Source organism: Oncorhynchus masou, chromosome 27 (genome assembly GCF_036934945.1).
Source record: "Oncorhynchus masou masou isolate Uvic2021 chromosome 27, UVic_Omas_1.1, whole genome shotgun sequence".
NCBI classification, from domain to species: Eukaryota; Metazoa; Chordata; class Actinopteri; order Salmoniformes; family Salmonidae; genus Oncorhynchus; species Oncorhynchus masou.
Window position 1 is genome coordinate 19,942,198 of NC_088238.1, and position 72,089 is coordinate 20,014,286.

Genomic DNA, 72,089 nt, shown 5'->3' on the forward strand with positions numbered 1-72,089 from the left:
CCTATCATTGTTAGTAACCAATGTATTGTTTGTTTGTTATGCATTTCTGTGATTATTTAGTTAGTAAATAAATGATTAGGCCAATTGGTGTATGGATGATTCATAGTTTAGGCTGGGGTCGTACAGATAACCAACAATTTACGACCTTTGGAAAGAATAATTCATTAATAGAAGACTAATTTAGTTATATATGGAAAATTATAACTGTCATCTGAAGATTCTGTGATTCCCCAACTTCCCAGTGAATTACATTGACATGATTAGTTTAATCACGTAATAATAAGATAATTGATTTGACATAATAAGTATTCACATTTAATGATAGCCAGAGACCCGACACAAGTAGGTCTAATAAATGTACCGCTAATCCCGTGTCATTTACATTCATTTCTGTTAATGTATGTATTAACTATAGTCATTTACCTTTCTCATTATGTTTGCAGTGTTGAGTTCACAACCTCCTACACTATTGAGAAACAAGTTTTGGTTAAATTCATACCAATTACAAGTTGTCAAATCTTTGTTAATTGCCTTTTGTTTAGAGTGCTCCGTGAGCAATGAGCCACGTCCTGATACAGTCGAGGGAGCGTGCACCTGAGCACGCACAGAAGTCGACGTACCTGGCTGCTCCATGCAAAAGTAGGAAAGTGTCTATTTTGCAATGTCAGATTTCGTGATTGTTATAACTCACTACGTCCACCACTAATAATCTGAGCTTCGCAGTCATTTTTTCTTGACCTCACACAGTAAGTCAACTAAGTCTGTTTCTTTAACATCCATTTCGAATGACAGTTCCTCAGTATTTGAAATAGCTTTCCAACACTCCCGGCCTCGATAATCACCAAGCCTCGGTGTGAAATATCATGATTTGATCATTCCATATATCCCGATAAAACGCTCTACAAAAACTGCTGTTCTGGCTGGAAATTGTTCCACGAAAATGCCCATATAAAAAATGATCATAACTGGCAAGCAGATCGGTAGAATTGGTAGGATAAATTGTAGCTTCCCCAAACTTGAAACTAAAGAGCTGCCTATGGTCTTTACTATAACACCCATAACAAAATTATGCGTGCACACAAAGGAGGACCCATGAAAAAAACGTGCCCTCTTATGGAAATCAACGGCCATTCAACTGATTTGTCTGTAGAGGAGTTTTTCCTCAATAGTCGGAAGACGTTTACTCCTATAAGGAATGTCTCTCCTTATCAACATTCCTTCATCTGACTGCAATGATTTCTAAAGAACTAAACAGGTGTAAGCAAACCCTGGACCCCGGTCATGGCTAGGAGGGATCCTGCTTTTGACAAATTAACGTCAGATTTACTTTTTATGCAGCAGTTTAGGAGAATTAACGTATTAAGTTAATAATGTTTCATGTAAAAAATATATATATATTCACTAGGTGTATACATTCAATTTGTCCAATAAAAAATGCTTGTTTTTCTTTTCGGTTGCAAAACGTTTTGATTCAGTGTGCACTAATGAATATGGCCCACTAAGAATTTGCTTTCACCTGGTAACTACATTTTCCACTAGAGGGTGATATACAGCTAACTGCCAAAATAAAGGAAACACCCAGATAAAGTGTTTTAAGTAGGGTGTTGGGCCACCACATGCTGCCAGGACACCTTCAATGTGCCTTGGCATAGATTCTACAAGTGTATGGAACTATTGGAAGAATGTGACACCATTCTTCTACGAGATATTCTATAATTTGGTGTTTTGTTGATGGTGGTGGAAAAAACTGTTTCAGGTGGCGCTCCAGAATCTCCCATAAATGTTCAATTGGGTTGACATCTGGTGACTGACACACACTCACAGAACTTTGGAACTGAGTTATATACAGTGCCTTCGGAAAGTATTCAGACCCCTTGAATTTTTTCAAATTTTGTTATGTTACAGCCGTATTCTATCATGGATTAAGTAAATCAAAATTCTCAGCAATCTGCACTCAATACCCAATAATGTGAAAACAAAGTGAAAACAGGTTTTTAGAAATGTTAGCAAATTTATTCAAATATAAAAACAGAAATACCATATTTACAGAAGTATTAAGACCCTTTGCTATGAGACTCAAAATTGAGCTGAGGTTGTTGGGGAATAATCAGAATTAGGTTGGTAACATAGGTAAGATGTTTTATATTCATCATATGTTTGTAAGTTACTTCTCATCAGAATGTTATTTTTGTATAATACTGTGGCGGGGTTGCAGTATCTGTTCTATGTCAAGACTAAGTTGCTTGGGCCGGAGAGAGGGGAGAGGTCAAGCGTGTATCTCTTGGCTCCACAATGTCTGTGTGCCAGTCAGTGTGTCTCTGTGATCTTGTCAAGATAGGATGGGATTTGATATATGCCTGTTGATATGGAGGATTGGTTTATGGTTCTGAGTTTGAGAAGAGAGCATAGCTGAACGATAAATTATGTCTATGCTTACTAGCTATGTGTGTTTTTTGCTATTAAAGGCTCTCAGTTGCAATGTGGAAGGGACTCTCAGAGAATTCATTGATAGACACTGAATTGATCTGAGAGTCACAGGGTTGTGATAGAGCTGCTCTCATGATTTGGTAAATAGAGGAAATATTCACGACAAGGTGCATCCTGTTTCCATTATTCATCCTTGAGATGTTTCTACAAATTGATTGGAGTCCACCTGTGGTAAATTAAATTAAGACTTGGAAAGGCACACACCTGACTATGACCAAGTGACCAAGAACCCGATGGTCACTCTGACAGAGCTCTAGAGTTCCTCTGTGGAGATGGGAGAACCTTCCAGAAGGGCAACCATCTCTGAAGCACTCCACTAATCAGGCCTTTATGGTCGAGTGCCCAGACGGATGCCACTCCTCAGTAAAAGGCACATGACAGCCTACTTGGAGTTTGTCAAAAGGCACTTAAAGACTCTCAGACCACGAAAACAAGATTCTGTGTTCTGATGAAATCAAGATTCAACTCTTTGGCCTGAATGCGAAGTGTCATGTCTGGAGGAAACCTGGCACTATCCCTACAGTGGTGGCAGCATCATGCTGTGGTGTTTTTCAGAGGCAGGGACTGGGAGACCAGTCAGGATTGAGGCAAAGATGAATGGAGCAAAGTACAGAGATCCTTCATGAAAAAATTCTCCAGAGTGCTCAGTATCTCAGACTGGGGTGAAGGTTCACCTTCCAACAGGACAACGACCCTAAGCACACAGCCAAGACAATGCAAGAGTGGCTTTGGGACAAGTCTTTGAATGTTCTTGAGTGAGCCAGCCAGAGCCTGGACTTGAACCCAATTGTACATCTCTGGAGAGACCTAAAAATAGCTCCCCATCCAACCTGACAGAGCTTGAGAGGAACTGCAGAGAAGAATGGGAGAAATTCCCCAAATACAGGTGTGCCATGCGTATAACATCATATCCAAGAAGACTCAAGGCTGTAATTGCTGCCAAAGGTGCTTCAACAAAGTACTGAGTAAAGGGTCTGAATACTTATGTAAATGTGATATTGAATTTTTTATTTTTAATAAATTAGCAAAAAATTATAAACCTGTTTTCGCTTTGTCGTTATGGGGTATTGTGTGTAGATTGATGAGGAAAAAAACGATTTAATAAGTTTTTAGAAAAAAGCTATAACCTAACAAAATGTGGAAAAAGTCAAAGGGTCTGAATACTTTCCAAAGGCTCTGCATAGTATAAAGAGGTATAGAGTACAAAGGCAAGAGTAAAAGTATGCCAGCCTTACTGGTGAACTCCCGCTAGTGCCATCCTCCTCGAGTTACTGTCTTAAAGATCAACTAAACACTCAACCTCCATGGACGTACTGCGCCAGTCGGTGCCGACGGGGAATAATACACTTATACACACATCTTTATCAATGTCTCTGTGTGAAGTGCATATTTCAATATGTTCATTAATAATTCAACTGCATTCTTTGTCCATCTTCCTATAAGTGGGTGTAAAAACAAACAAGGATGTGGTCGAGCAACATATCTAAGTATGGGCTTTGCGGGTGGTGGGTGTGTTTTGTGCTGATCAGCAGCATATAAGAAAGGGACGATTGAGCACTAATAAACACACCCTCTCACTGTAGACAGCCACCTGTTCATACCGGTCTGCCTCTATAGGGGGGCCAAATGGAGCGTTGGAGGTTGAGCTTACAGGGTAAGTGTGGTATTATATATTTTAAATACTCTTATTATTTTAGACCGGACTTTAGAATGCAGCTTGAAGTATTTTTCCATTTTATATTAATTTCGCAATGTACTGTATATGCATATTTGTAAATAAAGTTCATGGAATGCACCTTGAAATGTTGTTTCATTGTTAATGTTTTTTGGCTAATTTTCAAGGGGAAGTTCAGGATTTTATATATACTACAAAGTAGTCTATGGGCCAAGAGAAACTATAATCCTTTGTTCGGTTTTTGTGAAACAGCAACTACAAGCAGCCAACTTTAGCCACCGCTAGCTAAAAATCAGTGGGAGTGATAGGGATAAAAGTGCAATAAAAAAAATGTAATTGCCAAATTAACTGAAATAAACTCATTATTTGGTTTAAGTTTACTTGGAGTGATTTAGCCATGTAGCCCTTTCCTGCAGTCAATGACCAAAAGCGCCCTCTTTGGCCTCATGGGTGGAATGTTATTAATATGTTTCATAATTTTATAAAGATTATTTCAAAATACCCAACGAAAAACTGGTGTTTCTAACAATTTTGCTGTATTTCAGTCTTCTGTGATGTATATGAAGTGTAATATTGAGATGCAAACTCAAAATTGAATACATTTCACCTCTATATCTGACATGGTACAGGTGTCTCCTTTTTAAGCCCATAACCATGTGTGCGGTGTATACTATTGTTTCAAAGTACATTTGTTAGACTACCAATAATCACTTTGTGTGACCCTGATTTAGCCCACTGCAGTAAAAGGTTAAAAGAAATGAATCCGGTTTCTCCTTTCACTACCATTGATTGTTAGCTAGCGATAGCTAAAGTTAGCAAAAGTTTGTATAGCCTATTTTTGTTTCGAGTTGAGTTACTTCCATTACAGATAAACCATGAAACCCCATTGTTGGTTTGTGGAAAAAATAAGGTGCATTGACACATGTTTGCTTATTCAACCATCTAATAAGAAGCTTGTAATGCAGTTATGGTGCAGCTATGCAAATCCTGATTTTTGCATTTAATGTCATCAATAGGACAAGATAACCAAATTGAGCTTTAATAGTTGTCTTATCTTTCACTGTGAGTAACATTTACTGCACTTTCCAATGTGTTATAAGGAAATGAATGTCCAGTTATAAGCTGTACAGTTACGTATGCCATGCCTGTTTTATAGTTTATCTGTCACATGACTGACTCATTGTTTCTACCAAATTCCCCTGGTTTCTTGTTCATGATGCTAAACGGACTTGGCCTACTTCCTGACTCACAGCCAGCATGTTTCAGTTCATGCTGTTCACAACTCTTCTGCTGGGTAAGTTAAGTCTAAGAATCTTGCTGCATCGTAGGAAATACAGAGATTCACTGAAAACCCGCACTAACACACGATTATATTAACAGTATTGCACTTTTCATGTAGCTTATTTTGGCCAGCTAATAGCATCACCACCGATCAAGCAACATTATGGGACTAAATGTTCAAATCCTGTTGCTGCAGGATTATTTTTGCTGTGACAATATGGGTGAAATTAAGATCCTTCATCTGTATAGTGATTTGTGAATGTTTGGTGGTCTTATGGTTTGAATTGCTCTGTGGATGCTCTTCCCACAGATTTATCCGCAGTGTCCAACACAGCTGTTCTAGTACGGAATGGATCCTCTGTGACTCTGCTCTGCAAAAACTCTGACATGAGTAATGCTTGCTGGAGCAGAACATGTAATGGGTTTTGGTGCGTTGAACCAATAATGGAGGTATCCGGACCTGACATTTATGGCCCGACACACCCTGACAAATACAGCCTCAGAGGAGACCTGAGCATTGGAGAGCTAGACCTCACCCTTTCAAATGTGAAGCCAGCAGACGATGGGACCTACTGCTGCATGACCAGTGCATCACCAAACCCAATGACCTACCATCTGAAAATAGTTAATGGCAAGTGGTTTTAAGTCAATGTCCTTAAATCCTGGCACAGGGAAAATACTCCCTTTCTAAGTATGTGTTTGCCTTTATTGTTGCTTGTGTCACTGATCGTTGTAACAAACAGTATATTTACTAACAACTCACTGCGATACTTGACTTTTGTCCAACAGCAGCAAATGTCAGATTTTGTAATGTCGAATCATCACTAGAATAGACTTGCCTGGTCAAAATAATGACAATAACTCATCACATTAATGACTTCAATGAAGCAATAACCCAGATTTGGTTAAGTTTAGGCAAGGACTCAACTTGGTCAGGGTTGGGGCTATTGTTAATTAAGGGAGAAGTTACACGACCATTAGACCTGATCACGTGCAAACACCTGCTCAGCAGCCCTCTGGTGGACGAACTGTCATACTGCCTCCCGACGTATAACCACTTTGGTCAGACGTCCAATAGCGCAGTCTGAGGCATGCGACCTGAATGACTTGCCTGAACTGTTTTATTTTGTCTTTGTCACACAGGTTGTGTGAGGGAGCTCCTGAAAGATGTTTCTTTCATTTATAATGACATTAAGCAATTTGCAAGCCCAAATGCAAACCAATGTCAACAGAGCTGCACCCAACTTGATGCCTGTCAGTATTTCACATATATTCACAGGTAGACATGTTCAATTGAAATATACAACATTCCAATGGTACAGCTGTTAGTGTAGTTTTTGTAACGGTTACTGGTACCCACAGATATCTTATCAAATTACAATATATTTACAAATTCATTGTTTTATACAATATTTTACCATATTTGATCTGTTTCTGTAATTAAAGCTTTTCTTTACCTATATGGATGATTCTGTTGTTAGAATCTCATTGTGCATTCTAATAACTCTGTATGTCATTTTATGCTGCTACCAGTAACACTGATCATAGAAGTTCGTAAACATTGAAAAGAAATCTCCAGCTGCACATAGCTTCATAACCTCAACAGCGAATTTACCACGTGACTGAGTTAGCAATTACACAAACTTTCATATGCAACAGATATTAACATAATCAAAAGATAATGTCTAACTAAATGTTGATCTTCTCACCAAGTCGACAGGAGTGCTATCTGAAGGGCTCAGCTGGTGGCAGGGCAATGAATGTGATGCACTTAGAAGACAGAGTTTCAGGCTACACCCTTCAAGACTGCAAGGAAAAAGGTAAGCACCTCCACCTGTTTTTATCTGAAGATCGTTATAAAGACACATTCCGCAGCTTTTCCTTCTCTTTTGGACCACTATCATGGGTAGTATTCACTAGAATCAGAAAAGGAAGCAAACGGGCCAAACCAGAGCTGTTTGAATTTGCATTGTGATGCATTGTCTCCGAGGAAGTAGCCTTGTCGTTCAGGGCTAAAACTTTACAAAATCCATCTGGCCATTCACCAACACAAATATAATTATATATACAGCACCACTCAAACATTTGGACACACCTACTCATTCAGGGGTTTTTCTTTATTTGCACTATTTTCTACATTGTATAATAATAGTGAAGACATGAAAACTATAAAATAACACATATGGACTCATGTAGTAACCAAAAATGTGTTTGGTTAAACAAATCTAAATATATTTTATATGTTAGATTCTTCAAAGTAGCCACCCTTTGCCTTGATGACAGCTTTGCACAATCTTGGCAATATCTCAACTAGCTTGACCTGGAATGGTTTTCAAACAGTCTTGAAGGAGTTCCCACATAGGCTGAGCACATGTTGGCTGCTTTTCCTTCACTCTGCAGTCCAACTAATCCAAAACCATCTCAATTGAGTTGAGGTCGGGTGATTGTGGAGGCCAGGTCATCTGATGCATCACTCTCCTTCTTGGTCAAATAACCCTTACACAGCCTGGAGGTGTGTTGGGTCATTGTCCTGTTGAAAAACAAATGATAGTCCCACTAAGCGCAAACCAGATGGGATGGCGTATTGCTGCATAATGCAGTTATAGCCATGCTGGTTAAATGTGCATTGAATTCTAAATAAATCACAGACAGTGTCACCAGTAAAGCACCCCCACACCTTCACACCACCTCCTCCATGCTTCACGTTGGGAACCACACATGCAGAGATCATCCGTTCACCTATTCTGTGTCTCACAAAGATATGGCGGTTGGAACCAAAAACCTCAAATTTGGACTCATCAGACCAAAGGACAGATTTCTACCAGTCTTGTATTTCTTGGCCCAAGCAAGTCTCTTCTTCTTATTGGTGTCCTTTACAAGTGGTTTCTTTGAAGCAATTCAACCATGAAGGACAGATTCACGCAGTCTCCTCTGAACAGTTGATGCTGAGATGTGTCTGTTGCTTGAACTCTATTCTAATGAATTTATCCTCTGCAACAGAGGGAACTCTGGGTCTTCCTTTCCTGTGGCGGTCCTCATGAGAGCCAGTTTCATCATAGCACTTGATGTTTTTTTTACATTTTATTTTATTTAACCTTTATTTAACTAGGCAAGTCAGTTAAGAACACATTCTTATTTACAATGACGGCCTACAAGAAGGCAAAAGGCCTCCTGCGGGGATGGGGGCTGGGATTAAAAATATATTTTTTTATAAAATATAAATATAGGACAAAACACACATCACAACAAGAGAGACAACACTACATAAATAGAGATCTAAGACAACAACATAGCAAAGCAGCAACACAGCATGGTAGCAACACAACATGACAACATGGTAGCAACACAACATGGTAGCAGCACAAAACATGATACAAACATTATTGGGCACAGACAACAGCACAAACGGCAAGAAGATAGAGACAACTTTTGCGAATGCACTTGAAGAAACTTTAAAAGTTCTTGACATTTTCCGGATTAACTGATCTTCATGTCTTAAAGTAATGATGGACTGTCGTTTCTGTTTGCTTGTTCTTGCCATAAAATGGACTTGGTCTTTTACCAAATAGGGCTATCTTCTGTATACCACCCCTACCTTGTCACAACACAACTGATAGGCTCAAATGCATTAAGAAGGTTAAGATATTCCACAAATGTACTTTTAATAAGGCACACCTGTTAAGTAAAATGCATTCCAGGTGACTACCTCATGAAACTAGTTGAGAGAATGCCAAGCGTGTGCAAAGCTGTCATCAAGGCAAAGGATGGCTACTTTGAAGAATCTCAAATATAAAATATATTTTGATTTGTTTAACACTTTTTTGGTTACTACATGATTCCATATGTGTTATTTCATAGTTTTGATGTCTTCAGTATAATTCTACAATTAAAAAAAATATAAAGAAATGAGTAGGCTTTTGACTGGTACGTATATATCTTAAATTACTGCGTTTTTACAAATGTTATGATATAATCGGCAATCCCATTGAAAAGATTAGGGGACATGATACGAAATGAGAGGCAGTTAAGAGGCAGTTACTTTCAAAGGTTATACGAAACGTTTGTTCTCGTTTTCTGTTGCAAAACCTTTTGCAACAGATGATGAATAAGAGCCTGATGAGTGCACTAATGTGCACTAATGAATAAGAGCCTGATGTCAAGATGTTTCTCTTCACAGGAAAGAAAACTGTAAGCATGGTGAAGATGTTTTTGAAAGTACCTCCAGGAGTTGACCTTAATGACCCTCTGGTGAAAGAGCAAATTCTCACGCAGGTGGGAGGAGAGGTTTCCGGGAGTAACTTTGGATCTTTGCTATAGATTTGCTATGGCTCTTTGACAGTGATGTCCTGTAGCCTAATCAATGAAGTGAAAGAATACCTCTCAGACATGTGACAACACTTATTCAAATGAGTAAATGGCCATCAGATCATTTCCTTTATACAGCATTTGTCATCCATATTGTTTTTAGATACAGGCAGAGATCGCCCAGACAGATGGAGGTGCATCTGTGCGATGGAAGGAGCAGTCGGATGGAAAAGTCTTCCAGAAGAAAGAGAAAGAGGAGAGAAAGAAAGAATGTAAGTCAAAAGACACAAGACATGACCACTTGAATGTTCCAAGTCTGTTAGTCCATTTGGTTGTTATTCTGGGTTAATACCTCAATATAATGCATCATAATAAAAATAGCAATACATGTTACAATACCTCTTTGTGTGTGTGTGTGTGTGTGTGTGTGTGTGCATAATTATCTCTTCAGAACAGTGTGTAAAGAAGTCACAGGAATGCTGAGTGAGACTCCTACAGGGGACAAAGTGGGCTTCATTTATTTGAAAGAGAAATTAAATTGTTGGCGAAGACTTTCTTCTAATTGTTCTGCTTTATCTGAAATGTCACGTCATGTTCAAAGAGTTGTAGTAGGCACAACAGGGTATGCTGATTTGTTAATCATAATCTGTTCATCTAAGTTGAAGTCTTCATTCTTTTTATGCTTTATTTAACCATGATCGGTCACATTGAGATCTCTTTTTTACGTGAGCCCCGGGATTAATGTAGCAATGTGTAACAAAGCTAAATATCCCGATTCAATCAAAGCTACAAACCAGGCTTCTAGGGTAGGAGAACAACAACCTATTTACTCTATGATGAGAAACAATGATTGATTTAATATGCAATAAGTACAACTTTTTATTTCACTTTAAACACAGAGCTTTGAATGTGTGAATTCAAGCATGTTTACAGGGCAAAACAAGGGTGTCTGAACTTTATTGAGTATGGGCTAAGTGTGTGCTAAACAAATGTTCTAAAGATAATTATATTTGAAAACGCATACAATATCAACATTCCAGACTAAGTTATGTCAAACTATTTAAACTGTTCACATTAGATATGCATAATTGTCGGTGCAACAAATAAAACTTCCACATGGTATTCACTGAAAACATGGTATTCACTGAAAACATGGTATTCACTGAAAACATGGTGACTCTGACCATGTTGACCTTGTAGACCATAACTGGTCAAGTGTTTTTATTTTAGTAAGTTAAAGATAAGTTTCAGTATAGTTTTGTTTGTCAAACCTTGCCTTGTTAATTGTTTTATTTCAGTTTATGAAATAGTTTTTTCATGATTCGTTTTCGTGTTAGTTTGCTGTAATAATCTTCTTCCACACAGCTTTGATCATCATGCATCATCCAAGTTAAATAAAGGTTACACACACACACACCACACTGACCAAAAAGTTATTTTGTTGGCATTAACGTATGTCCCCATTACCAGTAAAACATTATCAAACCTATTTTTCTTACTTCCTTGCTGTGCTATTTCATGGTTAATATGTTCAGTTGTTTCATTCTCAACCAGGATTTCATCATACATGTCAAGCAGTGAAGTTTCAGCTCTGTCTGTCCATGGCCTCTCCTCCTCGGTGCGCACTGTCACTGTGTCCGTTTCCATCTTGTCCTGTTGTGTATATAACATTTCACATAAACCCTGTTTCTGGTCTGGATCGAAGTAGCGGTCCTTGTACCTAGCACTGAGCTTGGTGGTGACACAGTAAAGAGGCTCAGAGAGAATGCCACCAAATCGCTTGTTCACAGCCTTGAGTACTTTTGTAAGTTTTAACCCCACGGTCTGTGTCGGCAGTTTTGTTGAGCAGGCGTTTCAATACAGAGGGTATCACGTCTGCTGCAGACGCAGTTGATTAGCTTATTTATCGAGTCAGTTGTTCGAATGGCGCTAGGAGTGTGTTCATGTTTCAAACGTTCTCAAATGCCATTGAGCAACACATTCTTGAGCGTGCAATACGGTTTTCCTTAGTACGAAATCCTCATCGACCCACTGTGCTGTCAGACTCAGCATGCTCATGGGGCTGACATGGCTGGTCCAAATGTCATTTGTGACGCCCGTAGCAAGTAGCTCACAGATGCACATTTCAACAAAATTGTTTAACTCCGGTAGGGCAACATCTGAAAAATAGTGTGTACCAGGGCTTGACCAGTCGGTGAAAGCCAACATCATCCACGACAGAGGACGGTTGATTGTCAAGGGCAATGAAACCATTATCTTAGCGAGTTATCTCGCTGAAAATTTCTTACTCTTTCAAATGACTGCTCGACTTGAACTTGTTTAGTTGTTGGAAGAGTGTGCTTAGTATTTTCCTGCTTTTGTTCTGTGTAGTGCTGTATTTTTCGTGGCGTCATTACGTCATCTACCTACATTTATATAGGTATGCACGTCATCTACCTACATTATATAGGTATGCACGTCATCTACCTACATTATATAGGTATGCACGTCATCTACCTACATTATATAGGTATGCACGTCATCTACCTACATTATATAGGTATGCACGTCATCTACCTACATTATATAGGTATGCACGTCATCTACCTACATTATATAGGTATGTACTTCATTTCCCTACATTATATAGGTATGCACGTCATCTACCTACGTTATATAGGTATGCACGTCATCTACCTACGTTATATAGGTATGTACGTCATCTACCTACATTATATAGGTATGCACGTCATCTACCTACGTTATATAGGTATGCACGTCATCTACCTACGTTATATAGGTATGTACGTCATCTACCTACATTATATAGGTATGCACGTCATCTACCTACATTATATAGGTATGCACGTCATCTACCTACATTATATAGGTATGTACGTCATCTACCTACATTATATAGGTATGCACGTCATCTACCTACATTATATAGGTATGTACTTCATCTACCTACATTATATAGGTATGCACGTCATCTACCTACATTATATAGGTATGCACGTCATCTACCTACATTATATAGGTATGTACGTCATCTACCTACATTATATAGGTGTGCACGTCAGCTTTGACACCGGTTTTGCACGTCGGCGTTAAACAAGACATTGGGCCGAAGCCGATGGTGCCATTTTTAACTAATATCGTCCGATTCCGATATGCTCACCGATATATTGTGCATCCCTAGTAGAAAAAGTACCTGGCCTAAATATTTAGATGTTTCCATACCTTAAAGGGGGATGTGACTCCTGCAGGCTGAATGACATACACTCCATTGGTGTTTTGATCTGTGTGCAATCTGTCCCTGAAACAAGCAAACGCACCTTCACATACACAATAACATATTGAAAAGGGCAGGGGTCAGGTTAAGAATGGTTGTCTCTTGTGTTTTTCATGTAAGTAAAACAGAAGTGTTATATTTACCTTGAACAACTAAAGGTTTTTTCTGGCACTGTACAAACCAGCAGATAAGTAATGGTTACTCCCAGGTTTAAAGTAAATAACATGTTTCTCTGTTCATCAGTGTTGACTGATTTACCTGTGTCTGGTCCGTGAGGCAGATGAGACAGATCACCAGTCCACAAAAAATGATCCGTTTCCACATTTTGTCAAATTTTCTGACAGAGAGGGAGAAAGAGAGAGAGTGGGGAGAGTGATGAGAGGGGGGGAGAGAGAGTGATGAGAGGGGGGGGGGGTGACGAGAGGGACAGAGAGTGAGAGGGACAGAGAGACAGAGAGAGAGAGGAAGCGATGAGAATGTCATTTTATTTTCAGCTTTTTCCTTTTAATAGATATCATTGACATCACACTCATTTTTTTTATTGTAATCCCACCGAAATTATCATCTTTTTGAAATGGCTAAAAAGACGGTCATTAATATCAAACTTATCTAAAATCTTAGCAAACTAGTGTCAAATATCACAACATTATCACAGAGAACCTGAAACGTCACCCTTTCCACTCCACTCACAACATAGTGGTCACCATACATGTACCCTTGAAATTCAGTTTGACCCAATTAGGCAGAAATTAAACAGTTAAATACTAGTTAGACATTTCACACAGGATACCTATTATGTAAATTATTATAATCACAAATTAGAAACATGCCTGCATGTGACCTACCTTCTCCTGTATTTATTTAGGTTGAGGGTTTGGAGCCGTAGGTAATCCCCCGTTCCGTCCCTGTCCCACCCCTGTGGATCCCCTGGAAAGATCCTTGTCATGATCTGTGCATGTATTTCTTTACCGCAACCATTTGTCACGGTCAGAAAACATGACAATAAAAGTAATTAGTAACATAATCCATTGGATTACACAAAATGAGTAACGTACTTTTGGTAATCTGATTACTTTTGGACACTCCTCAGTTTATGCTGTAGACCAATCAGTTCCCTCTAACACTGCTCTGTGGATGCTCTTCCCTCAGATTTATCCTCAGTGTCTGACACCGATGTTCTAGAATGGGATGGCTCCTCTGTGACTGCTCTGCAAAAACTTTGACATGAGTAATGCTTGCTGGAGCAGAAAGATGTAATTGGTTGCGATGCATTGAACCCATAGTGGAGGTATCAGGACCCCAAAAATGTTTTGTCTTGACACACCCTGCCAAACACAGCCTCAGAGGTGACCAGATGGGTAACCCTACGAAGCAGGTTTGAGGTGTTAGCGAGTTAACTCTGCAACTCTGAAAAACTGGTCTTGCAAAAGTGGCTCACCTTTTAGCCAGGTCAATTTCTATTGCAACAAATCCTTCAGAACTAGCCTGCTCTGGGGCAGGCTAACTCACGACTAACTCCTCTTAAATATATCACATTACACATTTAGTAATGACATAATGCAATTTAAACTAGCTAGGAGAAAGGTGCTTGTGGTTGTGCATTGATAAACTCACAAGTCGACCATTAAAGATAAGTAATACAATAAAGACAGCACTTCTAAAATACTATTTCATACCATAGCTTGTGGAATTTGCAAGATAACTTTTTCTTTCACTTTGATTTCAGTACAAATTAAAATGTGGTACTGACTTGCCCATGGATTTATGTTTTAACATTGTCTCAATGAAGAGTTTGGTGTGTGACTAGTCGTGTGCGACATGCAAGCGGAGTTACAAGTCTGCTAGAGGTTGTAGTACGGATTAAGTCTGAGCTGGAATGTGAAGCTAACTGAAGCTGGTTAGCTTTAGAAAACACTGAGTAGATGTAGCTTGCTTCGTAGGATACCCTTCTGAGCACTGGAGAGGTAGACCTCACCTACAGCTGCATGACCAGAGCTTCTCCAGACCAGCTGACCTACCATCTGAAGATAGTTAATGGCAAGTGGTTTTAAGTCAACGTCCTTCAATTCTGGTCCAGGGAAAGTACTCCCTTTCTAAGTATGTGTTTGCCTTTATTGTTGCTTGTGTCACTGACAGTTGTCACAAAAAGTATTTATTATCAACTCACTGCGATACTAGACGTTTATCCAACAGTTGAAAATGTCGGATTTTGGAACGTTGAATTATGACAAGAATTTACTTGCCTTGTCAAAATAATGACATTAGCTTATCAAAGTGATGATTAAATTTCACAATAAACCCAGGTGAAGATAAGCCAACACTTCAACTTGGTTAAAGTGCGATTGGCACATGTGTTTTTCTGTAGCTCATTGGAAAAACAAGATTTCAGTCTTGGAGGTGTTTCTGCATTTGGTTAATGATTTTTGTCCACCATGAGACACTGTAGCCTATTTCACTTCCTAAAAATCCCCAGAATGATTCTAAAATAACTCAATAAATATGTAATTATGTTTTGCATTATAACTAAGGTGTTTGGGGCAGTTTTTCTCAAGTAAAAAATGGTGCAATATGTTGTTTTATGTAAACAGAGTCGTAGATGCTGGGCAGTTCTGTCTCACTGTCTATGCTATTGAGTAGAGAGCAATCACCACAACTGTTCACCCCATGTTAGTGGGCAAATGGACATTTTTAAATTGAAACCCAACGTGAATTTACCTGTTATGACGCACTGATGTTTCAAACTCCGACTTGACCAAAATTAGAAGTCAATTTTGACACTAGAATAACTGTTTCTGACTCATATTGAGGCCACATAGGCCGCTTTTAAAGGGATTTGCGTCTTTTTAAAGGGAGTCACTCTTTAAGGTTAGGGCTATGTTTAAGGGAGAAGTTACGACAGATAGACCTGATCAGGTGAATCTGTGCATGCGTTTAGCTAGCTAACGTCGCCATGATATCGCCTTCATGTGTAATCAGGGATTTATGTTCGCTGTGAAGGTGACAGCTGCTTATGCTTTACTTCAGTATCCTTTCCCATGCTGTTTTGAATGGGCTTCAAGATTATATAATCTAATTCATTAAAAATGCTGTCATTTAAAAGATATTGTAGTGAACAGCAGGGCAGGGATGTGAACAGGGAATGACACTAAGGGTTGCCCTATTGTCTGCGGGAAGTGTACTGAGCAGTCGTACTAGTTGAGTCCACTTGGACAGGTGATTTTTTTTTTTTATAACCAAACTGCAAATAATTCCAGTCTAAAACTGATCTTTCTCGTTCCTCCCCATTTTTTAGTCAAGCAAGTTAAACCTGTTCTGTAATTTTGTTTTACTGACAACTAAAATACAAAGAATTCCACAACTGATTGTTCTGGTTCCTCCCCTATGTGTAGGTGAAAGGCTTGCAGTACTGTATATAACATTTCTGCATGTAAATAGCTCATTTATATTTTCGGTCAAGTGATCATAATCTTTCGGCAACCAAAAAAGATTCCTGACTTGTCTTTCAAACCTTCACATAAATCCCTGCAAACACCTTACGCGTCACGCCAACAGGGTTAACTCACATGGTGGGAATTGTAACGTGGCTCATATAGCGAGGATTGCTACAATATACACTGATTATAAAAACATTAGGAACACATTCTTTTTTCTTGACATAGACCGACCACGTGAATCCAGTTGAAAGGTATGATGCCTGATGGATGCCACCTACTAAACCAACTTCAATCAGTGTAGATGAAGGGGAGGAGACAGGTTAAATCATGATTTTTAAACCTGGAGACATGGATTGTGTGCCATTCAGAGGGTGAACGTCCGAGACAAAATATTTAAGGGCCTTTGAAGGTGGTATGGTAGTACGTGTGAGGCGCATCGGTTTCAGTGTGTCAGGATCTGCAACGCTGCTGGGTTTTTCACACAACAGTTTCCCGTGTGTATCAACAATAGTCCACCACCCAAAGGACATCCAGCCAATTTGACACAACTGTGAGAAGCATTGGAGTCAACATGGGCCAGAATCCCTGTGGAACGCTTTCGACACTTTGTAGGGTCCATGCCCGGACGAATGGAGGCATGTTCTGAGGGCAAAAGGGGGTGCAACTCAATATTAGGAAGGTGTTCTCAATATTTTGTACACTCAGTGTATATATATATATGTTTTTTTCAATCACTTTGGCACATTTATCAAATGTAAGTGGTATATTTACAAAACCCGAATTTCACTTTTAATACCCCGTGTTTTATGTTCAGAATCTTTGAGCACTATTTGGTGTTGAACACTTCCACCAGAGTTATTAATGCAAAATAATTTTTGGTTTATGTGAAAAACCATAGTTTAATTGCAAGCTGCAGAACTCCTTATTGTTCCTATAATTTCTAAGCAAACAGCTGGAGTCAGGGCTTTCTCCTATAGAGCTCCTCTTTTATGGAATGGTCTGCCGATCTATGTGAGCGATGCAGACTCTGTCTCAAACTTTAAGGCTTTACTGAAGACTTAAAGGTTACTGAAGACTTACTGAATACTCATCTCTTCAGTAAGTCCTATTATTGAGCATAGTCTGGCCGAGAGGTGCAAAGGTGAATGGCAATAAGGCACTGGAGTGATGAACCACCCTCGCTGTCTCTGCCTGGCTGGTTCCCCACTCTCCACTGGGATTCTCTGCCTCTGATACGGGAGATAATTCACTGGCTCCTCTGCTCATACGGTGGGGGAGATATTTTGTGAGCTATACCTGGCCATGTCTCAGGGTACTAAGTTAGTGGTCTGTTGATATCCCTTGTTGGGTCGGTGCTCTCGGTAAATGGGTGGGATTATATCCTGCCTAACTGGCCCTGTCCAGGGGTAACATTGTCTCACCCTGTCTCAGTCTCCAGTATCTATGCCACCCTATGTGGCGGTGGGCTCGGGTCAGTCTGTCCTATCCGCTGTACTGTGTGATCTTAGGCATCCCTCTAAGTCTCTAAGTGCTGCCTATCTAGTTCTAGTGTTTCTACCTGCGGCTATGGAACCCCAACCTGTTTTACCAGAGGTGTTACCTTGTCCCGGACCTGCTGTTTCAACCCTGTCTCTCCCTCTCTCTCTCTTGGACCTGCTGTTTGGACCTCTGAATGCTTGTCTATAGAAAGCCAACTGCGTCGTGCCTAAGAACAGCCCTTAGCTGTTGAATATTGACCATCATGAACTGGGTGGTTCAAGCCCTGAATTCTGATTGGCTGACAGCCGTGGTAAATCAGATCGTATACCAAGTGTATGACAAAACATTTATTTTTACAGCTATAATTACGTTAGTAACCAGTTTTTAATAGCAATAAGGGACCACGGGGGTTTGTGGTATATGACCAATATACCACGGCTAGGGGCTTTATCCAGGCACTCCGCCTTGCGTTGTGCCTAAGAACAGCCCTTAGCTGTGGTATATTGGCCATATACTACAAACCCCCGATGTGCCTTATTGCTATTAAAAACTGGTTACTAACGTAATTAGACTGGGCCTTATTGCTTAATTATACCAAACTGCCTTGGACTGTCACGTCTACTCCTGCCCTCTGGTGGGCGACATCGCCGGAATACTAACCACTGGTTCTGGGAATCATCATTACATCCACCTGGCACTCATCATTATGATTCACACCTGGACCTCATTATAGGTCCCTTCCCTCGACTCACAGCGTCATCATTACAGAATACCAACTCAAACCATGGAAGCAGCAGGAAATTCAAATCTCTCTGACAGTCAATGAACAGGGCTCTCTTTTACATCAACACCATGACCAGCTGGCATAACTGGGATTGGCTATGGAGGAGGTTCTTCAGTGTGCAACATCTCAAACACACCCAGGAGGCGTTAGCTTCATCCAGCGGAGGATACTCTACAACCAGTCGACCCAGTGAGCCAGTACATCAGCCCATTCATCAACCCGCTCAAGTCAGCGATCCCTCCCGGATAAATATGATGGTACACCATCCAAATGCCGTGGTTTCCTACTTCAGTGCTCCCTCTACTTTTTGCATCAGAGGGGAGCTCCCACCTCAGAGAAGTCCACGGTAAATTCTCTGCTGGCTGGGCAGCATCCAGTAGGTGGAATGAGCTGGCACTTCGCACGCTATTTAGAAGAGGTTTGTGTGAAGAGGTCCAGACGGAACTGGCCTGTCGAGACGACAATCTCACCTTGGACTCACTCATTGCAATGGCCATCCGTCTGGATAACCTACTTCAGGCGCGACTGTCCTCTCATAATTTCTCTCCCTCCTTCAATGAATACTCGGGATCAGAGCCAGAACCCATGGAGGTAGGGTTCACTCGTCTCCCCGCTGCGGAATGCCACAGACAGATACAGCTGGGGCGCTGTCTGTACTGTGGACAAGGAGGGCATGAGCTCCAGTGGTGTCTGGCATGTCCAAATTCAGGATCCACAAGAACAGAGGGATGGTCACATGAGACTCCAGCACCTAGGAAAGGAGTGAATATTCCATCTTCATCAGGCCCTTTTTGGTGTCCATCACACTAGCTGACTGTCCCTCATGTACTGTGTCAACAGCGTTAGTGGATTCCGGTGCCACTGGGAACTTTATTGACCAGACCCTTGCCTGCTCTCTTAACATCAACTCATACCCGCTCTCCTCTCCTTTCCCGATTCAAGTCCTGGATAGTCCAGAACCGTCCCCCACATCACTCAACCACTCACCCTCACCATTTAGTCTGTGTAGTCCACTCATCAGGAAAACACACCCTTTCATCACCAGTGCACCAGTTCACAAGATAATTATCGGTCTCCCTTGGCTTCAACACCATAACCCTATCATTTCATGGACGAGGATGAGAATCAGACTGGGCTCTTTTCTTCACCAGGTTCGACTTCATGATGACCTATCGCCCAGGTTCCTGCCCTGTCCTGTATCTACGATTCGGGAGAGGGTCCTGTCCAGAGTGCACCTATAATCCCATCCTCCCAAGTTGTAGGTCCAGTGGCCTAGGATGCAGAGAGGGAGCCCACAGCCCTGAACTGTCCTCCTGATCTCATCTACGTTCCCACAGGGATAAGGGATTGGCTGCTGACCTAGGAATACACAGCTGTCGTTGCTGGACATGCAGGTATTTCTCACACTCCATCGCTGAGAAGTACTGGTGGCCCACTTTGTCACAGGAACTAACTTATGTCAACTCCTGTTCCATATGTGCCCAAACCAAGTCCCCCCAGAATGCACCAGCAGGAAGCTCCTCCCGCTTCCCATGCCTCAGCGACCCTAGTCTCATCTATTCATTGACTCTGTAACCAATCTCCCCTCTGACGGTTTCCGCACCATTCTGGTGGTAGTGGATATATTTTCTAAGTCATGTCGTTTAATCCCTCTTCCTGGTCTCCCCACTGCTCTCCAGGTCGCTGAGGCACTCTTCCGGCATTATGGCTTTCCGGAGGACATCGTCTCCGACCGTGGTCCCCAATTCACATCACGAGTATGGAGGGCCTTAGCCTCACTTCCCGGGTACCGGCCTCAGTCCAACGGGCAGGTGGAGAGGATGAACCAGGAGCTGGGGAGGTTCTTGAGGAGTCACTGTCAAGACCGGCAGGGTGAGTGGGCACGATTTCTTCCATGGGCAGAGTTTGCCCAGAGCTCGCTGCATCACTCCTCCACTGGATTGACCCCCCTTCCAGTGTGTTCTGGGTTTTCAGCCGGCCCTAGCCTCGTGGACCCCTGGCCAGACCAAAGCTCCTGCAGTTGATGAGTGGTTCCGGCACGCAGGTGTGGAGAGATGCTCACGTGAGACTCCAGCGCCTTCCATCGTCAAAAAGAACAGGCAGACTGCCACCACAGTGAGGCCCCTGGGGATCGCATCTGGTTTTCAACCAGGAACCTCCCACTCCACCTGCCCTGGAAGGAATGGCCCGACAAAACGGCCTCAGTTTAAGGTTCTCCGGAGGGTCAACGAGGTGACATAGGTTACAACTGCCCCGTCACCACCGTATCTCACCCTCGTGTCATGTCACCCTTCTCAGGCCGGTGGTTCCTGGTCCCCGAGCTCATGCTGCCCCCCTGGATAGAGGGCAGTCAGATCTCTGCAGGGCTCCAGTATCTGGTGGACTAGGAGGGGTACGGCCCTAAGGAGCGGTGTTGGGTTCCGGGGGAGGACATTCTGAATCCCAACATCATCTGTGGCTTCCACCTTCGCCACCCATGTTTTATTAAACGTTTCACCTGCACCTGCTTCTCGACTCACAGCATCATCGTTACACAGACCTTATTGCCTAAAATATTTACAAATTCATTGTTTGATACAATATTTTACCATATTTGATTAGTTTCTTAGGCATGTTGCAAGGATCCCATAGTCTATTCTAGGGATTCTATATTTTATTTCTTTAGGTACGTTTTAATCTTCTCACAAAGTCAGCAGGAGTGTTTCAGAGCAAGTTCTGGCCCAGGTGAGAGGAGAGTTTTCAGGAGTGTCCCAATCCTCAAAAATAGATGTACTGTCAACATTTCCTTTCCTTCATGAGGGTACAGTTGAGTCAGAAGTTTACATACGCCTTAGCCAACTATATTTAATCTGTTTTTCACAATTCCTGACATTTAATCCCAGTAGAAATTCCCTGTCTTAGGTCAGTTAGGATCACCACTTTATTTTAAGAATGTGAAATGTCAGTATAATAGTAGAATGATTTATTTCAGCTTTTATTTCTTTCATTACATTCCCAGTGGGTCAGAAGTTTGCATGCACTCAATTAGTATTTGGTAGCATTGCCTTGAAATTGTTTTGTGAAGTGCACCAGTCCCTCCTGCAGCAAAGCACCCCCACAACATGATGCTATCACCCCCATGCTTCACGGTTGGGATGGTGTTCTTCAGCTTGCAAGCCTCCCCCTTTTTCCTCCAAACATGACAATGGTCATTATGGCCAAACAGTACTATTTTTGTTTCATCAGACCAGAGGACATTTCTCCAAAAAGTATGATCTTTGTCCCCATGTGCAGTTGCAAAATGTAGTCTGGCTTTTTATGGTGGTTTTGGAGCAGTGGCTTCTTCCTTGCTGAGCAGCTTTTCAGGTTCTGTCGATTATAGGACTCGTTTTACTGTGGCAATAGATACTTTTGTATCGGTTTCCTCCAGCATCTTCACAAGGTCCTTTGCTGTTGTTCTGGGATTGATTTGCACTTTTCGCACCAAAGTACGTTCATCTCTAGGGGACAGAAGGCATCTCCTTCTTGAGCGGTATGACAGCTGCATTGTCCCATGGTGTTTATACTTGCTTACTACTAGTGCTTGTACAGATGAACGTGGTACCTTCAGGCGTTTTGGAAATTGCTCCCAAGGATGAACCAGCAACTTCTATTTCTCTATAAACACATAGCTTTGAATGTGTGAATACAAGCAAAATGAATGGCTTCTGAACATTATTGAATATGTTTGTGCTAAACAAATGTTAAAAAATGTATTTTATTTAAAAATGCATAAAATATCAACATTCTACAATATGAATTGTCAAACTGTGATGAAACTTCAGAAGTTAGATGTGGAATTGTTGCAGTGTAACAAATAACTTCAAGGTATTTTCTCTTCACTGAAAACATAACTCATTGTAGAGTTTAGAGGTTAAAAAATGTAAAAAATGTATATTTTCTATTTCTGTCACTTACATGTTGGCTCTGACTTATGCACCATGATATAATACAACAAAGCAAATGGGATAAACAAAGTGTGTTGATTGCACAACAGATCCAAATAAACAGACCATTCAAGCTAAGCAATATGGCACGATATGCAGGCATCACTCCATGGAACACATAGCTGTGTGTGTTCCTGTTATTTCAATGGTTTCCTCTACTCATGCCCACTAATGTGGCTCAGACTGGTGGTCATAAAGCAAAGGAGACATAGGCCTAGGAAACCATTTCAGATGTATTGAGACGTGGCCTCACACAGACTTGATCATCATGCGGCTGGCTCGGGCCGAGTATGGAGCAGGTCCTTTCCAGGTCTCCCAGTGGAGGCCAGAGGCCCAGCCGATGTGTTTGCCGGCGGGGTGCCAGTCTCCGTTCAGGCTGGCAGAGCCACAGCGACTGTACCACCACCCTCCTCCTCCCTCCGAGAAGCTGCACGTGTTCTCGGCGATGTCTCCAAAGATGCAGGGTGAGCAGCCGTCGTTGTCCTTGTCGGTTGTGCTGAAGCCAAAGCCATTCTGGTCAATGCCGGCGTATTTCCCACGGATGGCATCACCTATAGAGAGACAGGGAGTGATGCAGAGAGAGTACATCAGTTCTACTTCACTCTTGATTATATTGACTTCCAAATTATACACCATATCAACCCAGAATACATATCATATGACATATATGTGATGTGTAATGGTCCCATGCTGCCACCAAATGTGTAATAACTATAACACTGAAGTAAATAATATGACCCCTGCCACCTTGTGCTGTTGAAATTCACCGTTACCTGCATTGCCCCTGTATGCTCCAACGTTCAGCTTATAGGCCTCCTTCTCCATGCCCAGACGGAAGTCCCTGTACTCAGCGAAGGCAGTGCCCCCTTCAAAGTCCCACAGGTCGACCCGCATGGTCGAGCTCCGCTCCCTGCCCTTTGTTAGAGCAAACACCTTACTCAGACCCAGCCAGTGGTCCTCTAGGAAACAACAGGGTAGAGAACTGAATTGAGAAGTGAAAAACGGACAGTATAGGGAAACCTCTCTAAGTTGCCTTAGAGGTAAACATTATTATAGACAAAAATTCATTTAAATTTGGCCAACATTGGCTCAGCAAAGTACACAGTTTACAGTATTAGTTGCTGGTGAAATGTGAGGTGCTCAGAGGGACCCTTCATTACTCCGTAGATGCCCAAAGCCTTGTTTGTACACAGCCCACTTCCTGTTGAAAAGAACCTCTGCCCCGGTGCGCCTTTGAAAGACTGTCCAGCCTCCATCTGCCAGCATCTCACAATACACCTGTATACAACATCAATGTACTTTTGAATCAACAAATTGTTTTTTTGTGAACAAAAACTGTCCAAGAATGGAACTCTGTAGAACTTCAGTAACTCTGGCAAGCCTGGCGACACCAACATTCCATAGCTAAGCCTTACTGCCCCTGTGTGGCTGTGTAACCAAATGACAACAGTAGATCTCATACCTGGCATAAATATTTAGATGTTTCCATACCTTAAAGGGGGATCTGACTCCTGCAGGCTGAATGACATACACTCCACTGGTGGCTCGAGGGGAGAGAGTTTTGATCTGTGTGCAATCTGTCCCTGAAACAAGCAAACACACATGTACATACAGTACATGAACTCTTGTCTTTCCAATGTAAGTGATTTAAAAAAAAATAACCAGCACTTACCTTGAACAACTAAAGTTGTTTTCTGGCCCTGTACAAAACCAGCAGATAAGTAATGGTTACTCCCAGGTTTAAAGGAATAACATGTTTATCTGTTTATCAGTGCTGACTGACTGTATATTTACCTGAGTCTGGCCAGTGAGGCTGATGAGACAGACAACCAATCCACCAAAAAATATCCTATTCCACATTTTGTCAAATCTTCTGAGAGACAGAGATGAAAATGTCATTTTAGTTACTTTTTCTTCTGCTGTTTCCTTATTATCCCTGTGTGACCCAACGTTGTAAATATGCAATGTTTCCTAAATTGCGTCCTTTATAGGTCCTAAACAGAAAAGTTATGTCAAACATCGATAATATCCTTCGTAGTATTCAGTGTGTGTTAGTATGATTATTGTGCCATCAGTAACCTGTCCACATCTGAAACCACACTGGTCCCCTGCACAAGCAAACATTTGTTGTAGGCCATTCTTGCAAGTAAATTACTTTTTTTGTCTCCTCTAAAATGTAGTGATTATATAGAAATCCAAAAATTGGGAAACAGACATTCTGAGCCAGAGCTACTGTACTTTTGTTACAAAACTCAAACATTCGGAGAGAACTTGAAACATCACCATATCTACTCCATTAATAACAAAACAGTAAACACCATACATACATACATGTACCCAAATAAGGGAGAAGGTAAAATTATAGATGATTTTTTGTTATGCTGCCGTCATTAGACATTCCACACAGGATAAATATTATAATCGCAAATTTGAAATTGCCATCGGGTGATTCACATATGTAGAGAGAACCTACCTCCGCCCGTATATTCCTTTATGGTGTATTGTCTACGACCAGTCAGTTCAGAGAGGAATTCCTATTTATAAGCCTATTTATTGACTCAAGCACCGCCTACTGTACACACTCCAACTCCACGTTTCCAGATTAGTGTTGTCAGATTCCTCTAAGTATCACAGACAGGGCTCACAGACAGGGAGTTCACTTAGGGACCAATGGAAGGATCTAAAATGTGCAAACTCCTCCCAACCGGGGCACCGGGCCATGCAAAATAAACTTGCCCATAGTGTTGTTGCAGAAAACCACTCCCCCATACCGTGCTTGTGACACCGTGCTTGTGCTAATGTTATTGTGGGCCCCCACTCCAAAGCAAACACTCTTGACATTCCAATACTGGACTTTACAGGAAATTACGAACAGCCAGGAATACACATAGCACAGTCCAATGAACAAGAAATCTAAATAAAAGTATGGACACTCGTTACCAACTCCATATGTGTTTATCTCTCAAATGTCTTTAGATATATCCTATTCAAAAACAATTGCAGTGTTTCAAAAGGAATTGTTTCCTAACTACTAGCGCCACCCTCTGGTCCAGGTAAGAACAACCATTGGATAGGAGAACTACAGGATAAAAATGAATAAAACCAGGAAACACCTGTAGTACTCTACTTGATTTATGTAACAAGGCTATGGCCTTAGCTCTAGGTTCACGCTACCACAGTACATGTGTTAGACTGTCTCTTGAGGGTTGGTTGTAGCAATCAGGACAGTCAAATCAAGCACTCTTATGATAACACTAAGTGAGGATAATAAAATGTTGGCTGTGTACCGAGTACTGTTCTGTATGTACTATCAATATGAAACAAACGTACAGCAATATCTACATTCTGAAAAGACGTGAAAAAGCTCATCGCAATCAAATCCAGAAGAATTTAAAGATACAGCTGGATATAAAGTAGTGATAGGTTTATTAATTTTTGCTGTTTTGACAGAGTAACATGGTACAGCAAGTTATCAATAAGCAATTCCAAACCTGCTGTACATAAACATTTGCATACATATTTTTTAAATGTACATCGAAGTTCAGAACAAACTCCTCTTAAAGCATTTTTTCCAACTTTCAACACATCACATTGTGTGAAACCTTGCCTCTTGTATTAACATGTATTATTAAGATATACATTTTATTTATGGATTCGAGAGATTGTGTGTAGATGGTCTTCATCTTAGAACAGTGGTTAAAAACTATTTGTGGGTGTTAGTAAGATGATCAATGATTAGGTTTCTGAATGTATGAGTATTTTATTATATCTCTTCAATCATGCATACACTACATGCTGTGTGTGAAATAATCTAAATACATACAAAACTCGTGTGTGTGTGTGTGTGTGTGTGTGTGTGTGTGTGTGCATAGACACACAGCCAGGGTGCTCCTGGTCTCTCCAACACAGACAGGTCACTGACTGATTACCTGAGTCTTCATTCACCATCAGTTTATTCTACTGATTGACATCCAGGAGCACTCTGAACTACCTCCCTTGACATTAACCCAACTGACTCAGAACAAAGAGCAGGGTTCTATCGTTGAAAAATGGAATGGACCTAGAACAGTGCCCTGAGGAACACCATCTACATCTTTCTCCACTGTCAGTTGAGTTTTGGGGTCAGGGAGGCACTATGACGATCAGGTGACACAGATCTCTCGTGCCCACACAGGAGGCTTGCTGTCATATGGGACACAATTTTGGTGTCCATCTGTCCTCCCCTCGTCCTTCCTTCCCTCTTTGTCTTTCTCCATCCCTTTCTGGTACCTCTCTCCAAATGTTTTAGGCCCACCAGGTAGTTCTGACTCAGGATAGGCACAGTAGGGGTTCTCTAGAACTTTTAGAACTCTGCGGACCTGAGAGATTGAACAAGAGTTGATTTAACATAATGAGCAATGATATACAGGGTTGGGTACTAACGGATTACATGTAACAGGGATGACGTAATTAGACCACAAAAATGAAGTAACTAATCAACCGAGATTACATTTAAAAAATAATAATAATCGGATTACAGTTAGTCTTAACAGCTGATTACATTTTGGATTACTTCAACTAATATCAAGATGTGAGTTGCATGTGTTTGACTCAAGCACACTGAAGTAGCAGGTTTTTACATTTTAAGCAGACGCTCTTATCCAGAGTGATTTACAGGAGCATAATAGGGTGAAGTGTCTTGCTCAAGGGCACATCAGATTTTTCACCCAGTTGGCTCGTGGATTATAACCAGCGACCTTTCGATTACTAGCACAACATTCTTAACTGCTTGGCTACCTGCCATTACACAACCCGGAAGTCACCTTTCAGTGGGAATGGAAGCTTTTCCTAGCCGTTTTAATATATTTTAAATCTCAAACGGTTCTCTACTTTTTTTAAACTAAAATCATCAGACCCCCACTTACTGAAAACTGAATCATCCAAAATTTCATCAGGATCTTTGGGTCAAAATGATTTTTTTGGTTAGTCAACATAGCTCCATTCTGTTCATTTCCCAAGTACTGGAATGACACATGACAAATCAGCTGCTTACTCAGCTAAACTTCTAGTTTCAGTAGAAATGAGTACACTAAAAATCAACCACATTCAAAGTATTTGCACAATTGATCATCCATCTCATGAAATAATCTGATTACTCCTGGATCTGTTACATCTGTCTATTGACGTCTTTATCATAGTAGACTGTTATGGGTCAGACATTCAGATGAACATTTCCTCTTTTACTGGCCATGATCTGCTTGGTGGCTGGGTGGAGGAGGCCCATTGCACAACCAGAGAATGAGTGTTGGGAATGCTATCCTTGGAACCTGTCAGTGCAGCTGACCTGTTAGCAGGGATGACATTTCATCAAGAAGAGGCATAAGGCAGCTGAGCCAGCACTTGCCTAAAGATATCTGCAGCATAAACTGACCTGGCAGATGCTGGCTAACCAAAGAATATTTTCCAAAAGTAATCAGATTATTTTCATCCATATTGGGTGACCGTTTAGAATTTACCGCACTTTTTGTACATAGTCCATTTTTGGGGGCCAAAAGTATTGGAACAAATTCACTTAAATGTGTAGTATAAGTTTAGTATTTGGTCCCATATTCCAAGCAAGGAATATTCCTAGCAATGTCACTGTCCCAATACTTTTGGAGCTCACTGTATACTGTAATATAACAACAAACAGAAAGTGCAACAACAAAAATATTCACCATGTGTTGATAGCTGCAGTGTATTTAGTAGATGCAACATGTCAATTCTATACCTCTGAGAAGTCTCCATTTTCAGCAGCCTGTATTGCATTCTGGGCAATGTAGTTGCGGAGCACCACACGTGGGTTGGTGCTGTCCATCACACGGATCCTCTCTTCCTCTATGGTACACACCTCCCTCGCTCCATCACACTCCTTCACCAACCGCTTCCTGGGTCATCATACACACATGGGGGGATGATGTAAACCATGATTACAACGTGAAACAGAGGAGGTTGGTGAGGGGAGGACAGCTCAAAATAATTAATAGAATGGATCGAATGGAATGGTATAAAACACATAGAAACCAGGTGTTTGATGGGTTTGAGACCATTCCATTTATGCTGTTCCAGCCATTACTATGAGCCCGTCCTCCCAATTTAAAGTGCCACCAGCCACCACTGGCGTCAAACAATACCAAGAAAGTATGGATCAATTCATATATGCTTTGGTATGCAGGAAGCATGCTATTTCTTTCATCAATAACCAAGTAAGTGTTTTTCATTGTCTAGGATCCTCGATCTGGCATCTCCTAACTAACCAACCTGTACTGACTGATCCAGCGTAGCCAATCCTCTCTCTGCTTTGCCCTCAGCTCGTCCTGATTGGTGCTCAGCAGCTCCTTCAGTCTGCCCATCTTCTCCAGCTGATGGGCCACCTCTGGTCGGTCTGCCACCAGGCCAAACATGGCTGGGTTGGTCTGGGCCATAGAGAGGACCATAGCCAGCTCACTGTGTGCATAGGGAGTCAAGAGAGGTAAACACTGAGACTCAGGGGCTAGATTGAAAACAGCTAGGAGAATGGGCAACATAGTGCTAGTTAGCTAATTACTTGGTGATAACTATATGAATACACACACTGAGGTGCTATATCTGACATACTTACATTAGCATGTTTAGCTAATATTGCTAGCTACCTACTTAACCACAGATAATAAAAATGTATAGCAACCTTAAACAAGTCATTCTGCACAGCTTTAACTTACAGATTGTCCTTGTATGATTTTTCTCCAAATCGCTGATTGCACATCAAGGGAACACAACAAAGGATGATATTAGGAACCACAATATCTTGCAAACATGTGATTAGGAACATTTCTGAGAACATTTGTTAGGTTAACCTACTGTATAGCCCAGTCATTTGGGGTTTGTGTGTGAATGAAAATGAGGGGATCACAGTGGATTGGTTGGTGGCAGAATTGTTGAAGTCAATTCCTTCCAAGTTAACCTCAATGCATGTTGTAGAGCATTACATGTATACATCTTGCATTTCCAATCCTGTGAACTGTGAATTAAAACAGAGTTTCTGATCACTAAAGATCATATTTAGGTTTCATGTGATGGAGGACTAGCCTCCAGGTGGGCCACACCACTGTACCCCCCCTCACCGGGGCTCCATGGTGGGCTTGTTGGCCACCTTAAGCTCCTCCAGGGAGACACACTGCTCCAGGAGGAGGTCCACCACCGGGCCCCCTGTGGCCCCCTCCCCCACCACAGGGCAGGACACGCCACTCAGCAAGCGGAAGGTGTTGGTGAAGTCTGCTCCTGTGAGAGTGAAAGAGAGAGGGGGGACTTTAAATGTTTGGTTGCTGGTTCAAATAACTTGTTGTGCAGAGTTAGTCCTCTCTGTTCATACAGGTACATTATGCCTGTTTTCTGCACAGTTTGTCCCATCCCTCTCCCCATACCTGTGTTGTGCATGAGCTGCAGCAGCTCAGAGACAAGCTCCTGGTCCTCTGGTTCCTTCCGCCTCAGTAGGCCCAGCTTCCTCCTCATGTTGGCCAGGTAGAAGGTCTCATAGAGGGGCATGAACTCATCAAGGATGGCCCCTGCCTGGGATGCATGGAGCTCAGAGCCCAGGGCCTCAGCCAGACGAGCCAGGTTCCAACGGCACACGGACGGCTGGGCTTGGTATGAGTAGCGCCCCCTTCGGTCCGAGGCGTTGCACACAAACTCTGGGTCAAATCTGGAAGATGGGAAGAGATATGGAGTGTTTACCAATAAGCCCTTATGATTAATCGATTATGTACCGTATATAACTGCACAAATTGCATTTTGTTAGCAAAAATATATAACAAATTTTAACTCTGTTCTTTCTACCTAATAATACTGTATATTCAGATTTCCTATAAGTTATTTTGTGAGTTATGCACAGCAAGCGTGATACAGGTATCCATTTCCTGAATTAATATGTTTTGATGTCAATAGGATCTTTAAGTTCCTGTTGAAAGGGGAAGTGAGGCAGATGTACCTGTCTATGAAGCCAAAGGGGCCGTAATCCACAGTAAGTCCCAATATGCTCATGTTGTCTGTGTTGAGGACACCATGACAGAAGCCAACACATTGCCACTGGGCCACCAGACGAGCCGTCCGCACTGTCACCTGGGAACACAAGGGGGCGCCACAGAGCAGGTCTACAAATTCATGTAATTTTGTCACAGTGTGTACTTAAGGTGAAATGTATTCACCCTGTATAGTTTATGTACAGCGCGAGAGAATAATTTTAGAATATTAGCAATGTCCATCTGGTACCGTTGTTACTTATCAATATGAACAATCTCATATTTATCATAAGAGTAGAAATACAAAGGGTAGTACAGTTGTCGTATAGTGCTACAGGCACTTCACGTTGAAACTGAAGTTTCAGTGTAGGCTATACCTCTTTGAAAAATGCTGTGTTCCTCTCTTTGCGGTTGCCGTGGCATCGTTGGATGTCAGGGTAAAAGGTGTTGATGACGTAGTCCACTAGCTGAGCCCGAATGTCGTGGCGCCCTGGACTGGGACCCTGTCGGCCTGAAAACTCATCCCGAGACTGAAAGATCTCAAAGGACCCGAACCTGCATAAACAAGTCAGCATTCAGTACCAAAAGCAGAGTTCATGGCTAGTCAGCCAGCCAGTTAGTCAGTTAGTCAGCCAGTCAGTCAGCTTGTCAGTCAGTCAGCTAGTCAGCCAGCCAGCTGGTCACCTACATCCCGATGCTGTTAAATGAATGATTTTCCTTGTTTTCTTTCACCTATGACCCTGGTACCCCACATACAGTAAGAAAGCTATCACAGTAATATAATATGGCCAAATCATCATATTCAATGGATTACTCTCTCTACCACTGAGAACTTGACAAGGGAGAGAAATATTGTATAAATCCATCCATCCATTCCTACTGTGGTCATCTTGAAGGAAAGGAGACAAGGAAAGGAGGCCATTTATACATATATTGTAAGTTAGAGGAAGAAGGGAACCATCAATAACCGTTCACCTGATGAAGGAGGGGGCGATGCGCAGGACCACTGAACACCTCTCCGGGCGGCGCCGGCCATTGTTGAGGGGGTCTCTGTTGACATAGAGGTCCGATGTAACCAGAGACGCGGCACGGGTGGTGGGGATGCCCAGAGCGGCCATGGCCTCACTGCACAGGAACTCCCGGATGCTGGAACGAAGGACCTTCCGTCCGTCTGACTCTCTGGAGGGACGAGAGAAGAGGAGAGAGGAGGAGAGAAGAGGGTAGGAGTACAACCATTACATGGATTAGGAATAATAATAAGGATAAGATTAGAAATGCTCCTCTTGCCAGGTAATAGTACTACCAACTGTACTGACCAACTTTTGTTTGAAATGATTTATTTTTACAGAGTAGTTCAGCCTACATGTAACGATGTAAAGGAATTGGGATTCTACGCGACTACATGCACATGATAGCTGTGAAACGAAGGTAAAGTGTGACCAAAAGGCGTGTTGGTCCCAGAATCAATTATGAGTGATAGCTATCTGAAATTCACAAGAGTTTTATTCTTTGAGCACAAGTCGTGTGCATTCAAATTGGTACAAATCAAATAGAAGTAGACCTACTCAAGCAGTAGTACCAATCACTAGGTGGGCCTGACACAATTCAGATGCCTGTGCATTGTTTAGCAATGCAGAAGGTGTTGAAGTGTGCCAAGAAGTTGATCTCTTAAGCAGCTCTGGAGCTGTGGTGTTATTGTATCACATGGCTCTAATCTAGACATGGGAGACTTGGCTGGGATGCCAGATCCATTGAGTCAGCAAATGCCTATTGTGTGCCTGTGCATGGACGAACATTCTGGAACATACTCCTCCATTCCAAAGGGCGTGTTTACAGACTTCCAAAAGTATGTCCTAGTTAGCCTACTGCTAAATAAGAGCATATATGTACACAAGTCTAGTGAATTACTAACAAAGAGTGCAAACGGGAAGAGTACATACAACGAACATTAACCTCCTAAAATTAAGCACAGAGCCTAGGCTGTAAATCATAATACTGTTAAAGTTTGAAGTAGGCTTATCGTAGGCTAATTGTCGGTTGTGATAGGTTTATACAAAAACGCGGACCTTCTTTGAAAACCTATTAGGCCTAGGCAGCTAGACTATTCAAAACGTAGGTCAAAAATAAGAGCTGTTACCTGGAGTAAGGTGTGACACCTGCACCCTTCAACTGTATTTCCCATCGACCACATGGGTTGTCACGCTGCATGGAACCGAGTTGGTCCGCAGGTGCTTCCACCTCGCCAAGGTAACACACCGCCCCATCACCCAGCTGTCCAGCAAATAGTCCAAACTGATGACCGCAGTAACAATGCGCAGCCGGCTCCGAGCCCGGTAAAACTTTAGAACCGCTCAAATATTCTGGACCAAGCAAGTCGTGAAATATTTCCTTATCATCTAGCCCAAGCAGAGCGAGTGCTGGTCCGGATACTGCCACGAAAGTGGGGTTGACAAGAGGTTGTGGCTGGACGCGGGAGAAGCATGCTCCGCTCACCGTTCGTGACCCTGGTTCTTCGGAGGAGTCAAGTGGAAGTTTTTTCAGCACGACATTGTTGAAAGTTAGGCGCTCGAGAGATGAGGATGCGGAGCCCTCCGAGTCCATGCCGTCAGTGACCACTATAGTGGTCAACAGAGGTCGAGTCGGCCAGTTAGTTGTGCCCCGCACAAAACAAGTGCTCTATAATCCACTCACAGATTTAGCCTATGGCAACTCTCACACTGACTGGATCATGGTGCAAAACAGTGAGTAGAGTTTATTAGTGCACTATTCAAAACCAGCCTACATAGAAAGTCATTGAAGTTTAAATTTTACTCACTTGAATGTTGTCATTATGGTCATGTGACATCCCTCTAGTCTATTTTGCCTTGGTTGAACCAAATTGGGAATGTTAATTGCCCGATGGAGTGGGCTACAATGTTCAAAGAAAGTATTATTGTACAGTGAGCTTTCAAAGTGTGTGTGTAAGTAAGGTTTGCCTGGCTATATATGTGTGTGTGTGTGTGTGTGTGTGTGTGTAAGTAAGGTTTGCCTGGCTATATGTGTGTGTGTGTGTGTGTGTGTGTGTGTGTGTGTGTGTGTGTGTAAGTAAGGTTTGCCTGGCTATATGTGTGTGTGTGTGTAAGTAAGGTTTGCCTGGCTATATGTGTGTGTGTGTGTATGTGTGTAAGTAAGGTTTGCCTGGCTATATATGTGTGTGTGTGTGTGTGTGTGTGTGTGTGTGTGTGTGGTAATGTTTGCCTGGCTGTGTGTGTGTGTGTGTGGTTAATTGCCAATAAAATAGACCAGGGCACATTATTGCTTCCTTGTGCAGGAGATCTTATCACCCCTGTCTTGGTTTGAAATGAGATGTCATACAGGTACCCATAATTCAACACTGTGACTGTGTCTGGCCAGAGAGGCCCAGGCAGAATCGACCATTCCCGATGCAGAAGATTTAATACTTGGGTTCAGTTCCAGCACTGGTCCTAGTCATAAAATAAACCTAGCCAAGGCTTTTAAAATGCAGATGGAAGCGCTGTGCCTGCCAATCTGAGAAGCTGGTGATACATTTGGCAGTTTATATCTTAAAAGAGGAAGCACTGGGGAAGGATTCCCTGGATTAGGTTTTGGGCAAAATGGTGGAATATGAGAGACTAGTCAAGGACCATATCACCTCCACCCTACCTGACACCCTAGACCCATTCCAATTTGCTTACCGCCCCAATAGGTCCACAGACGACGCAACCACACTGCACACTGCCCTAACCCATCTGGACAAGAGGAATACCTATGTGAGAATGCTGTTCATCGACGACAGCTCAGCATTTAACACCATAGTACCTTCCAAACTCATCAAGCTCGAGACCCTGGGTCTCGACCCCGACCTGTGCAACTGGGTACTGGACTTCCTGATGGGCCGCCCCCAGGTGGTTAGGGTAGGTTATGATTTATTGAAGCCAATACCGATTTATTGGAGGACCAAAAAAGCCGATACCGATTAATCAGCCCATTTTTTAAAATGTATTTTATTTTATTTGTAATAATGACAATTACAACAATACTGAATGAACACTTATTTTAACTTAATATAATACATAAATAAAAATCCTTTTAGCCTCAAATAAATAATGAAACATGTTCAATTTGGTTCAAATAATGCAAAAACAAAGTGTTGGAGAAGTAAAAGTGCAATATGTGCCATGTAAAAAAGCGTTTGAGTTCCTTGCTCAGAACAAGAGAACATATGAAAGCTGGTGGTTTCTTTTAACATGAGACTTCGATATTCCAAGGTAAGAGGTTTTAGGTTGTAGTTAATATAGTATTTATGGGACTATTTCTCTCTATACCATTTGTATTTCATATACCTTTGACTATTGGATGTTCTTATAGGCACTTTAGTATTGCCAGTGTAACAGTATAGCTTCCGTCCCTCTCCTCGCCACCACCTGGGCTCAAAACCAGGAACACTTCGACAACAGCCACACTCGAAGCAGCGTTACCCATCGCTCCACAAAAGCCGCGGCCCTTGCAGAGCAAGGGGAATAACTACTCCATGTCTCAGAGCGAGTGACGTTTGAAACGCTATTAGCGCGCACCCCGCTAACTAACTCGCCATTTCACATCGGTTAAACCAGCCATTAGGCTGATAGGCTTGAAGTCATAAACAGAGCTGTGCTTGCAAAGAGCTGCTGGCAAAAGTGCTGTTTGAATGAATGCTTACAAGCCTGCTGCTACCTACCATCGTTCAGTCAGACTGCTCAATCAAATATCAAATCATAGACTTAATTATAACATAATAACACACAGAAATACAAGCCTTTGGTCATTAATATAGTCGAATCCAGAAACTATAATTTCGAAAACAAAACGTTTATTATTTCAGTGAAATACGGAACCGTTCGGTATTTTATCTTACAGGTGCCATCCCTAAGTCTAAATATTCTTGTTACATTGTACAACCTTCAATGTTATGTCATAATTACGTAAAATTCTGGCAAATTAGTTCGCAATGAGCCAGGCTGCCCAAACTGTTGCATATACCCTGACTCTGCGTGCAATGAACGCAAGAGAAGTGACACAATTTCACCTGGTTAATATTGCTTGCTAACCTGGATTTCTTTAAATATGCAGGTTTAAAAATATATACTTCTGTGTATTGATTTTAAGAAAGGCATTGGTGTTTATGCTTAGGTACAGTCGTGCAACGATTGTGCTTTTTTCGCAAATGCGCTTTTGTTAAATCATCCCCCAGCGTTGCATCGATTATATGCAACACAGGACATGCTAGATAACTACACATGGTTGATGATATTACTAGTTTAACTAGTGATTATGATTGATTGATTGTTTTTTATAAGATAAGTTTAATGCTAGCTAGCAACTTACCTAGGCTTCTTCTGCATTCATGTAACAGGCAGGCTCCTCGTGGAGTGCAATGAGAGGCAGGTGGTTAGAGCGTTGGACTAGTTAACCGTAAGGTTGCGAGAATGAATCCCAGAGCTGACAAGGTAAAAATCTGTCGTTCTGACCTTAACAAGGCAGTTAACCCACAGTTCCTTGGCCATCATTGAAAGTAAGAATGTGTTCTTAACTGACTTGCCTAGTTAAATAAAGGTGTAAAAAAAAAAATTGGGCAAAATCGGCATCCAAAAATACAGATTTCCGATTGTTATAACTTGTAATCGGCCCTAATTAATCGGCCATTGCGATTAATCGGTCGACCTCTAGTAGGTAACAACATCTCCACCCCGCTGATCCTCAACACTGGGACCCCACAAGGGTGCTTTCTGAGCCCTCTCCTGTACTCCCTGTTCACCAACGACTGCGTGGCCATGCACGCCTCCAACTCAATCATCAAGTTTGCAGACGACACTACAGTGTTAGGCTTGATTACCAACAACGACAAGACGGCCTACAGGGAGGTGGTGAGGGCCCTCTGATTGTGGTGTCAGGAAAATAACCTCACACTCAATGTCAACAAAACAAAGGAGATGATCGTGGACTTCAGGAAACCGCAGAGTGAGTACCCCCCCTATCCACATTGACAGGACAGTAGTGGAGAAGGTAGTAAGTTTTAAGTTCCTCGGCGTACACATCACGGACAAACTGAATTAGTCCACCCACAGAGACCGTGTGGTGAAGGCGCAGCAGCGCCTCTTCAACCTCAAGAGGCTGAAGAAATTCGGCTTGTCACCAAAAGCACTCACAAACTTTTACAGATGCACAATCGAGAGCATCCTGTCGGGCTGTATCACCGCCTAGTACGGCAACTGCTCCGCCCACAACCGTAAGGCTCTCCAGAGGGTAGTGAGGTCTGCACAACACATCACCGGGGGCAAACTACCTGCCCTCCAGGACACCTACACCACCCGATGTCACAGGAAGACCATAAAGATCATCAAGGACAGCAACCACACGAGCCACTGCCTGTTCAATCCACTATCATCCAGAAGGCGAGGTCAGTACAGGTGCATCAAAGCAGGGACCGAGAGACTGAAAAACAGCTTCTATCTCAAGGCCATCAGACTGTTAAACAGCCACCACTAACATTGAGTGGCTGCTGCCAACACACTGACTCATCTCCAGCCACTTTAATATTGGAAAAATGTATGTAAAAAATGTATCACTAGCCACTTTAAACAATGCCACTTAATATAATGTTTACATACCCTACATTACTCATCTCATATGTATATACTGTACTCGATACCATCTACTGCATCTTGCCTATGCCGTTCTGTACCATCACTCATTCATATATCTTTATGTACATATTATTCATCCCATTACACTTGTGTGTTTAAGGTAGTTGTTATGAAATTGTTAGGTTAGATTACTCGTTGGTTATTACTGCATTGTCGGAACTAGAAGCACAAGCATTTCGCCACACTCGCATTAACATCTGCTAACCATGTGTATGTGACAAATAAAATTTGATTTGATTTTGACTATGGAATTTTAATCATAAAGGCTTCGTTGGAAATGTTTTACAGTATAGGCATTTGAGACAATTGGCCACTATCATGCATATTCCCATAGCTTAAATGTATACAACGGCAAGTCATATATGTACCGTCACAAAATACATAAAGGATATACACTACAGATGGTTTATAAAGAGTTGCAGAAACATCAACACACACTATTGTTTTCAAAGATTCCCTCAGAAGATAGTGTTGTCTTTGGAGTGTAGTTCATTACGGTAAGGAACTCACCCTCGTCCTTTCCTTTGAGTATGTTTGTGAAATGTACTTTCCAGTGAATATATTTTTATATGCACAAGTTGTGTTTATCAGATTATAGCCACGTCAACATGAGTAGTACAGGGGTGTCAGGTGTTTGTGCCTCGCATGTCAAGGACAACCAACAGACTGAAGTACACCCATTCTCTGTCACAAGGTATGACACAAGTCTTTTGTTCATCAGTCACGAGGTAATGTCTGTGTGTCAGGTTCACCGTCACTGATAAGCATTAGAATAGATGTTACACAAACTGGGTGGTTTGAGCCTTGAATGCTGATTGGCTGACACGGGTGTCATAAAACATGTATTTTTACTGCTCTAATTACATTGGTAACCAGTTTGAAATAGCAATAAGGCACCTCGGGGGTTTGTGGTATATGGCCAATATAACACGGCTAAGGTCTGTGTCCAGGCACTCCGCATAGTGTCATGCATAAGAACAGCCCTTAGCCGTGGTATATTGTCTATATACCACACCCCCTGGACCTTACTGCTTAATTATAATACGTGGAACACAACACACACACACAACACAATTACAAGAGGAAGAGAACCAAATGCACAGTGAGTATTGGAGTGTAGAGGATAAATGGTTATCGTGAGATCACATTAGCGAATGTATTGATCCATTGGGCTGTGCACAAGACATAAATTAGGAGGCAGGTGTTGAAACAGCCTATAATGGGAATAGATGTCTATTAAAAATTATTTGGTGGAACAAGACATTTTGAAGACAGTTCCCCCGCCTACACAATCCCTATTTAATTCCTGGCTATATAGATGGTTACTTTTTGTATGATAGACTTCCATAGGTCTGAGTTACTTGACCATGAAATGATCCTTACGTTGATTTATTTCAATGCCATTGATTATAATTATCAATCATATTCAATATAAAATCAATGTCAATTGCCATTCTTATTGCAGTTTGATGAACAACAATGCACCTTGTGAGGAATTGCGATAGTTGTACAAAAGGAATGACCGAGGTAATGAGGATTTTTTTCAGGCTGTCCAGTACTGCTTCATGCTTATGTGACAGCCCAACCAATGCACTATATCCGTGTCATGCCAATGCTTTGGGACCATTACAGAATTGGTGTGTAGTTGAATTGGTGTATGCGCTATATATAACAAAGTATTATTGTCACAGTAACTTAGCAAACCGAGATCAGAAAAGGATGATACATTCCCATCAAAATACACCGAATGGAGGTATAGACATGTATCTGGTCTTTTCAAAAGCTTAACCTGACTTTATCACAAAATGTTGGGATTGTATCATCATAAAATGAACATGTAGTACAAAATATAACTGCACAAACACTTAAAAAAGCAATACAAATGTATACATGGACCTAGACCTAGGGTGTGTCTGCTGTAGCAATTTGGACATTAGACATATTCCATAATGGTCAACTGACTGTCAAATATTGATATACAAGACAAATATCACAAAATGGAAAATGGTATAGTCAATACACTCTTATAAAAAAGGTGCGAGAACCTAAAAGGTTTCTTTGTCTGTCCCCATAGGAGAACACTTAGAAGAACCCATTCTGGTTCCATGTAGAACCCTGTTCCACAGAGGGTTCTACATTGAACCCACAAGGGTTCTATCTGGAACCAAAAAGGATTTTCCTATGGGGACACCCGAAGAACCCTTTTGGAACCCTTTTGTCTAAGAGTGTATGGTCTGATCATAACAATCATACTGTTCAAATATAACAGTAAATATTACATTCCTCTGTGCCGGATTATTTACAAGGAACAACTAAATGAGTTATTATGACTGCCAAAACAGCACATAATGAAATAACACTTTGTTTCACTGCAAATCTTGTTAAACAGTCATTTCACACATGTATATGTACAGTGTTCACATTTGTTCATGAACAGCAGGCAGTATATTTACAGTCAGTCAATGGTCGGTCTTATACAGTAAATACCTCAGGATTGTTGGTCGGAGAAAGAGATGGTGAGTGGATATGAAAAGGAGCAGGTATGTCACAGCTAACCTCGTTCTTGGATTAAAGTAATGACAGAGTAAAAATAAATGTCCTCCATTTTCCTCTTCTACACAAAATCCCAAATGTGAAGTTCGAGGCCTTGTACAGGCCAAATGGTATAACTCTGCGATTGGTTGATCCCTAGTCAAGGTCCAGTATTGCCCACTCTCTTTATTAGTGTGCGACTGGTCGGTGTAGTCTTGGTTGCAGGCGATTAGCAAGTAGACAGGCCAGGGCGATGCCACCTATCTGGGTGAAGGCTAGCCCCAGCACGGTAGCAGCAATGTGGAAGACGTTATCATTGACGAAACTGAACACCTTCCGGAAACATCCGTGGGGATGGATCCCAGCAGCCGCCACCCCTTCACTGCCCACGGCTGGCAAGGGTCGGTTTCTGCAGCCCATGCGTTGCATACAGCAGCTGTCGGGTAGCGACACAGAGGAGCCATTGCCCATGGGCGAGAAGGCTGCGTCCTGATTGGCCCAGTCGGAGGTCAGCCAATCACGCCAGCCCTCGGCCCCACAGCACTCTAGTGCCCTCTGCAGGCTATCCAGAGCGTTGGAGCGGCCCTCATCTTCGCCATAGCCCGCCACTGCATGCTGCAGTCCGCTACGGAACCCTCCGGCGATGTCCTCGCGGTAAAACAGGCCCGAGAGGCCGGCGGCTAGCCCTGCCATCAGTGCCGCCAACTGGATGAAGCCGTATGCCCGCAGCACGAAGGGTAGGTTGGCGGCCACTCCCAGACAGCCCAGGAAGCCCCAGGCTGTGATGGTGGCCCCCGTGGCCAGAAGGATGAGCGGGGCATTGGGGTAGCGGTTGGCCGACAGCAGCATGTAGTCAGCCAGTGATACCTGGGCCCACACGCCCAGGGTGAAGATGGCCAGACCGGCCGCCCAAAAGAGGCAGCTGAAGGCCAGCAGGGCCAGGCGCAGCAGGGGCATGACGCCCACTGGCCGGCAGCAGGGCAGGGGTCCACCCATGTGAGGAGCAGGGGGCGCCATGGAGGCCTCGGAGCACAGGGACAATGAGAGGCGCTGTTGCTGCAGCTGTTCCTGGTGCTCCTGGTGTTGCTGCTCCTGGAAGGGCGAGAGCATGTACCCGGGGAGTGCCGAGTGCCGCCGAAGCCCAGTAGAAGGGTTGAGGAGGCTCAGCCCTCTGGGAGAGGAGAGCCTCTGCGCCGCTAGCTGCTCACGTTCCCAGTTCACCGCTCGCGTGGGGCTCAGCCGAGCGGGCAAGGAGTCGTAGGGCAGTGCACAGCTCATGATGCCGGTTCAGGCTTTATCTACGTCCCTTTCTTGCTCACTCTCTCTTTCTCTCTCTTTTTCTTTCTCTCCTCCCGTTCTCCCTTGTTTCTCCCTATGAGGCAACCCCTCCCCCGGTTCTTTACGACTGGCTGTTAACCCACCTTCCCCACACACCCCCCTCTGTAGCCCCACTTCACAGTAAATCTTGTTGGCGGAGGCGTCGTGTCGTGGTGTTATCTGCATCCGCAGCCCCCCTCTTTCTGTCTCATTTATCTGTTTATTTCGGGCATTGCTTCCACCTGCGTGGTCACCAGAGTTCCATGTCACTATGGTGAGTGCCGCATCCTCTCGCTCTATGGTCAGGGGCAGAGGTGTTTATGATGGCTTGGACTCAGAAACCACCCAGGCACCCCCTCTCTCGGTGTGGAGGAGTCACTTATCAGGATTTTAGTACCCAATCTGGTTGATTTGTAGCATCAACAAGCCGGCAAGAAAGTCCCCTATTCTGGTATGTCCTGTGAATATCATCCCAATAAGGACACATGCACTCACATGCCTTATCTCAGCAGATTATAATACAAGTGGTCGACAAGCATTTTATGAACCAATATCAGTCCAGGACCTGTATGCACTACTGTACTTTATGGCACTTGGAATGGGATTGGATGGCGATATAAACTAACGCAACAGGAAATGTACTAGATGTGTGTTCTGAATCTGATAAACTGTATTAGATAACGAAACACATCTGGTTACACATCCTTACATAGGCTATATAATTGTTTTGTTGTCTATCAATCCCATAATATCCTGCAAAGTCCATGCAAATAGAGGTCCCGTGTGGCTCAGTCGGTAGAGAATGGTGCTTGCAACACCAGGGTTGTGTGTTTTGAATCCAGTATAAAAAATGTCAAAAGTTGAAGATGTGTGCTCTGGATAAGTGTCTGCAAAATGACTAAAATGTAAAAATGTTCCAGCAGAAATTCAGCAACGAATGATATGGCGTCGAAGGAGAGGCATGTCTCCTAGCCTTCCCATAGACATTAGTGATCATTACCAAAGTTAGCTTTTGAATGTAAATTGAGCCAATTGCTGTAATTCTTCCAAAAAACGTACAAAGTGAGAAACTGTCGTCATGCAGTGGAGGCTGCTTAAGGGAGGACGGCTCATAATAATGGCTGGAACGGTATCATGTTTTTGATACCATTCCATTAACTCCATTTCAGCTATCCGTTATGAGCCGTTCTCCCCTCAGCAGCCTCCACTGTCATCATGAGACCAAATTAAACTCGACAACGTATTTGGTTAGCTAGCATGCTATAGCTTCAGTTAGTTTGTCATGCTAGCTTCTATTTTTGGTAACATCTGAGAAATTTACAAAGAGATTACAACAACAGTCCTTTTTGGATCCCCTCTACCCTTGCGATACTCTTCAGACATTTTGTGAACAATGTTTTAATTGGATTTAGACCGGAGGTGATTTTAATAGTCAATGGGAAACCAAACACAGCTAAAGAGATTGTTGGAGGTAATGGGCTTAATGGCCTGACCGCCATTAACAACATGGAACCATTAACCAAGGTGAAGGTCTCAGTTTGATGTCATAGCCCCACAACTATATCATAGTATATCCTCCATCTTGAGCTTCCTGGACACATTTATATCCTTTCCCCTCTGATAGTTTGCTGCAAATGGCACTGACGCCAAAGTGTTATACATATTTTCCAGAAATAGCATTGGTTTACTGTGTTTAGTCGTGGAAGAGGTGAAACAGGCTACGGTATCTGCAACAAATAGATTCTGAATGCTGAATATAGTCTCCCAATTCATGGACCGACGATATCTCCTTCTCTCAGGTGCTGTTAAATGGTAACCTGTTGTCCCCGGCTGGACTGAGTGCATCCCTCTCAAACATTGGTCATTCCCATCCTCCATCTGCAACACACACATACACACACCAATCAGGGTTCATTAAAGCCCCTTCCGCTAATTAAACACATTTGCGCAATGAAGGCGTCGTTTGAAAAGGACAACCATCCATCAGGGGGCAGGGGCAGGGGAGAGGGGCATACCTTGGAGGGCCATTTAACTAGTGTGTTCCACCAGTGAGGTGGGGGCTAGGAAGGCTCTGTGCAAACCAAGCCTGGAATATTGTCCATATGTATGGTAACATCGATGCCATGAGATTCCTCCTATTCCATTGTCATGACACCTCACACCATTGTGCCAGTTAGTGTTTGTCACGTTTAACTTGTGTCTGAATAGACAGCCCAGGCTTATGATAAATATGGTTGAAAAAAGGGACAAAAAAATAGGATAAAGGCCACAGAAAACCACAGTAGAGGGCAGCATTTTCAAAGGAATCAAAATTCCAGCAGAAGTATTCACCTCTTTGGTTGACGATTTAATCATCCATTCATTTCATTGAGTCATCTCCACCCCTTCTCTCCACATCTGGCCCAGTCCAGGGTATTTCAGGCAGTGAAACTGTTCAACTGCTAGACTGGTAATTGTGAGAGTAAAACTGAGATTTACATAGACATGGCTGGGTGGTTCTGCTTGTCCCAGAATAGAGCAGCACTGTCACCAGATGTTCACTCTGTCCTCAGGGGTTTGCTATGTACGGGTGTGATCACATTGGTGAGTGTCCAAGATATTGAGGACATGTTCAATAGCATTCTTAATTTGAGCCAATTTGCTACATCAGGAAAATAATCCAACAGTAACAGGAAATGTGGATTGGTTGGTAGTGATGTGTTTATAATCAGGGAAAATCAAGTCTGAAATTTCAAGGTGGATATTACAAACTTCAGAAGCCATGTTAAATCTCAAATACACTAAATGTTTTACATTTCCTGCATTGCAGGACAGTTCTCCTGCAATAGGGTGATCAAATTAAGGTCCTACATTTGTAGATTACAGCCTTTATAAATCAAGCAGAGTAAAAACTTTTCCAAGAAAGATGAATCAGGAGTACCATCTACTACATGTGGCTAGACCTCTCCTGTTAATCTGTGAACATTGTAGTATGTAGACCTCTCCTGTTAATCTGTGAACATTGTAGTATGTAGACCTCTCCTGTTAATCTGTTAACATTGTAGTATCTAGACCTCTCCTGTTAACATTGTAGTATCTAGACCTCTCCTGTTAACATTGTAGTATCTAGACCTCTCCTGTTAATCTGTTAACATTGTAGTATCTAGACCTCTCCTGTTAACATTGTAGTATCTAGACCTCTCCTGTTAATCTGTTAACATTGTAGTATCTAGACCTCTCCTGTTAACATTGTAGTATCTAGACCTCTCCTGTTAACATTGTAGTATCTAGACCTCTCCTGTTAATCTGTTAACATTGTAGTATCTAGACCTCTTCTGTTAGTCTGTTAGCATTGTAGTATCTAGACCTCTCCTGTTAATCTGTTAACATTGTAGTATGTAGACCTCTCCTGTTAGTCTGTTAACATTGTAGTATCTAGACCTCTCCTGTTAGTCTGTTAACATTGTAGTATCTAGACCTCTCCTGTTAGTCTGTTAACATTGTAGTATCTAGACCTCTCCTGTTAATCTGTTAACATTGTAGTATCTAGACCTCTCCTGTTAATCTGTTAACATTGTAGTATCTAGACCTCTCCTGTTAATCTGTTAATATTGTAGTATCTAGACCTCTCCTGTTAAACTGTTAACATTGTAGTATCTAGACCTCTCCTGTTAATCTGTTAACATTGTAGTATCTAGACCTCTCTGGTTAATCTGTTAACATTGTAGTATCTAGACCTCTCCTGTTAAACTGTTAACATTGTAGTATCTAGACCTCTCCTGTTAATCTGTTAACATTGTAGTATCTAGACCTCTCTGGTTAATCTGTTAACATTGTAGTATCTAGACCTCTCCTGTTAAACTGTTAACATTGTAGTATCTAGACCTCTCCTGTTAATCTGTTAACATTGTAGTATCTAGACCTCTCCTGTTAATCTGTTAACATTGTAGTATCTAGACCTCTCTGGTTAATCTGTTAACATTGTAGTATCTAGACCTCTCCTGTTAATCTGTTAACATTGTAGTATCTAGACCTCTCCTGTTAATCTGTTACCATTGTAGTATCTAGACCTCTCCTGTTAATCTGTTAACATTGTAGTATCTAGACCTCTCCTGTTAATCTGTTAACATTGTAGTATCTAGACCTCTCCTGTTAATCTGTTACCATTGTAGTATCTAGACCTCTCTGGTTAATCTGTTAACATTGTAGTATCTAGACCTCTCCTGTTAATCTGTTACCATTGTAGTATCTAGACCTCTCCTGTTAATCTGTTAACATTGTAGTATCTAGACCTCTCCTGTTAATCTGTTAACATTGTAGTATCTAGACCTCTCTGGTTAATCTGTTAACATTGTAGTATCTAGACCTCTCCTGTTAATCTGTTACCATTGTAGTATCTAGACCTCTCCTGTTAATCTGTTAACATTGTAGTATCTAGACCTCTCCTGTTAATCTGTTAACATTGTAGTATCTAGACCTCTCCTGTTAATCTGTTAACATTGTAGTATCTAGACCTCTCCTGTTAATCTGTTACCATTGTAGTATCTAGACCTCTCCTGTTAATCTGTTAGCATTGTAGTATCTAGACCTCTCCTGTTAATCTGTTAGCATTGTAGTATCTAGACCTCTCCTGTTAACATTGTAGTATCTAGACCTCTCCTGTTAACATTGTAGTATCTAGACCTCTCCTGTTAATCTGTTAACATTGTAGTATCTAGACCTCTCCTGTTAATCTGTTAGCATTGTAGTATCTAGACCTCTCCTGTTAATCTGTTAGCATTGTAGTATCTACACCTCTCCTGTTAACATTGTAGTATCTAGACATCTCCTGTTAACATTGTAGTATCTAGACCTCTCCTGTCAATCTGTTAACATTGTATGAACTCAAGCAAAGCCCCCTGTTAGTCTACATGTCAGTGATCAGTAAGACAGAGAACATCTGATCTCAGAACAGAGTCAAAGGAGAGGAACCAGCAGCCTCCCTCCACAGGGGTGTGTGAAGGGTCCTACCCAGAACAGTCAGCCCTCCTCAGGGTCTTGGTGACTGGAGTCTGGGATTTCTGCTGGGCTTCTCAGGTCACCTCTCCTGCCTTGGTTCACTCCTGGCCAGTGAGAGTCAGGGTGCTGCTCCAGCTGTACAGGCCATCCTTCTCCAGGACCGTAGGACTGGCCTCCTGCTTCTGGCTGGTCCCGTCCACTTTCCAGCTCAAGGTCCAGTCTGAGGGGAAGCCCTTGTTGGCCAGACACATCAGTGTGGCTGTTGTTGTACTGGACAGCTACTCACTAGATGGGGGCAGGACGGTGAGGGTGGGGGCACTGTTACCTGGAACAAACAGAACACATTAACTAAGTAATTACAACAAGTACAGCTTTAGTAAGAGATTATCTTCAGAAAAGTACGCATCAAAATATAGTGAATTGGAAATGCCATCTAAATATGAATGTAGAAGTTGGATTGTTGAAAAGATTTGGAAAAAACTCTAAAGTAATTGATACAAAGCAGATTTATGAACCAAACAAGTATAAAGTGGTTAAATAACTAGAGTTGCTAGTCATATGGTGTCAGTTATACATGTTATACAGATATTGTTTAGGAATGGATCTGATCAGAACAGCCAAGTCATATTCATAGTATTTACATCACATATCAAACATGTTGGATTATGAAGTCAGTTACAACCATAACTGAGACCCTTTGTCTTCACACTAAAAGTGAAGTCTACCATGAACACAATGCAACAATGATGAATACTATATAAAATACCATTCGTTATTATACCAGAATTAGGAGTTATATTCTGCAATTATACAAATAAGACATGTATTTAAACCTAAAATGTATCATTTTGGTTCAATAAATATTTATTTGAAAGAAGGCTCAGTCAAAATCTAAATTTAACCAACATTTTTTGAGTTAAAGACAATAAAAATATACCTAAAAAATCACACACAAACAGTAATACACAATGCAACAACTATATTCCATATTATAAAATAGTTATCATACTGGAACTATCCTCTGCAATCCATCAAACCACACATTTAAATAAACACCTACATTTGAACATGTTATTTAAATAACATTTAATGTGAAAGAAGGCTTTGTCAAAAGGAATTGAACAAAAATATATTTTTTAGGAAGTAAAATACGTAAAATAACAATATTTTCATGGAGTAAAATACCCAAAAAATAATCAGAAAGAAATATCAAAGAGCGTGTTACTTACTTCCAACATCTAGTCTGGTGCCGCTACCAAAAGTGTACCACAGTGATACAATCCCTATTACTGCTGGTGCAACAACCTCCTGCATGTTTGGCACTCTTCATTTCTTTAGACTGTGGTTGAAATAATTAACTCTACGATAGTATGAATACATTTCAGAAATGAATTATTCTACTCAATTAGAATGTTGATTTCATTAATGTTGAAATCATGTTGATTTCCTTAACATGGACCAAACCTGACTTTTTCTTGTACATCTCCTACTACTGGAGGTGCGGCATGTTTATTCATACAACGAACTGATTAGAGGAACTTACATGAGAGACCAAGCATGAGTGAACACACAGTTCATTATATCTGATCATCATCAGAATAACAATATAATGGTAGTGTGACATAAAAGTTACTATAAATTAGTTATCAGATAAAACAGTTGCTGTTTGATGTTATTAAAGGAGCAGCAGGTAGTTAGCGGTTAGAGTGTTGGGCCAGTAACTGAAAGGTCACTAGTTCAAATATCTGGGTCGACAAGGTGAAAAATATGCTGATGTGACCTTGAGCAAGGCACTTAACCCTAAATGCTCCAGGGTCGCCGTTGTCAACGGCAGACCCTGGCCTTGACCCCACTCTCCGAGGTTGTCTCAGGGGGAGTTGGGATATGCAAAAAATAATCTTTCCAATTCACACTTGGGCATAAAACTGTGTGAAATAAGACAAATTTAATTACCCACCTAATTATTATAAAATAAATCTCAAAATGTATTCTGATGGGATACTACTTGAAACCTGAAATAGATTTGAAACATTAATTTGCATAATTAATTTGCTCTGCTGCTCTAAGAGCATTTATATCCCTGTGAGTTTAACACTTCATGACTGAGAGCTGTTCTTCATGACAACAGAACCCACAACAACCATGACTTTTATCACCATCTTCATCTGGACACTTGTCTTCTACATACAAGGTTACAATTTTCAGAATGCATTGTTGAAAATGAATTTAATCTATAGTGTTTACATGTACAGTATATCAATGTTAATATTTAAATTCAGAACTATTCATTACTATATGTAACATTCCATTCCTATAAATGTTTTACAATATTTTTCAGAATCCAGAGGACAGTATGTTGTGACACAGACTCCGGTAGTGAAAGCTGTTCTCCCAGGACAGACAGTCTCTCTGAACTGTAAAACCAGCAGTAATGTTTACAACAATAACTATCTAGCCTGGTACCAACATAAACCTGGAGGAGCTCCTAAACTCCTTATTTACTATGCTACAACACTTCAGTCTGGCACTCCATCTAGATTCAGTGGCAGTGGATCTGGGAGTGACTTCACTCTGACCATCAGCGAAGTCAAGGTTGAAGATGCAGGAGATTACTACTGTCAGAGTTACCACAATGATCCAGTGTTCACACAGTGATACAGAGCCGTACAAAAACCTCCCTCAGTCAGACTGCACAGTGAGTGTACTGATACAGCTGGGACCTACAGCAGGTGCTGAGGGGGAAGAGACATTAACATGGAACACTGACTGAACTAAATTACACTGAGCTAAATATATCAGTGATGATGTCTATAATGTAATCTTATCCCAGGTGCTGAGGGGAAGACAGTGACATGGAACACTGATCAGTAGAGGAGGTCAACTTTGAGTATGTTTACAAAGCATTATTCAGATCACAAGTACCCCATCATCCTCATCACACTTGTGAATGTTTATTGTCATGGTCGTGAAGTTGACTTATAAAAGTTATATGAAGTTTTAAAACACACATTACCTGTTCATAATCAGAGTCAGATCCAAAGATGTAAAAAAATGAACAATTGTAATGTTACATCAGCATCAGCCCCATAAATCGAATCCCCATATGAACCTCACAACCAAACATGTGATGTGATCATTGAGCATTATATGAACTATCTTGATGAGCAGGTCTGTTACATCTGTGAATGAGACATGATGCTGGGCTCAAACATGAAACATGTTTGAATAATATACATTTGATCTGTCATAATATCTGTAACTGTAACTAACCTGAATCCACCATAGAGGTTAAAACCAGTCACTCATATCTGTCCCAGTCTAACTACTAGACTGGTAGCTGTGGGAGTGAAACCTAGATTTGCATGGGCTGGGTGGTTCTGCTTGTCCCAGAACAGAGCAGCACTGTCACCAGATGTTCACACTGTCCCCAGAGGGTTGGAGATAGAGAAGACTATGACTATCATGAAGCTGTGATACTGGTTATATGTGGATCTTGTAAAACGAATGTAGCTTAATGTAGGTGTGATCACATTGTTGAGAGTCCAAGATATTGATCAAATGTTCAATGACATTAGTTTACTGTCTTCATGGGTCTATAAATCAAGCAGGTAAAAAACATTCCAAGAAAAATGAATAAGTAGTACCATCAACTGCGTGTGTCTAGACCTCTCCTGTTAATCTGTGAACATTGTAGTATCTAGACCTCTCCTGTTAATCTGTGAACATTGTAGTATCTAGACCTCTCCTGTTAATCTGTGAACATTGTAGTATCTAGACCTCTCCTGTTAATCTGTTAACATTGTAGTATCTAGACCTCTCCTGTTAATCTGTTAACATTGTAGTATCTAGACCTCTCCTGTTAATCTGTTAACATTGTAGTATCTAGACCTCTCCTGTTAATCTGTTGACATTGTAGTATGTAGACAGACCTCTCTTGTTAACATTGTATTATCTAGACCTCTCCTGTTAACATTGCATTATCTAGACCTCTCCTGTGAAAATAGTAGTATATTGTGAACTACTGGTTGATGACGATTTGGTTAGAACATAAATAACTAATCAATTAGGTTTAGATCTGATAGTTTCATAGAAACTGTGAATCCGGCTTTATGAATATAATGCTATATCATTCAACAATTTTTAAGATTAAAGTCTATTTGGGTTTATTGAAAGAGACAAGGAAAATATTTGTTCCAAAGGGAAATCTTTATTTTCATCAAAGCAAACATTCCTACAGTATCTAATAGTAATAAAACAGAACACATCACATCCAACACTGATACAACCTCAGTATACAGAGAGGATTGACACATGAACTCAAGCAAAGCCCCCTGTTAGTCTACATGTCAGTGATCAATAAGACAGAGAACATCTGATCTCAGAACAGAGTCAAAGCAGAGGAACCTGCAGCCTCCCTCCACAGGGGTGTCTGAGGGGTCCTACCCAGAACAGTCAGCCCTCCTCAGGGTCTTGGTGACTGGAGTCTGGGATATATGCTGGGCTTCACAGGTCACCTCTCCTGCCTTGGTCCACTCCTGGGCAGTGAGAGTCAGGGTGCTGCTCCAGCTGTACAGGCCATCCTTCTCCAGGACCCCGGGACTGGTCTTCTGGTTCTGGCTGGTCCCGTCCACTTTCCAGCTCAAGGTCCAGTCTGAGGGGAAGCCCTTGTTGGCCAGACACATCAGTGTGGCTGTTGTTGTACTGGACAGCTCCTCACTAGAGGGGGACAGGACGGTGAGGGTGGGGGAACTGTTACCTGGAACAAACAGAACACATCAACTAAGTAATTACAACAAGTACAGCTTTAGTAAGAGATTATCTTCAGAAAAGTACACATCAAAATATAGTGAATTGGAAATGCCATCTAAATATGAATGTAGAAGTTGGATAAAGTGGTTAAATAACTAGAGTTGCTAGTCATATGGTGTCAGTTATACATGTTATACAGACATTGTTGAGGAATGGATCTGATCAGAACAGCCAAGTCATATTCATAGTATTTACATCACATATCAAACATGTTGGATTATGAAGTCAGTTACAACCATAACTGAGACCCTTTGTCTTCACACTAACAGAGAAGTCTACCATGAACACAATGCAACAATGATGAATACTATATAAAATACCATTAGTTATTATACCAGAATTAGGAGTTCTATTCTGCAATTATACAAATAAGACATTTATTTAAAACTAAAATGTATCATTTTGGTTCAATAAATATTTATTTGAAAGAAGGCTCAGTCAAAATCTAAATTTAACCAACATTTTTTGAGTTAAAGACAATAAAAATATACCTAAAAAATCACACACAAACAGTAATACACAATGCAACAACTATATTCCATATTATAAAATAGTTATCATACTGGAACTATCCTCTGCAATCCATCAAACCACACATTTAAATAAACACCTACATTTGGACATGTTATTTAAATAACATTTCATTTGAAAGAAGGCTTTGTCAATAGTAATTGAACAAAAATATATTTTTTAGGAAGTAAAATACGTAAAATAACAATATTTTCATGGAGGCAGAGTTTCACAGAGTAAAATACCCAAAAAATAATCAGAAAGAAATATCAAAGAGTGTGTTACTTACTTCCAACATCTAGTCTGGTGCCGCTACCAAAAGTCTACCACAATGATACAATCCCTATTACTGCTGGTGCAACAACCTCCTGCATGTTTGGCACTCTTCATTTCTTTAGACTGTGGTTGAAATAATTAACTCTACGATAGTATGAATACATTTCAGAAATGAATTATTCTACTCAATTAGAAATAAAGTGTTTTTCATGTTGATTTCCTTAACATGGACCAAACCTGACTTTTTCTTGTACATCTCCTACTACTGTAGGTGCAGCATGTTTATTCATACAACTAATCTAAAATGTAGGCTAATCACTTCATAGTTTAAAGTCAGGTCAGATTTGATGAGATGTAATGACATTCATATTCAAATTGGCCATAGTATGTGTAGGCCTTGTGTATTTTGTTTCAATCATCTAAAAAAGTTCATTTGAAAAATCCTCAATATCAAGGCAAAACGTATAGATATATTGAAACACGACATAAAAAGGTGAATAAATAGTTAATTTGGACTTTACTTACTTCCAACATCAAGTCTGGTGCCGCTACCAAAAGTCCACCACAGTGATACAATCACTATTACTGCTGGTACAAAAACCTCTCTGTGTTGTGTTGCTGCAGCTGTTACACTGAAGATCACTCATACAGAATCATAATCAACACTAATACACTCTAACGTCTTCCAAGTAGAACAAACACTTCATATTAGCTGTTTCTAGATAATACAAATATGAATTGTATCTTAAATCCAGATAGTAGTATTTTTCCTTCCTCTGTGTATCAGGTGTTCTCCTAGTCTGGAGGTACAGTCCAGCATTAGATCAGTGTTGCTATTATTCCTCCATATTGTCCATACGAAAGACAACAGCAGCAGCAGTAGTGATAGTGATCCATGTTGTATAATCCTTTATTAAACATGTTGATCTCTGATTTAACAGTGGTGGTAAAGTCACAGAGGACAGACAACACTACCAGAGGAATCCTACCAGCTTTAGTTTAGAGAAGTGTTCACTAACTGATTAGAGGAACTTACATCAGAGACCAAGCATGAGTGAACAGACAGTCCATTATATCTGATCATCATCAGAGTAACAATATAATGGTAGTGTGACATAAAAGTTACTATAAATTAGTTATCAGATAAAACAGTTGCTGTTTGATGTTATTAAAGGAGCAGCAGGTAGTTAGCGGTTAGAGCGTTGGGCCAGTAACTGAAAGGTCACTAGTTCAAATATCTGGGTCGACAAGGTGAAAAATATCAGCATATTTTGTCAACGGCAGACCCTGGCCTTGACCCCACTCTCCGAGGTTGTCTCAGGGGGAGATGGGATATGCAAAAAAATAATAATTCCAATTCACACTTGGGCATAAAACTGTGTGAAATAAGACACATTTAATTACCCACCTAATTATTATAAAATAAATCTAAAAATGTATTCTCATGGGCGCCTACTTGAAACCTGAAATAGATTTGAAACATTAATTTGCATAATTAATTTGCTCTGCTGCTCTAAGAGCATTTATATCCCTGTGAGTTTAACACTTCATGACTGAGAGCTGTTCTTCATGACAACAGAACCCACAACAACCATGACTTTTATCACCATCTTCATCTGGACACTTGTCTTCTACATACAAGGTTACAATTTTCAGAATGCATTGTTGAAAATGAATTTAATCTATAGTGTTTACATGTACAGTATATCAATGTTAATATTTCAATTCAGAACTATTCATTACTATATGTAACATTCCATTCCTATAAATGTTTTATAATATTTTTCAGAATCCAGAGGACAGTACGTTGTGACACAAACTCCGGTAGTGAAAGCTGTTCTCCCAGGACAGACAGTCTCTCTGAACTGTAAAACCAGCAGTAATGTTTACAACAATGACTATCTAGCCTGGTACCAACAGAAACCTGGAGGAGCTCCTAAACTCCTTATTTACCTTGCTACAACACTTCAGTCTGGGACTCCATCTAGATTCAGTGGCAGTGGATCTGGGAGTGACTTCACTCTGACCATCAGTGGAGTCCAGGCTGAAGATGCAGGAGATTACTACTGTCAGAGTTTACACTACCCCAACAGTGTCTGGGTAAGCACACTGTGATATACAGCCATACAAAAACCTCTCTCAGATCTCACAGTAACTGCACTAGTTGAGTGTGACTGCAGGTGCTGAGGGGGGAAGAGACAGTGACATGGAACACTGACTGAACTAAAATACACTGAGATAAATATATCAGTGATGCTGACTATAATGTCAACTTATCCACCTTCATGTTAAATCATTCCTGAACTGACAACACCCGTAGGTCCAGACCACATAAATATGCCTTCCCTTTTGCTGTGGCTAACAAACCTTTTATTAACATTTCAGACAATAAATTGAATAGACTCCATCTATGTGAAGTAATAATGTCTCACATAATTTCAGAATAAGTACCCCAGTCTCTGTTAGGCCCCTGTATTGGGTAGTGCATTACAAGTTAAGATTGAACCATATTTACTGAGATCATATAACATGATTATGACCCATAATAACAACCTGAGGTTCTGTCATACAAGAGACAGTGACATGGAACACTGGTTAGTGAAGTCAACTTTGAAACTGTTTAGAAAGCATCATTCTAATCACATGTTCCCCATCATCATCATCATCATCATCATCATCATCAATGTAGTGCACCTTCAAAAGTTATTTGAAGTTCTGAAATACCCACAATACCAGTCCAATATGCAAAACAAGATGTAGAGACGTAAATAAAAAGAAGGTGGTGTTACATCAACATCAGCCCCCTAAATCAAATATGAACCTCACAACCAAACATGTGATGTGATCATCTAGCATTATATTAACTATTTTAATGAGCAGGTTACTGGCTGTTACATCTGTGATTGAGAAATGATGCTGGATCTGTGAATGAAACAAGCTGCTGGGCTCAAACAGACATACAGTATTATCTATCATTAATTACATGGAGGCATATCTGTTGTGTCTCCCTCTCTGAAGTCCCTCAGTCAGGTATTGAATTTCAAGCAAAGATTTAACAATATTTTTGAGATTATCTAACATTATTATAACCCCTAAAACGTCCTGTGGTTATGTCAAGGCAAAACGCCTCTCCTACCACACCTGGCTAGATCCTTTCAGCACGTTCCCAGGCCTTTAATGGAGCCGATCTGAGGCTTGTTAAAACCACTTAAGACCCTGATTGGCTGAACAATCAGCCTCAACCTTTAAAATGCTGCTGCTCACACAGATCTCTCCAATGAATGGAGGTTGTGGGAAGGTGAAGGAAGCATGGAGAGGTCAGGAACAGAAGTTGGGTTTTGGAGAAACACCATCAGTGCTCTGCAAGCAATGTAGCTGATGGAGAGGCAAGAGCTTGGTAAACAGATAGATGTGATTGTGGACAGCGAGGAAGAAGGAGAAGATGTGGGAAGATGTGTGTTGAGGAAGAATGGTGTCAGACATGATAAAGAAGAATCTGGACCAATAGGAGTGACATTTCTGAGGAGGTGGACCCTTGCCTGTTGGCAGATCCATTTCTGGTTTCAGGTTGGGTCAGAAAGGAGTTGGGTGCAGTTGAATCAGTGAAGGTAACTTGTAGTGGACTTGTGAAGTTTGTGTTTCTTCTGATTAGAGGGAGCAGGTGCTCTGTGTCACTCAACTTGGGTCATGATCTGTTTCTTGCTTTGCTTTTACCAACAGGATGTAATGTAAAAATCTTCCCAGTGTGAAATAGTTCTTAATTGTTGTGATTGTGAAGTCATATAAAACTTTTCAGTGTGAAAATGTTCCTAGTCAGTTGCACGCGTGTCAGTGGATGGCTAAGCTCCTACAGATGTTTCAAATATATGCACTGTCAATCGAAAATGTAGCATCCAAGTCTTTGACATCGCTGTTAATTCTCTCCTCACATCAACCCTCAGCACTTTGACGAGCAAGTCCGGGTGTTTATATGCTGACCTCACACCTCAACAAGCTTCTGATTGGTCAGAGTCAATAACCCTGGCCACCATTGATTGGCAGATGTGTGAAGCAAATGTGCGTGCCCAAAGAACCATTTGTCGAGGTCAGGGGACACAGGTTACATAAAGAGATGAGCATGCAATTATTGTATTGAACATTTTCACGCTGGGAGAGATTTTACATCATGATCATCATGAATCAGAAAACAATCAGAACGGTTGGACTATTTCACACTGGGAAGATTTTTACATGACACAGGGCACCATTGAAAGGGTTGAATTCTGGGCTAGTGATAAGTGTGGAGGTGGAGCAATTGAAGTTTAAATTCCTGGTGTTTGTGATGCCCACCGTTTGGTGCGACGTTGATCCGGTGGGGGGAGTGGTGAAAGAGGAGTCATTGTCAGTCCTTTTGAGTTTTGAGTCTATATAAGTTATCTTGTTAGAGCTTTTGTGCAGAATCCACTGTACTGTTTCAGGTGCAACGTTCATGGTCATGTTGCAGCAGTGTGTAGGAGGGAGATTCCAAGATGTGTGCAGAAGGGCATGGGACAGAGGATTGTGTAGTTTTGCTGGATAAATTTGTGTCAACAGTAGGGGTGCTGATGTTGTTGGAGATCGTAAGTGTCAGGTGCGAGAGAGGCAGGTTGGCGTGACCAGAGTCAGAGTAGTGCAGAGGGTGTCCTATGCTGAGTCAATGAAGGAAGTGGAAGAGGATGGGTCAAGGGTGAGGGATCCCAGTGAGTAGTAGATTTGTGCCAGCACAGGGGGATAGGGCAGCGAGTGAATTATGCTTCAGTAAGGTTGTCATCTTAGCGTTCATAGCATTGGTTATCAACTGTACCATAGAAACGGAATGTAAATTATAGAAAATAGCTCCCAGGTCATTGGTGGCAGCTGTCCGAGTGGAAGTATTTGGGTATACTGAAGAGAAGATTTCACCTACAAAAAGAGTTTCAGTTGGTGGTGGTATGTCAAGTTTGTCCTTTTAGGAACAGGAATAACAAATAATAATAATGATTTAATGTAGATATTGTAGGCCATGACTGGCCTTACAATTTAGTACAGTAGGGGGTGGTGTGTACACCTTTAAATTAGATGTGATCCTCCAACCCAATCCCAAAGAAGAAGAGCTCTTCAACTACAGTTTCCCTGGGGGATCAATAGTCTGTTTGCATAGAGAGAACACTTTGCATAGACAGCACATGCTTCAGTGCTCTGAGAGTGTTTATATCCCTGTGAGTTTAACACTTCATGACAACAGAACCCACAACAACCATGACTTTTATCACCATCTTCATCTGGACACTTGCTTTCTGCTTTCAATGTTACAGTTTTTTGAATGTATCGTTGAATATTAATTCAATCTACAGTGTTTACATGTACAGTATATCAATGTTAATATTTCTATTCAGAACTATTCATTACTATATGTAATATTTAATTAATCTAAACGTTTTTACTATATTTTTCAGAATCCAGAGGACAGTACGTTGTGACACAGACTCCGGCAGTGAAAGCTGTTGTCCCAGAACAGACAGTCTCTATGAACTGTAAAACCAGCAGTAATGTGTATTCTAATAATCACCAAGCCTGGTACCAACAGAAACCTGGAGGAGCTCCTAAACTCCTTATTTATCGTGCTACAACACTTCAGTCTGGGACTCCATCTAGATTCAGTGGTAGTGGATCTGGGAGTGACTTCACTCTGACCATCAGTGGAGTCCAGGCTGAAGATGCAGGAGATTACTACTGTAAGAGTTTACACAGTGGTCCAGTGTTCTCACAGTGATACAGAGTCGTACAAAAACCTCCCTCAGTCAGACTGTACAGTGACTGTACTGCTACAGGTGGGACCTACTGCAGTTGCTGAGGGGAGGAGATGGTCCAGTACAATGACAGTGTGTAGTAGAGCTAAACAACTCGAACTACTTCTAATAACTAAGCTGTTAGGTCATATTCAGTCATTATCCCATGTGTACCTTATTGCATTTTTTACTCATTTTTGATTGAGTATCTCATGGAGAAGCATGAACCCATTTATCTTCAAAAAGGTTCAAATCTACCAAAACATACTTCCTTACTTCAGACCATTTGGATATTGTATTCTTAAGATGTAGAAGAGATGCTGAGTTTCATGTATTGTAATTATGGTGTACAAAGTCCCAGTGTGTCTGATCAGAAACACAGGAGAGGAGGGAGGGAGCTGAACTCAGGAACAGAGTGTAACGGTTTTCATGCGGTGAAGGAGAGTCGGACCAAAATGCAGCATGTAGATTGCGATCCATGTTTAATCAACGAACGTAAACACGAATCAATACAAATACTACAAAACAAAGAACGTAATGAACGTAACGAAAACCGAAACAGTCTATACTAGTGTAAACTAACACAGCGACAGGAACAAGGACACTAAGGACAATCACCCACGAAACACACAAAGAATATGGCTGCCTAAATATGATTCCCAATCAGAGACAACGATAATCACCTGACTCTGATTGAGAACCGCCTCAGGCAGCCATAGACTAACGCAAGACATCCCACAAAACCCCAAGACAAAAACACACCACAATAACCCATGTCACACCCTGGCCTGACCGAATAAATGAAGAATAAACATAATATATTTCGACCAGGGCGTGACAGAACATCCCCCCTAAGGTGCGGACTCCCGGACGCACATCAAAACAATAGGGAGGGTCCGGGTGGGCGTCTGTCCATGGTGGCGGCTCCTGCTCCGGCGCGGGACCTGGAACCCACTCTATAAATGTCTTAGTCCCCCTCCTAGCGTCCTAGGATAGTCCATCTTCGCCGCCGACCATGGCCTAGTAGTCCTCACCCAGAACCCCACTAGACTGAGGGGCAGCTCGGGACAGAGGGGCAGCTCGGGACTGAGAGGAAGCCCAGCACTGAGAGGAAGCCCAGCACTGAGAGGAAGCCCAGCACTGAGAGGAAGCTCAGCACTGAGAGGAAGCTCAGGCAGGTAGTTGGCTCCGGCAGATCCTGGCTGGCTGGCGGATCTGAAAGAGTCTGGTTGACTGGCGGATCTGGAAGAGTCTGGTTGACTGGCGGATTTTGAAGAGTCTGGTTGATTGGCGGATCTGGAAGAGTCTGGTTGACTAGCAGATCTGGAAGAGTCTGGCTGACTGGCAGATCTGGAAGAGTCTGGCTGACTGGCAGATCTGGAAGAGTCTGACTGACTGGCGGATCCGGCAGATCCTGGCTGACTAGTTGGCTCCGGCAGATCCTGGCTGGCTGGCGGATCTGAAAGAGTCTGGTTGACTGGCGGATCTGGAAGAGTCTGGTTGACTGGCGGATCTGGAAGAGTCTGGCTGACTGGCAGATCTGGAAGAGTCTGGCTGACTGGCGGATCTGGAAGAGTCTGGCTGACTGGCGGATCTGGAAGAGTCTGGCTGACTGGCGGATCTGGAAGAGTCTGACTGACTGGCGGATCCGGCAGATCCTGGCTGACTGGCGGTTCCGGCAGATCCTGGCTGACTGGCGGTTCCGGCAGATCCTGGCTGACTGGCGGTTCCGGCAGATCCTGGCTGACTGGCGGTTCTGGGCAGACTGGCGGCACTGGGCAGACTGGCGGCGCTGGGCAGACTGGCGGCGCTGGGCAGACTGGCGGCGCTGGGCAGACTGGCGGCACTGGGCAGACTGGCGGCACTGGCGGCGCTGGGCAGACTGGCGGCGCTGGGCAGACTGGCGGCACTGGCGGCGCTGGGCAGACTGGCGGCTCCTTGCAGACTGGCAGCTCTGGCTGCTTCATGCAGACTGGCCGCTCTGGCTGCTCCATACAGACTGGCCGCTCTGGCTGCTTCATGCAGACTGACAGCTCTGGCTGCTCCATGCAGGCTGGCAGCTCTGGCTGCTCCATGCAGGCTGGCAGCTCTGGCTGCGCTGAACAGGCAGGAGACTCCAGCAGCGCAGGAGAGGAGGAAGGCTCTGGCTGCGCTGAACAGGCGAGGCGCACAGTAGGTCTGATGCGTGGTGCTGGCACTGGTGGTACTGGGCCGAGGACATGCACAGGAAGCCTGGTGCGGGGAGCTGCCACCGGAGGGCTTGGGTGTGGAGGTGGTACTGGGTATACCGGACCGTGCAGGCGCACTGGAGCTCTTGAGCACCGAGCCTGCCCAACCTTACCTGGCTCGATGCCCACTCTAGCCCGGCCGATACGAGGAGCTGGAATATACCGCACCGGGCTATGCACCCGCACTGGGGACACCGTGCGCACCACTGCATAACACGGTGCCTGCCCGGTCTCTCTAGCCCCCCGGTAAGCACAGGGAGTTTGCACAGGTCTCCTACCTGGCGTAGCCCTACTCCCTGTGAGCCCCCCCCCAAGAAATTTTTGGGGCTGACTCTCGGGCTTCCTAGCCAACCGTGTTCCCTCATATCGCCGGCTGCCTCTGCTCTCCTCGCTGCCTCTACCTGTTCCCATGGAAGGCGATCCCTTCCCGCTAGGATCTCCTCCCATGTGTAGCAACCCTTGCCATCCAATATATCGTCCCATGTCCAATCCTCATTGCGCCGCTGTTGCTGCCTTTGCTGTTTCTCCTGTGGCTCCTGCCTGTTGACACACTGCTTGGTCCGTTTGTGGTGGGTGATTCTGTAACGGTTTTCATGCGGTGAAGGAGAGTCGGACCAAAATGCAGCGTGTAGATTGCGATCCATGTTTAATCAACGAACGTAAACACGAATCAATACAAATACTACAAAACAAAGAACGTAATGAACGTAATGAAAACCGAAACAGCCTATACTAGTGTAAACTAACACAGCAACAGGAACAAGGACACTAAGGACAATCACCCACGAAACACACAAAGAATATGGCTGCCTAAATATGGTTCCCAATCAGAGACAACGATAATCACCTGACTCTGATTGAGAACCCGCCTCAGGCAGCCATAGACTAACGCAAGACATCCCACAAAACCCCAAGACAAAAACACACCACAATAACCCATGTCACACCCTGGCCTGACCGAATAAATGAAGAATAAACATAATATATTTTGACCAGGGCGTGACACAGAGCAATGACCGAATATTATTCTTGCACATTGGAGCCCCTCTGCTCACAGTGTTAGTCCAACAGTCCAGTAGTCCAGTATTTACAATATTAAATTGCTTGGTGGGTGTTTACATTTGTCCTATTTCACATATGTGAAAGTGTGTATTATGGTGAATTGTAAAATATTTTTGTGTATATGGTTAGCCAGGGATCAGCCATTACTGAGGGCAACGCTAGAGCAATTATGGTTAAGTGTCTTGTTCAAGGGCACATTAAAATATTATTTCACCTAGTCAGCTCGGAGATTCAAACCACCAACCTTTTGGTTACCTGCCCAATGCTCTTAACCGCTAGGCTAACTGCCACATTAACATGAACACTAAGCAACAGACACAATTATACATACTGAGTATACAAAACATTAAGAACACCTGCTTTTTCCATGACATAGAACTGACCAGGTGAATCAAGGTGAAAGCTATGATCCCTTATTGATGTCGCTTGTTAAATCCACTTCAATCAGTGAAGATTAAATGGGAGGACACAGGTTAAAGATGGATTTTTAAGCTTTGAGACAATTGAGACGTGGCTTTTGTGTCAAGAACTGCAACGCTGCTGGACGATCAGCCTCAACCTTTAAAATGCTGCTGCTCACACAGATCTCTCCAATGGAAGGACTGCATGAACTCGAACCAGTAAGATTTTTTGTTGGTCGCTATCGGTGCGAGACGTGGGCACAAAGCAACGAGCTACTCAATTCCATACAAGATTATATGAAATTGCATTATTCAGGCTGGCATCAAGGTTTGGGTGGAGGTGATTGAGCAACACTGGGCTGTGACTGGAGCAGAGATGGATAGAAAGGTATTGGGGTTAGGAGTTGAGGTGGATGGAATGGAGTGTAGTGGTGGAGTGGAAAAAGGTGGAGGTATAGAGTAAAGAGTAAAGAGTAAAGAGTAAAGGTTAAAGTGCTGTAATTGTGGGGGAGCTGGGGGCATATGGGAGTTGTTCAGTGATGAAAAGACAGGTGGAAGTGCGAGAGGTGAGGAGTGAGCGAAAAATCTCATATGCAGAAGATGTGAAGGTAGTTCACACAGAAACAATCGAGGCTCCTAAAAAAGCAGGTATTTCAGGGCAGATTGGGATGCTGGTTGGGGGTGAAGTAAGGAGCAGAATGGGGAGAACACAAGAATGGTAGTAAAATATGAGAAATGTTGTTACATTTGTGACAGATGCAATCAATTGCGCAGAAAAATTACATTCAAAGACTAAGAAGATACAGATCAGAGTGAAGCAGTCAGTGAGGTATCATGGGATCACAGGACTGACATGGGAAAATGTACAGGATGACCTCAATAAGATTGAGAATTAGTCCAGACAGGAATAATGTGTTGGTTCATTTTCATAATGGTGTTAACCCTTCAATGGAATGCCAGAAGTCTGATGGCTAATGGGCACGAGTTCAAACAGTTTATTGAGGAGTTACCAGCCAAGGTTGATGTGACATGTCTCCAGGAGACATGGCTAAAACCTACTCTAGATTTTGTATTGCATGGGTTATGTTGCAGTCCATAGAGATAGGGTGGCAGGGGGAGGAGGAGGGTGTGCTACCTTTATAATGTGGGGGATCCCATATAGGCTTGTGGGAGAGGGAGTTGAACCAGAGTATGTAATGGTTGAGGTGTGGTTGGGAGGGGGGAATATGGTGATAGTGAAGTTTTACAACCCGTGTAAGAGACTAGAGTTGCTGGCCGTTGGGAATGTAGAAGATAAAGATAGGAGATGGGTAATGTGGTGGGGGTTTGACCCAGAAACTGGAATTGAATATGCTCTGGATCTTACTTTAATCTCAAGTTCAATGGCAGGCAGATGTAGTTGGGAGGTGATCCCTGTCCTGTCGTGTGTACTGTAGGATTGAGGGAGGAAGAATCAGAAAGAAATGGATTGAGGAGATGGATATTTGGGAAAGCGGAGTGGGGTTCGTTTCAGGAGTTGAGAGAACAGGAGCTGTCTCAGGTAGATCTCAATTCAGATACAGAAACAGTCAATGACGGAGTAAGAGGAGCAAAGCAATAGTAGGGGCTGCAAGGCAGGTGATTCCTATGTGTACAGAGGGAGAAAGGGTAACGTAGTCCCCTGGTGGAGTGAAGAGTGCAGAGAAGCAGTGAAGAGAAGGAACTGGGCTTTCTGAATGTTGAAAAGGTTGCATAATTACCAACACCTGATACAGTATAAACAAGCACAAGCAGTAGTAAGGAGGAGCATTGGGACAGCTAAGAGGGAGTATTGGTGCCAGCTATGTGGTAACATAGGCAGGACCACTCCTGTGGGAGAGGTATGGGGGATGATTAAGAGGATGAGTGTGGTCAGAAGAGATTGGGATCTCCCTGTGCTGAAAAGTGTGGAGATTGTTGCAGTGAGAGATATGGAGAAGGCAGAGATGTTAGCACAGGCATTTGTGAAGGTGCACAGCTCAAATAATCTGACAGAAGAGAGGCGGCTTGGGAGATAGAGGGTCAGAGGAGAACATTCGGGGGTCCTGGATCAGAGATAGATGGTGGGGGATACATTGAATGGCCCTTTTACGTTGGCTGAGATGAAGAGAGCATTAGTTAAAGCTGGGGTAACATCTCCTGTGAAGGATGAGATGTGTTACATCATGATGGCTCATCTCAGTGACACTGCAATGGGGAAATAATTAGGCCTTTACAATAAGGTGGGGCAGGAAGGGAAACCGCCTGGAAGTTGGAAAGAGGCGCTAGTGGCGCCGATACGGAAACCAGGAAAAGACCCTGCTAGTCCTTCAAGCTATGGGCTGATAGCGTTGACATCTCACGTATGTAAACTTATGGAAAGGATGATAACAGGAAGGCTAACTTACTTTCTAGAGAGTAGAGGACTAATGTCACCAGATCAAAGTGGGTTCAGGTAAGGCAGGGGAACGATGGATCCTGTACTGTGCCTTGAGTCAGTCATACGGAAGACACAGGCAAATAAGATAGTGGTTGTAGCCGTTTTCTTTGATGCAGAGAAGGCTTATGATATGAAGTGGAAGGAAGGCCTACTTATCAAGCTGGAAAACATGGGGGTTGGAGGAAAGGTTTTTAACTGGATAAAGGATTTTCTATTTGGGCGATCAATACAAATGAGGTTGGGGAGCTCTATGTCAGAAATCTATGAGGTAGATAATGGTACCCCCAGGGAAGTGTCATTAGTCCTTTGTTGTTCCCCATTATGATTGACAATGTACTCTCTCAGGTGAGACCTGATATTGGGAGGTCATCTTTGCCCACATGTGCTGTTGCAAACCGTAGTCTGGCTTTTATGTATGGCGGTTTTGGAGCAGTGGCTTCTTCCTTGCTGAGCATCCTTTCAGGTTATGTCGATATTGGACTCGTTTTACTGTGGTTACAGACGAAGTACAAGTATAATACAATAAGGACTGATAGTACTGAAGTATTAGTATAATACAATAGGGACTGATAGTACTGAAGTACTAGTATAATACAATAGGGACTGATAGTACTAAAGTATTAGTATAATACAATAGAAATTGATAGTACTGAAATATTAGTATAATATATGATAGTGTACTGAGGTACTAGTATAATACAACAGGGACTGATAGTACTGAAGTACTAGTATAATGCAATAGGGACTAATAGTTCTGGGTTATGAGTAAAATCCACAGTAGAATGCAGATAATAAAGTTTCCAGCTTGGATCATTGATTTACAGTATCAGGTATTTATTATTTATTTTCCATTTAGGTATTCAATACATGACACAATTATGTTATGAATGTGGGTCCTTACCAGCAAGATTACTTAAATATTAAACTTTCCATAGACAGCACATGCTTCAGGGCTCTGGGAGTGTTTGTAGCCCTGTCAGACACTTCATGACTGAGAGCTGTCCTTCATGACAACAGAGCCCACAACAACCATGACTTTTATCACCATCTTCATGCATCTTCTGCATACAAGGTATAATAATGATGAATATCTAAGTAATGATAATTGAGTAAGTAATATATGATTATCTCAGGATAATGTATTAATGACATAAGATAAGATATTAAGATATTCAAAAGTGTTTTGTTTGTTTCTCTCATCATTCAATATTCAGAATCCAGAGGACAGTACACTCTGACTCAGACACCTGCAGTGAGATCTGATGGCAATGGGAGAGACGGTCAACATTGTGTCACACCCTGACCATAGTTTGCTTTGTATGTGTCTGTTTTGGTTGGTCAGGGTGTGATCTGAGTGGGCATTCTATGTTGGATGTCTTGTTTGTCTATTTCTATGTCTGACCTGATATTGTTCTCAATCAGAGGCAGGTGTTAGTCATTGTCTCTGATTGGGAACTATATTTAGGTAGCCTGGTTTTCACTGTGTGTTTGTGGGTGATTGTTCCTGTCTCTGTGTCTACACCAGATAGGACTGTTTAGGTTTTCGTTCATTTATTTTTTTGTTAGTTATTTCATGTCTAGTTCCTTTTATTAAATAACATGAATAACCACCACGCTGCATTTTGGTCCGCTTCTCCTTCACCAGAGCAAAACCCTTACACATTGGCTGTAAACTCAGTGGTATATAGAGTAATTACCTGCACTGGTACCAACAGAGACCTGGAGAAGCTACTAAACTCCTCATTTATCAGATAAACAACAAGTTCACTGGGACTCCATCTAGATTCAGTGGTAGTGGATCTGGGACTGACTTCACTCTGACCATCAGTGGAGTCCAGGCTGAAGATGCAGGACATTACTACTGTCAGAGTTTACACTACCCCAACAGTGTTTGGGTGTTCACACAGTGATACAGAGCCATACAAAAACCTCCCTCAGTAAGGTGATGTTACATCAGCAGCCGCACCATAAATCGAATCCCCATATGAACCTCACAACCAAACATGTGTTGTGATCATCTAGCATTATATGAACTATCTTGATGAGCAGGTTATTGACTGTTACTGTCAGGACCCGGTTACGAACCTGGGTCTCCAGAGTGAGAAACAGTCACTTAACCAACTGAGCCACGAATATTCAGCAGCACCCAGAAGATGAGGCAGACACAGCAGTACTTAAGACGATGTATTTAATAAAGTAAAAAGGAGAAGTCCTTCAATACAAAAATGGCAAATCCAAAAGGTGGTAGGAATAGCACAAAAAAGCCTCAAGAGATACTCAAAAACAAAAACAGAATTCCACAAGAGCATCCACCGGAATCGACAAGAATACACAGAACACTAGGGCTGGGTGCTAACATACAAACACAGAGCACAGAACTGAGGGAAACTAAGGGTTTAAATACAATCAGGGGAAACGAGGCACAGGTGCAAATAATAATGGGGAACAAGGAAAAAACATAAGGTCAAAAAGCACAATGGGGGCATCTAGTGACCAAAACCCGGAACAACCCTGGCCAAATCCTGACAGAATCCCCACCAGGAACGGCTCCTGACGTTCCTACCAGCTCTCTCAGGGTGGAGGGCCCTGAACTGACGAATGAGGTCAGGGTCCAGGATGTCTTTGGCAGGAACCCAGGAGCGCTCCTCGGGACCGTAGCCTTCCCAGTCCACCAGATACTGCCAGGACCGCTGCACCCGGCGGGAATCCAGTATCCGATGGACGGTATAAGCCGGCTGGCCTCCAATTACACGAGGCGGAGGTCTGTCTGCCGGGACAAGGGGAGAAAAAAACAGGTTTTAACAATGAAATGTGGGATTAATCTTAAGGGATCTGGGTAAGTGTAGGCGATAAGAAACTGGGTTAACTCTCCTGGCAACCTTGAAGGGACCGATGTATTTTTGGGACAGCTTGCGAGACTCCACCCGTAGAGGTAAGTCTCTTGTGGAGAGCCAGACTCTCTGGCCGGGGCGCAGGGTAGGCCCGGGACGGCGACGTCTGTTGGCTTGTTGTTGGTACCTCTGTGAGGAACGCATAAGATTAAGACGGGTCTTCCTCCACATAAGCCGACAGCGTCTGACGAACTTCAAGGCTGAAGGCACTCTGACTTCTGCCTCCTGGTCCGGGAACAATGGAGGAGCATAGCCAAACTGACACTCGTGCGGGGACATGCCAGTGGAGGAGGAGCGCAAGGTGTTGTGCGCGTATTCGGCCCAAACAATAAAGGACGACCATGTGGACGGGTTGTCACGAGTCATACATCGGAGGGTGGTTTCCAGCTCTTGATTCATCCTCTCTGTTTGGCCGTTGGACTCCGGATGGTACCCTGAAGATAGATTGGCAGAAGCCCCCATGAGTTGGCAGAAGGCCTTCCAAAACCTTGAGGCGAACTGGGGACCTCTGTCAGAAACCATATCTTGAGGAATGCCGAAGACTCGGAACACATGATTAATTACCAACTCAGCCGTTTCCTTGGCAGAAGGTAACTTAGTCAGAGGGACGAACCTGGCCGCCTTTGAAAACCTGTCGATTATGACTAGGATAGTAGTATTGCCATGGAATGGAGGAAGTCCAGTAATAAAGTCCAATGAGATATGGGACCAGGGTCTGTGGGGAACAGGTAAAGGGTGAAGGAGTCCTTGAGGGCGGAGGTGAGAAGATTTGCCCTGGCAGCACACGGGACAGGCATTGACGAAAGTGGCAACGTCTTCTCTTATGGTAGGCCACCAGAACTTACGCTGGATGAATTCCAAGGTGCGACCTACGCCCGGATGACAGGTGAGGCGAGAGGAGTGCCCCCACAGAAGGACCTGAGTCCTCACTGCCTTGGGGACAAACAACCGATTGGCAGGACCTCCTTTCGGGTCCGGTTCGCTAGCTTGAGCACGTCTCACGGTATCCTCAACTTGCCACGAGATCGGAGCCACAATCTTAGCAGCAGGAAGGACAGGCATGTCCGTGTCATCTCGAATGGCAGGAGCGTAGACTCGGGACAGGGCATCCGGTTTGAGATTCTTCGACCCGGGCCGATAGGTGAGGATAAACTGGAATCGATTGAAGAAAAGAGACCATCTAGCTTGTCTAGAGTTCAACCGCTTCGCCTGCTGGATATACTCCAGATTTTTGTGGTCCGTAAGCACTTGAAACAGGTGAGAAGCCCCTCGAGCCAGTGTCTCCATTCCTTCAATGCCATCTTAACCGCTAGGAGTTCACGATCCCCCACATCGTAGTTCCTCTCAGTCGGGGTAAGCCGGTGTGAGAAGAAAGCGCACGGATGAAGCTTCTTGTCTTCACCCCTCTGAGACAGGACAGCTCCAACACCAACCTCTGATGCGTCTACCTCCACCACAAATGGTTCATCCGTAGTCGGTAGTATCAGGATGGGAGCAGAGAGAACGCGCTGCTTGAGTCCTTGGAAGGCCGTCTCAGCTTCTCTTCCCCACAAAAACCTTGCATTGCCACCCTTGGTTAAAGCTGAGAGAGGGGCTGCCACCAAGCTGAAGTTCTTGATGAACTTGCGGTAGAAGTTTGTGAAGCCCAGGAAACGCTGAACTTCCTTAACGGATTTGGGGGTGGGCCAATCCGCTACCGCCCCTACCTTCCTGGGGTCCATTTGGACTCGACCGGGTTCCACTACAAATCCCAGGAATTGTACTCGGGATGAATGGAATTCACATTTTTCCGGCTTAACGTACAGATGGCTGTCCAGGAGGCATTTGAGTACTTGTCTGACATGCTTAGTGTGTTCTTGAAGGGAGCTCGAAAAGATGAGGATGTCATCCAAGTAAACGAACACAAATATGTTAAGCATATCCCTAAGCACATCGTTTATGAGCGCTTGGAACACCGCTGGGGCGTTGGTCAGGCCGAAGGGCATCACCAAGTATTCATAGTGACCAGTAGGCGTGTTGAAAGCGGTCTTCCACTCGTCACCAGGTCTGATCCGCACAAGATGGTATGCGTTCCGCAAGTCAAGCTTAGTGAAAACAACTGCTTCCTGGAGCAGCTCGAAGGCTGTGGCCATAAGGGGTAGCGGGTAACGGTTACGGACGGTTATGGCATTGAGTCCCCGGTAGTCGATGCAAGGACGTAATCCACCGTCTTTCTTGGCCACAAAGAAAAACCCTGCTCCCGCCGGGGAGGTGGATGGACGCATGAGGCCTGCTTCCAGAGCGTCCTTGATGTAGGTATCCATAGCAGCTCGTTCGGGTGGAGATAGGGAAAAGATCCGACCCCTGGGGGGCAAGTGCCCGGAAACAGGTCGATGGGGCAATCGTAAGGTCTATGGGGTGGTAGCATGGTGGCCCTCTGTTTGCTAAACACCAGTTTGAGGTCATGGTAACACTCGGGAACTCGGGTCAGGTCGATGGATTCTAAAGACTCGGGAGTAGAACTCGGGAATTCTGGAAAATACAAGTAGCTTGGCACGTAGGACCCCACTGCTTGATAGTGCCCACAGACCAGTCGATGTGAGGGTTATGGCTGTGAAGCCAGGGGTATCCAAGGACGAGAGGGAACTCGGAACAGGAGATCAAATGAAAGTTCATCAATTCCTGGTGTTGTGAAACTGAAAGTCGCAAGGAGGTAGTGACATGAGTGACAAGTCCAGATCCCAAAGGGCTTCCATCCAATGTAGTGACCCTCATGGGTTCACTTAGAGGTTCAGAGGGAACGCCATTCTCCTTCGCCCAGACACCATCCATGAAGTTACCTGCGGCTCCAGAGTCTACCAAGGCTTGAAGGTGAAGCTTGTGGTTGTCCCCGGAGAGGGTGACTGGAATGAGCAGACAGGAGTTGGACGGATGGGAGGAGGTTATGTTTCCCGTTACAGTTCCCCCCGGTCTGTACGGGACAGAGCGTTTCCCTGGAGCCCGGGACACGTGGAACGGCAATGGCCCGGTTTGCCGCAATATAGACAGCGTCGCTCCCTCATCCGGCGGTCTCTCTCAGCCTGGGAGGCTCTGTGTTTCTGTCAGGACCCGGTTACGAACCTGGGTCTCCGGAGTGAGAAACAGTCACTTAACCAACTGAGCCACGAATAGTCAGCAGAACCCAGAAGATGAGGCAGACACAGCAGTACTTAAGACGGTGTATTTAATAAAGTAAAAAGGAGAAGTCCTTCAATACAAAAATGGCAAATCCAAAAGGTGGTAGGAATAGCACAAAAAAGCCTCAAGAGATACTCAAAAACAAAAACAGAATTCCACAAGAGCATCCACCGGAATCGACACGAATACACAGAACACTAGGGCTGGGTGCTAACATACAAACACAGAGCACAGAACTGAGGGAAACTAAGGGTTTAAATACAATCAGGGATACACGAGGCACAGGTGCAAATAATAATGGGGAACAAGGGAAAAAACATAAGGTCAAAAAGCACAATGGGGGCATCTAGTGACCAAAACCCGGAACAACCCTGGCCAAATCCTGACAGTTACATCTGTGAATGAGACATGATGCTGGGCTCCAATATGAAACATGTTTATGCACATATGTAATTTAAGTATGATGTCCATGTATTACTGATTACTTATGTATCTGTTATGTCTCCCACCCTGAATCAACCATAAACATTCAAACCAATCCACTCCCCCACATCTGGCCCAGTCCAGGATATTTCAGGCAGTGAAACTGTTCATCTGCTAGAGTGGAAGTTGTGGGAGTGAAACTAAAATTTACATAGACAGAGCTGGGTGGTCCTGCATGTCCCAGAATAGAGCTCTAATGTCACCAGATGTTCACTCTGTTACTAGGGTGTTAGAGGTAGAGAAGACTCTATGACTATCTTGCAGATTTGATACTGGTAATATTATGTGGACAACTTTTTAAATAAATGTAGCTAAATGCAGGTGTGAGATCAAATGTTCAATAGCATTACATTATTGTATTTATAAATCTAGAAGTCAAGCAGGTCAAAAACTTCTGAGAAATATGAATAAAGAGTACCTACTGTACTACAAATGGCTAAACCTCTCCTGTTAATCTGTGAAAATAGTAGTATCCTTTGTTAGTATGAACTACCTGTTAATGACGTTGTGGTTAGAACATAAATAACTAAGCAATAAGGTTTAGGTCAGATAGTTTTCATAGAAACTGTGAATCCTACTTTACGAATATTTTTCTATATCATTCAACATTTAAGACTGCAGTCTAATTATTAAAAGAGACAACAGAAATATGTGTTCCAAAGGGAAATCTTTATTTTCATCTATTCATCAGAGCATCAAAGTAAACATTCCTACAGTATCTAATAGTAAAAAAACAGAACTCATCAAATCTAACACCGATTGAATCTCAGTCTACAGAGAGGATTGACACATGAACTCAAGCAAAGCCCCCTGTTAGTCTACATGTCAGTGATCAACAAGACAGAAAACATCTGATCTCAGAACAGAGTCAAAGCAGAGGAACCAGCAGCCTCTCTCCACAGGGGTGTGACTGAGGGGTCCTACCCAGAACAGTCAGCACTCCTCAGGGTCTTGGTGACTGGAGTCTGGGATTTCTGCTGGGCTTCTCAGGTCACCTCTCCTGCCTTGGTCCACTCCTGGCCAGTGAGAGTCAGGGTGCTGCTCCAGCTGTACAGGCCATCCTTCTCCAGGACCCCGGGACTGGTCTTCTGGTTCTGGCTGGTCCCGTCCACTTTCCAGCTCAAGGTCCAGTCTGAGGGGAAGCCCTTGTTGGCCAGACACATCAGTGTGGCTGTTGTTGTACTGGACAGCTCCTCACTAGATGGGGGCAGGACGGTCAGGGTGGGGGAACTGTTACCTGGAACAAACAGAACACATCAACTCAGTAATTACAACAAGTACAGCTTTAGTAAGAGATTATCTTCAGAAAAGTACACATCAAAATATAGTGAATTGGAAATGCCCTCTAAATATAAATGTAAAAGTTATATTGTTTTAAAGCTGTGGAGAAAAACCTAAGGTAATATGATACAAAGCAGATTTATGAACCAAACAAGTATAAAGTGGTTAAATAACTAGAGTTGCTAGTCATATGGTGTCAGTTATACATGTTATACTGATATTGTTGAGGAATGGATCTGATCAGAACAGCCAAGTCATATTCATAGTATTTACATCACATATCAAACATGTTGGATTATGATGTCAGTTACAACCATAACTGAGACCCTTTGTCTTCACACTAACAGAGAAGTCTACCATGAACACAATGCAACAATGATGAATACTATATACAATACTATTAGCAATTATACCAGAATTAGGAGTTATAGTCTGCAATCATACAAACCAGACGTAAATAAACTTACAATTTATCATTTTGATTCAATAAAATGTTATTTGAAAGAAGGCTCAGTCAAAAGTATTGACTCACGACAACAAAAGTGAATAAAATGATACATT

General features: G+C 42.6%; 3 protein-coding genes, 2 pseudogenes and 1 gene segment (V, D, J or C); 1 reads left to right on the forward strand and 5 right to left on the reverse strand.

Moving 5' to 3' along the window:
- The first annotated feature begins 4,059 nt into the window (after positions 1 to 4,059).
- LOC135515284 (uncharacterized) lies at positions 4,060 to 11,167 on the forward strand. 4 transcript variants are annotated; one of them, XM_064938978.1, is made up of 9 exons: positions 4,060 to 4,141; positions 5,179 to 5,224; positions 5,415 to 5,456; positions 5,754 to 6,074; positions 6,587 to 6,722; positions 7,157 to 7,263; positions 9,621 to 9,715; positions 9,912 to 10,020; positions 10,205 to 11,167. In XM_064938978.1, exons 3-9 carry the CDS (start codon positions 5,420 to 5,422, stop codon positions 10,438 to 10,440), a joined length of 1,041 nt encoding a protein of 346 aa, XP_064795050.1. In that variant the 5' UTR covers positions 4,060 to 4,141; positions 5,179 to 5,224; positions 5,415 to 5,419; the 3' UTR covers positions 10,441 to 11,167. The 4 variants fall into 4 exon arrangements, with proteins under 4 accessions (XP_064795050.1, XP_064795052.1, XP_064795049.1 ...); XM_064938980.1 differs by lacking the exon at positions 5,179 to 5,224 and having other exon boundaries at positions 4,063 to 4,141; positions 10,200 to 11,167; XM_064938977.1 differs by lacking the exon at positions 5,179 to 5,224 and having other exon boundaries at positions 4,063 to 4,141.
- A 10,532-nt stretch (positions 11,168 to 21,699) lies between these two features.
- LOC135515729 (angiopoietin-4-like) lies at positions 21,700 to 25,303 on the reverse strand. Of its 2 annotated transcripts, none has more exons than XM_064939430.1 (7): positions 25,158 to 25,303; positions 24,479 to 24,554; positions 24,357 to 24,384; positions 24,176 to 24,267; positions 23,845 to 23,962; positions 23,458 to 23,643; positions 21,700 to 23,235 (listed from the first exon to the last, which is right to left on the reverse strand). In XM_064939430.1, exons 2-7 carry the CDS (start codon positions 24,542 to 24,544, stop codon positions 22,934 to 22,936), a joined length of 792 nt encoding a protein of 263 aa, XP_064795502.1. In that variant the 5' UTR covers positions 24,545 to 24,554; positions 25,158 to 25,303; the 3' UTR covers positions 21,700 to 22,933. The 2 variants fall into 2 exon arrangements, with proteins under 2 accessions (XP_064795502.1, XP_064795501.1); XM_064939429.1 differs by having other exon boundaries at positions 24,479 to 24,557.
- A 784-nt stretch (positions 25,304 to 26,087) lies between these two features.
- On the reverse strand, positions 26,088 to 33,506 carry LOC135515730 (protein adenylyltransferase SelO-1, mitochondrial-like; annotated as a pseudogene).
- Positions 33,507 to 39,595: 6,089 nt separating this feature from the next.
- Positions 39,596 to 47,700, reverse strand: LOC135515731 (tetraspanin-7-like). The gene is made up of 3 exons (XM_064939431.1): positions 47,438 to 47,700; positions 46,221 to 46,533; positions 39,596 to 43,109 (listed from the first exon to the last, which is right to left on the reverse strand). Exon 3 carries the CDS (start codon positions 41,190 to 41,192, stop codon positions 40,104 to 40,106), a length of 1,089 nt encoding a protein of 362 aa, XP_064795503.1. The 5' UTR covers positions 41,193 to 43,109; positions 46,221 to 46,533; positions 47,438 to 47,700; the 3' UTR covers positions 39,596 to 40,103.
- A 2,693-nt stretch (positions 47,701 to 50,393) lies between these two features.
- LOC135515285 (Ig kappa-b4 chain C region-like) lies at positions 50,394 to 52,829 on the reverse strand. The segment is given in 2 exon segments: positions 50,394 to 50,964; positions 52,329 to 52,829. A coding segment is annotated over 1 exon segment (243 nt).
- Positions 52,830 to 70,897: 18,068 nt separating this feature from the next.
- LOC135515734 (Ig kappa-b4 chain C region-like) overlaps positions 70,898 to 72,089 on the reverse strand; it is a 6,675-nt pseudogene continuing 5,483 nt past the window's right edge.

Coding starts and splice junctions, on each gene's coding strand:
- LOC135515284 (XM_064938977.1), top strand. CDS start 4,114: ATGGAGCGTTGGAGGTTGAGCTTACAGG. Junction 5,457..5,753: donor GTTCACAACTCTTCTGCTGG/GTAAGTTAAGTC, acceptor CTCTTCCCACAG/ATTTATCCGCAGTGTCCAAC. Junction 9,716..9,911: donor AAGAGCAAATTCTCACGCAG/GTGGGAGGAGAG, acceptor TATTGTTTTTAG/ATACAGGCAGAGATCGCCCA.
- LOC135515729 (XM_064939430.1), bottom strand. CDS start 24,544: ATGTGGAATAGGATATTTTTTGGTGGATTGGTTGTCTGTCTCATCAGC. Junction 24,268..24,356: donor AACAACTTTAGTTGTTCAAG/GTAAGTGCTGGT, acceptor TGCTTGTTTCAG/GGACAGATTGCACACAGATC. Junction 23,236..23,457: donor AGCATACAGGGGCAATGCAG/GTAACGGTGAAT, acceptor GTCTCTCTATAG/GTGATGCCATCCGTGGGAAA.
- LOC135515731 (XM_064939431.1), bottom strand. CDS start 41,192: ATGAGCTGTGCACTGCCCTACGACTCCTTGCCCGCTCGGCTGAGCCCC.